The sequence below is a fragment of the Elephas maximus genome, chromosome 4 (genome assembly GCF_024166365.1).
Source record: "Elephas maximus indicus isolate mEleMax1 chromosome 4, mEleMax1 primary haplotype, whole genome shotgun sequence".
NCBI lineage: Eukaryota > Metazoa > Chordata > Mammalia > Proboscidea > Elephantidae > Elephas > Elephas maximus.
Window position 1 is genome coordinate 24,848,953 of NC_064822.1, and position 72,089 is coordinate 24,921,041.

The 72,089-nt window shown below is 42.9% G+C and overlaps 2 long non-coding RNA genes across 6 annotated transcripts; one reads left to right on the forward strand and one right to left on the reverse strand.

The window, feature by feature from the left end:
- Positions 1-23,894: 23,894 nt before the first annotated feature.
- On the forward strand, positions 23,895-53,487 carry LOC126074882 (uncharacterized). Of its 5 annotated transcripts, XR_007517036.1 has the most exons (4): positions 23,895-24,793; positions 26,855-26,997; positions 35,950-35,992; positions 42,192-42,490. It is a non-coding gene; the product is annotated as an uncharacterized LOC126074882 (long non-coding RNA). The 5 variants fall into 5 exon arrangements; XR_007517040.1 differs by lacking the exons at positions 35,950-35,992; positions 42,192-42,490 and adding an exon at positions 53,431-53,487; XR_007517038.1 differs by lacking the exon at positions 35,950-35,992.
- LOC126074883 (uncharacterized) lies at positions 30,713-32,247 on the reverse strand. Its single transcript, XR_007517041.1, has 3 exons — positions 32,122-32,247; positions 31,637-31,682; positions 30,713-31,521 (listed from the first exon to the last, which is right to left on the reverse strand). It is a non-coding gene; the product is annotated as an uncharacterized LOC126074883 (long non-coding RNA).
- Positions 53,488-72,089: the final 18,602 nt, after the last annotated feature.

A 72,089-nucleotide genomic window follows, 5' to 3' on the forward strand; every position in this document is an offset into this window, starting at 1 on the left:
ATCTGGCCTGTTGATCTTTGGATGTCAGCCTCTAAAGCTATGTGAGTCAGGAGAAGCCTCCAGCTGATGCCTGACCCAGGGACTTGGGAGTTGCCAGCCTTATATGTGTTCATTACAACCATGTGAGCCATTTCCTTGAGATAAATCTTTCCCTCTCTTTCCCTTCATATATATATGTATATATATATAAGCTTCACTGGTTTTGTTTCTTTGGAAACCCCAGTGGCTTAGTGGTTAAGTGCTACGGCTGCTAACCAAAGGGTCGGCAGTTCGAATCTACCAGGCACTCCTCAGAAACTCTATGGGGCAGTTCTACTCTGTCCTATAGGGTTGCTATGAGTTGGAATCGACTCGATGGCACTAGGTTTGGTTTTGGTTGGTTTTGTTTCTCTGCAGAAACCAGCCTAAGATACACATCTAAGAGTCAAGACCTCTAACACTGTGTTTTAAATAAAAATTTGTTAAATAAATGATTGATGTAAATACATTGAGTAGAAACCTGCGTCCTATAATGTATATGCAGTTTCTAGTTGCATTCTTTCACAGCAAACTAGTCTAATTCCCTGTCAATCACTGACAACCCCATGAAAAGGATCCTCATCTGTCATATTTTTTAATGTCAAGTTTATTGACCTATAATGTATATAGATTAAAATGCACCTATTCTAAGTATACGGTTCAATGTGTTTTGACAAACATGTACACCATTTAACGACTAACACATTGTCCCTTTGTGATGCAAACTGGTAATGCACTTGGCTGCCAATTATTGAAAATTTGGTGATTCCAGTCCACTCTGAGGTATCTCAAAAGAAAGTCCTGTCTATCTATTTCTGAAAAATCAGCCGTTGAAAACCCGATGAAGCACAGTTGTACCTTGACACACATGTGGTTGCCATGAGTTGGAATTGACTCAATGGCAACTGGTTGGTTAATTACCATCACAATCAAAACGTACAGCATTTCCATCACCCCCCGCTCCCCAAATTCCCTCATGTCCCTTTGCAGCCAACTCCCCCACCACGGGCCCTAGGCAATCATTTCTCTGCTTTCTGTCACTTTAGATTAGTTTTGGCTTTTCAAGTATTTTCATATAAGTGGAATGTTATGTCATATTTTATTTTATTTTAAATTTTTATTGTGCTTTAAGTGAAAGTTTACAAATCAAGTCAGCCTCTCACACAAAAACTTATGTACATCTTACTACATACTCCCAGTTGCTCTCCCCCTAATGAGAGAGCCCGCTCCCTCCCTCCACTCTCTCTTTTTGTGTCTATTTCGCCAGCTTCTAACCCCCTCTACCCTCTCATCTCCCCTCCAGGCAGGAGATGCCAACATAGTCTGAAGTGTCCGCCTGATCCAAGAAGCTCACTCCTCACCAGCATCCCTCTCGTATGTCCTATTTTAAGTTGTTATAAAGTAAATAGAAAAGCCAGAGAAACTCCATCGAATAGGATGGGGATCATTGATGTGGCTCTGCTCAACCAGCTTTTCTTGACTCTGCCCCAGTTGGAAGCAGCCCATCTTGCAGTCCCACCATCTTGCTCATCCTTATCTCGTGCTTTCTCTGGGCCTGCATTTCTCTGCAGCACTCTTTATTCACTATCATTTCCCCTCCCCTAGCTCTTGGAACAGTATTTCCTTTCTTGGCCCACATCAGCTAATTGGAAATGTAAACAAAAAATGAAACCCCTGGAAAAGCATCTTTGCTGAAGGTTTTGCTAGTCTTTGGGGAGAACCAGACAGAAAATGTGTCCACTTGATTCTTACTGGTATCCCAGATAATGTAAACTCCCCATTTCCTCCACAGCTGGCTCAGGAATTGGCCTCTCTGACATAATGTGGGAAGCTTCAGCTTTTCATTATTTAACAGTTGGATGCACCCTTGCTCTCCTGGCTCTGAACGCTATCTTTCCCTCTCTTGTCAAGGGTTTTGTTTTCTTTCTTCATCTTGTTCATCTCCAGACGTAAGAGAGCAATGGTTTCATCTTTTAATCATTTCCTCTTCTCACTAAACCTGTCTGGTTCTTCATCCATATGTGGAACATTTTTTATGACTGAGTGGACAGAAATGGGCTTCTGGATTCCAGGTATCCTTTGACATATTGTTGTTATTCTTCCTAGTAAAAACACTTCCACAAAAGAGCAACTGGTGGTAACTGAGTACAGCTGCAGAAAAGAAAAAATGAATATGCAGGACACATGAGCCTGAGAACAGTTACCCTCCTCTGATTTTCTGGACCTCTCAGTGCTTGCAGTGAGACATGCCTGTGGCTTCCATGATGTACGGGTTAGACCAATTTTCTCAAAATGTGGTCCTAGGACCAGTGAAAGCATCACTTGGCATGTTAGTTAGCTATTGCTCTGTGTCTTAGTTTCCTTGTTCTGCTGTAACACAAATACCACAAGTGGGTGACTTTAAAGAGCAGATACTTATTTTCTCACAGTTCTGGAGGCTAACTATTCAACTCAGGGTCTCGGCTGTTTTGATTCCTTCCTTGTACTTAGCCCTGGGTATTCCCTTGTTCCTTGGCTTGTACATGGTCCTCACATAGCATCTGCCTTCCCCTTGTGTATGTCTGTCTATTCTGGTCTTTGTATAACTCAGAATTGATCAGGTAAGACTCACCCTACACTGGTATGGCCTCCTTAACATAGCAGAATAAGACCCTTATTTCCAAACACATATGTTTGGGGGACACAATTCAATCCATAACACTGTGTAACAAGTTATCTCAAAACTTAGTGGCTAAAAGCAATAATAAACATGTATTATTTCTCACAATTCCTGTGGGTCAAGAATTTGGGGGTGGCTTAATGGTTCTGGATCCAGGTCTCTCATGAGGCTACAGTCAAGATGTCACTCAGGGCTGCGGTCATCTGAGGGCTTGACTGGGGCCGGAGGACCTGCTTCCAAGGTGCTCTCTCACATGACTGATAAAAGAGACAAGCACGTGTTAAAGGTGGGAAGATTATGTTCTCCTCTGGATGTTTGAGTGTTCTCAAGACGTGGAGATTCCTTTCCCCAGAATGCATGATCTGAGAGAGAGACAGCAGAAGCTTTCATGTCTTTGTGAACCTTATCTTGAAAGTCACACACCATTACTTTCATCACATTTTATTAGCTAGAAGCAAGTGACTAAATCCAGCCCACATTCAAGGGGAAGAAAATAAGACCTCACAATCTGAAGGGAGAAATATTACAGAATTTGTGGACATATTTTAAAACCATCACACCTGGCCAAGAACTACAAATTCTTGGACCCCACTTCAAGTCTCCTAAATCAGCAACTCTGGGATTCAGGCACACAGATCTGTTTTAACAAGTCCTTTGAGTGATTCTGACACAGGGTGAAGTTGGAGAACCACCAAGTTATACTAAGAAACACTAAAGAAAACTAAACTCATTTGTAGGTAACTGAGGTGAAGCTTTGCCAACCAAAGCTACCTTCTATAAGCTGGTGTATAATGAACTTAAAGAAAGGTATAAGTATTATTTCCAGTTAGTCCACAACAAAGGTCAGGTAGACAGATAAGGCCTGCCAAATGGTTCTTTATCCCTGGGACCTCTGAATATGTCACCTGACAAAAGAGTTGTTGCATGTGTGAATAAAGATCTTGATGTGGGGAGGCTATCCTGGATTATCTGGGTGGGCCCAATGTAATCACAAGGGCCCTTAGAGGGAGGCAGGCAGCCTAGAGTCAGAGTCAGAGAAGGAGATGTGATCATGGAAGCAGAGTTAGAGAGTCATTTGCAGATGCTATGCTGCTGGCTTTGAAGATGGAGAAAGGGAACATGAGCCAAGGAATGCAGTCTACCTCTAGAAGCTGAGGGAAGCATGGAAAGGGATTCTCCCCTAGAGCCTCCAGAAAGGAACACAGCTCTGCTGACGCCTTGATTTTAGCTCAGTGAGATGCATTTCAGATTTCTGACCTCTAGAACTGTAAGATAATAAATTTGTGTTATTTTAAGCCACGAAATTTTTTGGCTTTTGTTAGAGTGGCATTAAGAAACTAATAAAGAGGTTCTTGAATGACCCTTTCTTCTGGTGTAATAGAAGAGTAAGAAGAATGGTGTGATCTTAGATATTTCCTCAAGGAGGTTAGACGTATATTTCATTTCAGATTCTGTAGTTGTATTTCTATCTGAAGAAGAGAATTGCTCTAGATCTACCCTATCCAATATGGTAGCCACTAGCCATATGTGGCTATTTGAATTTACATATAATTTAATTAAAACTACATAAAATTAAAAATTCAGTTCCTTAGTTCTTATAGCCACATTGCAAGGGTTCTGTAGCCAGAATTAGGAGTGCTGGTGGCACAGTGGTTAAGTGCTTTGCTGCTAACCCAAAGGTAGCAGTTCAAACCTACCGGCTGCTCCGTAGTAGAAAGATGTGGCAGTCTGCTTCCATAAAGACTGTTGTCGTTGTGTGTCACTGAGTCGATTTCAACTCATAGTGACCCTAGAGAACAGAGTAGAACTGCTCCATAGGGTTTCCAAGGCTGTAAATCTTTACAGATGTAGACTGCCACATCTTCTCCCTGGGAGCAGATGGTGGGTTCGAATGGTGGAACTTTTGGTTGGCAGCCAAATGCCTTACCCATTGCACCACCCGGGCTCCTTCAGTAAAGATTACGCCTTGGAAACCCTATGGGGTAGTTCTACTCTGTCTTATAGGGTTGCTATGAGTTGGAATCAACTCGATGGCAATGGATTAATGGAGCAGATGGCTAGTGGCTGATGTATTGTACAGGGCAGGTATACAACACCCCCATCATCACAAAGTTTGATTAGACAGCACTGCTCTAGAGTCTTTGATTTTTGCCAAGTTTGAATAAGCTTTTACAAAAATGTTGTTCACATCTTGGCTGTGGCTATGATTGCAAGTTGGTACTAGTGGACTCCTTTAGTTCAGTAAATTTGTATTTAGTTACAGTGTTGACCAACTCAGCTTTTAAAGACCATGCTTCAAGGGCCCCTAGGAGTCAGAGGTGCCATAGGGACCAGAACTCAGCTGGAGCATGTCTGTGTGTCAGTCAATGTGTGTAAGGGGATAGTCATATAGGGGACAGGAGCTTCAGCTCTGCTTTACCTGGTACGGGTTCAATATACTGACCTCATTGTGCCTTTCCTTTTGAAGAAAGGTTCCATAGCTTTCAAAATAAATAAGAAAAAAAAAGTTTGAAAATCCTAAAGCTGGATGGAGGGCATCTATCCCACCTCTCTTTGTCCCCTGCCTTAGTCTCCTGGATGTCATTTGGACCAAGGTTCCTTCTCACTTAAGTCCAAGGCTAAACTGAAAAAACAAACCTGTTGCTGTCAGGTCAATTTTGACTCATAGCGGCCCTATAGGACAGAGTAGAACTGCTGCATAGGGTTTCCAAGGCTGTGATCTTTATGGAGTGCTTAACCACTCTTCCACCACGGCTCCTTAAGACCAAGACTAGGAGCAAGAAATCATTTGCACTTGACGCAAATTTGTCATCTGGAGTTTCTGTGTTTGTGAAGATTTCTTCAAAACCTTGACCCAAAAATGATTCTAGAGAATACAGTTAATCTGACAAAGTAGTATGCTGGGTTGATCATTTTCCTCCTAGGATCAATCAAATGTCTTGTATTTTTATTCTCAAAAATGTTGTATTTCATTCTATTTAACAACACACACACTACACTACACACAAACACACGTGTGTGTGTATATTTTAACTTTATAGAACGCAGTGTACCTATGTCTGTTGCAGTAAAGTTTTAAAGTGCTTCTGGTCAAAAACAATAAAGTTTGTAGGAGAAGGGAGAGTCTTTAGTAGTTTCTTCCAACCACATAATTCTCAATTCCCTATGGGCTTAAGAACAGACTGACAGCTCCACTGTTTCAGCAGAGGCTGGCTGGCTAGGTGGTAGAGGCATGCATTTGATAGGTGAAGTTACTAAACTTCTTATATTGAGTGTTAAAAGTTTGGAATGGGTTGAAATCACACATCCTGCCTCTGACAATAATTTAGCCCTTATCGGATACTCTCTTACGGTAAATATACATAAATTCCCCAAGTAGAGTAAAATTCCCTGGGAGAGGAGAGCATGTCTGGCGTGTCTACTTATCTTGAGAAGAATAAACCAAAAATCAAACCAAACCCTTTGCCATCTAGTCGATCCCAACTCATGGTGACCCCATTTGTTACAGGGTAGAACTGCTCCATAGGATTTTCTTGGCTGTCATATTTGCAGAAGCAGATCGCCAGGCCTTTCTTCCACGGTGCTGTTGGGTGCATTCAAACTGCCAGCCTTTAGGTTAGTAGCCTAGTGCAAACTGTTTGTGCCATCCAAGGACCCTTTGGGAAGGATAAGCGCTTGATAAGAATAAGCATTCAGTTGCTCAGGGTATTGTCCTTGCTTTTCTATGGACCAGAGCCTGCTTTCTGTTTGTGGAGTTGGCCTGGGTTATGCAACCTCTCTGGACCTGAGTTTTCTCACTCCTGAAGAAACAAAAATTTGTGGATAAGAAGAGCTCTGTTTCTTTCGAGCTCTAAAGTTCTATGGTTATATAATAAATGAAAATAATCAGAATAAAATAATCCTCAACTTTAAGGTAAGAAGGGAAATCAATCATATAAGACAGTAATAACAGAAAAATTAGGCCACATTTAACAGCAATCGTTATTTCCATTTAAGCTACTAAGGCATCTGTAGCCGTTTTCCAGAAGTAGATTGCCAGGCCTTTCTTCTGAGGTAGACGTGAATCTCTAACCTTTCAGTTAGCAGCTGAGCATGTTAACCATTTACACCATCCAGGGACTCCCAAGTAGGATGGCGTACAAATAACTTCAAATATAAGAATCAGCACAAAGCCAATTCCTACGAGGCAGAGGTCAAATATATCCCAGATTTCCACATTCCCGAAGCTGCAGCACCACGCCATCTCTGACACCAGCTGCTCTCTCTGCCCTCAGCACTCATCCCTCCCCTGTTAGGGTTCAGCAGTTTGCTGCAACATCTCACAGGACTCATGAACTGTACTAAGGGTAATGGTTTATTACGGAAGTAACAGGGTATAACTCAGGGTCAAGATCGACGGGCTACAACTCAGGATCAGGATCAGGAAGCACGTAGGCAAAGTCTCCCTTCTTCAGTGCAGGACAAGCCTCCTCTTCGTTCCCTCAGGAGAGGCTCCTCTTGGTCCTGCCATCTCTCACCACAGACTCTGCCACAGGGCCCCTTCCGGGCCTCTCACTGTCTTCAGTGCTACAGCCTTTGACCCATGTTACAGTTCTTTTAGGAGTTTCCCTGCTTCCTCTGTCTCTCTGCTTCTCTCTTTTTTCTTCCTTCTGCTTCTTCCTGCCGCTTCTCTTCCTACTTCTTTCTGTCTGAAAAACCTCTGTGGGCTGCCTGCATATATATACAACTCTTCGTCAATTTCCAGGCGAGGCCCCTTCCAGCAGGGGGCCACAAACTGACCAATCCTCTCTCAGTAGGCCACAGATGCTTCATTTGCGTAGTAGGCTATCATCACTTCATTTGCATAGTGTATTGAGCCAATCCCTGAGAATTGTATACCAATCACAGGGCACACTGCAGCCCAGGGCTGGACAAAAAGTCAAATTGTTTACAGCTTGCCCAGGAAATGTCAGTCAACCTAGACAAAAGTAACAAACCCTCTGGAGCAGAAAACTAGGGCAAATGTAACTCTCAGGGCTTAGGGGAAAAATCTCTCAAGCTGTTTTTCTGAAGAACTAAGGCAAAAAGCTACACAAAGGAACTCATTTCACCACAGATGGATTTAACTGAAGCTGAGGAAGCTAACACTAATGGGCCTCTTCCAAGATCCCAAGGAGGGCCTTTCGTAAACCGTGGAAAAGTGAGATATTTTAACTGTAATCGGTTAAGACTGCTGTGCCCTTGCACTCATGCTGCCCTTCTGTTGGGTGGCACTGAACTGAACTTGGGTAGTTTTGGGACCCAGCTAAAAAAAGTTGAGTTGATGATGCATTGAGTTTAGTACAGTATATTTATGTGATTCACTCAGCCCAAAAAACCCATGACCATCGAGTCCGTTTCGACTCATTACGACCTCCTGTGTTACAGGGTAGAACTGCTCCATAGGATTTTCTTGCCTGTAATCTTTACAGAAGCAGACTGCCAGGCCTTTCTTCTGTGGTGCTGCTGGGCAGGTTCGAAATGCCAATCTTTAGATTAGTAGTCAGTGTAAAGCATCTGCACCACCCAGGATGCTTTGGTGGAAGGAAGAGTCCTCAGAGGATTCTGGAAAGATCAATGTAGAATTTACGGTTTTTCCCATTTCTGCAAAAATGCTAGTGAAAGGGTTAATGAAGAAAAACAACTGTGGAGAAGTAGAAGATAGAGAAAAGGAAAATAAGAAAGCCCGAATGAGCCTGATGATCCTCAAATGGAATAGTGTGCCTTTGAGTAATCGATCCTGTTTTAATAAACAATGGAGCTTTGGAATTAGGCACGTTAGGAATAACGCCTTTGGTAAACAAGCTGGTCTGGATGCAAATCTCAGTTGTGCTGAATGTCAACTGTGTAACATTGGATGGAATATTTTTGTTTGAATCTATTCCCTCACCCATTAATGGGGATTAAAATATCTATTTGTCATGGTGGTTGTGAACTTTAAGTGCTATAACATACATATACACATACTCCATAAATTATAGCTTTTTTAAGAAATTACGCCATGGGACAATTCTTGTATCATGAGCTTAAGTTGAAGATCAAAAATTGCAAAAGGGGGAAAGGATCTCCTTCAGAGATCGTTGAAGTTGGTGGGGCCATAGAGGTGCTCAGACGAGGAAATTGGAGCTCTACAAAGCTGTCCCTTGCAGAAGGTCATGCCTCTAGGGAGTGGGAAACCTGTTTTTAGGACCCACCTGTCTTAATCTGGCATATACTTAGGGCAGGTGAGTTCCCTTATGTTGAAAATAAATCAAGGAAGAAGCTCACTGTGCAGAAGGCCATGTACAAAGCACTTCTGGGGCCAGTGAAGAAGAGCAGCTATCATTTGGCAGTGCCTAAGAGCCGTACAGAGTCCCTGGGTGTGCACACAGTTAATGCACTCAGTTGCCAACCAAAAGTTGGAGGCTCAACGTTCGCGTTTACCCAGAGGCACCTCGGAAGAAAGGCCAAGTGATCTACTTTTAAGAAATCAGCCATTGAAAACCCTGTAGACCACAGTACTACTCTGATACATATGAGGTCGCTGTGATTTGGAGTTGGCTCCATAGTGACTGGTAACTGGTAGGAGCTGTGTATCTACTGCCTCATTATAAACCTCACAACTGCTGTATGAGCTAGGTGCTATACAGCTCCATTTTGCAGATGAAAAAACCAAACAAGTTAAGCATTTGCTCAGGGTCACACGTTAGTTAAATTACAGAACTAGAATTCAAACCTAGGTCTGCATGAGCCACTCTTCCACACTGTACTGTTTGTCTAGGACTCTGCACATTCACACAGGGGCCTTTTCTCCCTTTGGCCAAGTGGCAAAGTCGCAAAGCAACTGACTGCAGTTCACCTCCTCCCATCCTACTGCAACCTTGATGATGCCACTAAGGCCACCTTTTTTTTTGTTACCTCATGCCACTAAGGAGCCCTGGTGGTGCAGTGGCAAGAGCTTGGCTGCTAAGCAGACTGCTAACCAAAAAGGTCGGCAGTTCCAGTCCACCAGCCACTCCCTGGAAACCCTATGAGGCAGTTCTACTGTGTCCTATAGGATCACTGTGAGTCGGAATCCACTTGACGACAACTGGTTTGGTTTTTTTGTTTGTTTGTTTTACACCACTATAAAGAATCTGTTTTAGACATATTGATGATTTCCCCTCAGAGGTTTATAAACTGTTTGTTATGGTTTTCTTAGAAATAGTTTTTTTTCATAAAGTCAAAAAATTAGGGGTGCTACTTCCAGCCAACATGGTGCTATAGATGGAAGCACCATGCTGTCCCCCCACAGCAAAGACCTGAAAAACTAAGTAAAACAGAGACAAACATCAATTCTGGAATGCTAAACTTCAAATGAAGAGATAAAGAACTCAGCCAAGCACCACATGGAATAAGAAACTGACAGAGATCAGAGAGCCAGGAGAGATATAGGCGGAGGTCCCCTATCAGTTAACACAGAATGAATTTGCCATCTTGGACTCCTGTCAGAGACGTACGGACAGGGAGCATGGGAAAGTAGCTTCACAGAGGTCCCAGCAGGAGACACAGCACCTGGGAACCAGCAATACTCACTTTCCCACCCCCCACTCTCTCCTTGCTGCTCTACCCCCAAGCTTCCTGGCTGGCTGCAGTGGCTCAGCCAGGCAGGAAGTGCAGAATCCATGACCTTGGATTTGCCCCACCCACATCGGAGATCCGTGGACAGTAAGTAGGAGAAAGCAGGGTCAAGGAGCTCCCAGCGGGAGACAGAGCACCTGGTAACCAGCATTATACAATTTCCCACCCCCTACCTTTCTCCCCACTGCTGCTTTGCCACCTTTAGTTCCCACTGGCTACAGCCTCTTGACCAGGAGGCACTGGCTTCAGCCCCTTATTGCTTGGATTTGCCCCACCCACACTGGCCAGCTCCCAGAGTCCTATCTGTTTGTTGCTGGTGTTGATTTTTCCTCTTCTTTTGGTTGCTCCCCTGCGCTCACCACCTCCCACTCCTTCTCTTGAACACCTGCCTCCATGTACCATCTTTGCTTCTTGAAAGGCTGTGAATTGCCCGCTCAACTGGGGAACTGCTTCACTGGCCCATGACACCATGCTGGTGGGATCCCTGGGGCTTTTTTTTTTTTTTTTTTGCTTTGTTTTGTTTTACTTTTATGGCTTGAGAGCCCCTTCTAGCCGGCCTGTACTGTGTAGCTTGGGAATCACTTCCCTGGTCTGCACAGCCATGCTGGTGCGATCACCGGGGGCATTTCTTTTTCATTTTTTCCTTTTTGTCTTTCTTCATTTCTCAGTTTCTCATCTCTCTATACTTACCTTCTTTTCCTATCTCTTGAATACCTGCACTGTGTGACATCTCTACCCCTTCTAGCCAGGCCGTACTGCACTGCCTGGGAGTCACTTTCCCAGTCTTCACTGCTGCGCTGGTGGAATCCCTGGGAGCTTTTCTTTTTTTTCTAATTTTATTTATTTATTTTCCCTTTTTGTTTTTTCTCCATTTCTCGGTTTCTCATCTCTCCACTCCAATGGCAAGCTCCCTTAGCACTTTTTTTGTTTGTTCGTTTTTGGCTCCTGTTTCTCTCTCCTCTCTCTCTCCTTTCCCATACCCATCTTAGCTCCACACACCACAACCTCCCCCTCCTTCCTACCTACCTGCACTGGGCACTGAACATCACACCCCGGAGCAGCACAGGCATGGCCTGCCAGAACCTGCCCTGTGTTGATTCCTCGCCTGCCCTGACAGCCCCAGTGCATACCACACACAACCTATCCCAGACCCTACCTTTCAGCTAGACCTCTCCTGGCGCACCATAGCTGAGCAACTGACATTGCCCGTTGGAAAAGGAGGTGAAAAGTATCGTGACCACAGACAAGCAAACAACAAAGAACACAGAGCCCAACTGCTCAGATATAACCAAATAAAACAAAAAAGCAAGATGAAACACACAAATCTACAATCAATGAAAGAAGAAAATAACTACTGGATGCCCTGAAGACAGTAGACAATATCAAAACATATAAAAGAACAGGATGGGATGGTTCCAGTAGGCATCTGAAATAAAACACCAGATGACTTTCCAGTAGAAGAAAAGGCACTAGAACTAACTGATAGGGAATTCAAATCTCTAATACTCAGTGCTATGCAAGAGTGGAAGCAAAAGGCAGACAAAAATGAGGGAAAAAAAGACATTCATAGAAAAGGCAGACAAATTCATGCAAAATACAGACCAAAAAAATGGAAGAATTCACGAAAATAATACAGGAACAAAATGCCAAAATAAATTCACACCTAGAAATCATACAAAAACAGCAACTAGAAATCCGAAAGATATAGAAGATTTCAGAAATGGGCAGAAGAGCTGAGGAGCAGGTTTGAAATGATGGAAGACAGAGTCAGCAAACTTGAAGACAAACACTTGGATACAACTCTGAGGAAAAATCAGAAAAAAGAATGAAGAAAAATGAAGAAACCCTGAGAATTATGTGGGGTACAACCAAAAGCAAAAATTTGAGAGCGATCAGAGTTCCAGAACTGGGAGGAGGAAACAGAAAACACAGAGAGAATCATTAAAGAATTGCTGACAGAAAACTTCCCTAATACATGAAAAATGAAAAGCCGACCATCCAAGAAGCTCAACGAACCCATATAGGATAGACCCCAAAAGAAAATCACCAAGGCATATCATATTTGAATGAGAGTTTTGCAGGATATGTTATTCTTGGTTGGCAATTTTTTTCTTTCAAGGTTTTATGTGTGCATTCCATTGCCTTTTTGCCTGCATGGTTTCTGCCTAATAATCAGAGTTTAGTCTTATCGTTTCTCCTCTGTATGTGACTTTTTGTTTTTCTCGAGCTGCTCTCAGGAGTCTTTCTTTGTCTTTGGTTTTAGTGAGTGTGATTATGATAACCTGCCCTGAAATTTGGAGCCCTGATTCATTGCTGGTGGGAATGTAAAATGGTGCAGTCACTGTGGAAAATAGTTTGGAGATTCCTCAAAAAATTAAACATAGACCCACCACATGACCCTGAAAGCACAAACTCAAGCAGATACTTGTACACCAATGTTCATTGAAGCATTATTCACAATAACCAAAAGGTGGAAGCAACCCAAGTGTCCACCAACAAACGAATGAGTAAACAAACTGAGGTACAGACAAAATTCAGCCATAAAGAGAAATAAAGTCCTGATACATGCCACAATATTATGCTGAGTGAAACAAGTCAGTCATAAAAGGACACACGTTGTGTGATTTGACTTATATAAAATATCTAGAACAGACAAATTCATAGAGATAGGAAGTCAGTTAGTGGTTACTAGGGACTAAGGGGAGGGGAAAGAGGGAGCTATTGCTTAGTGTCTGTTTGGGGTGATAGTTGCACATCATTGTGAAAGTAATTAATGCCACTGAATTGTATACTCCCCCAAAGAGTCTACTGTGCGACCAGGTAGAAAGCTGAGATTAGATAACGATTAGATGACCTTCCTCAATAACCCTTTCTAATGCAGACTTTCTGACTCTTTCAGAAAAAAATGTCCTGATTGCTAACTGAGGTCCCTCCTGTTACAAAAGTTTCCTTGATGATTTTATACAGCAGAGTGGAAGGGCTGATTCATAGCAGGTTTTTTTTTAAGGGTCTTTTTAAAAAATATATTATCAAATGCTTTGAAAACCTCACATCCTCTCACCCAGCATTTAAATTTCTAGGAATTTATCCTGACAGGAATTAAGAGATGTCTGAAAAGAACTCCATGTGGAAGTTCATTAAAGTAGTATTTATATCAGCAAAATTTGGAGACAGCCCAGGTCTCCAACACTCTGGGGGTGGTTGAGAAAGATACAGTGTATTCACACGAGGGAATGCAACCATTGAATTTATATTTAGATTCCTGTTAACCAGCACAGGAAATGCTGTAGTAGGACTAGTATGAGTCAATTTTGTGCTAAAAATACATGTATTTTTTATATGCATAGAGAAGTATCAAAATAATTTACTTTCAAAGAATATGTTATCAGTTGTTGCCTTTTGATGATTGGCTTATGAGTGATTTTTTTTTTACTGCTGTTTTGAATTTTGCAAATTTTCTGTTTGGGTTTTTTTTTTTTTTTGCATAATTAGAAACAATAATAAGTAGTCCTGTAGAAAATGCCAACTTAACACGCAATCTAGAAATGAGTGTGTCTCTGTACATTACTTTTTATGCATAGTTTTTCATGGCCAGTGTAACTAGTATTTGTGGAACAACTGTTAGGCTGTCTTCAGAAAAGGACATTCTCCTTTTTAGCCATTGCTGTTAAACTCAGCTCTCTTCAGGAGAAATCAGGACATTCTCTCGCTTTCTTTTAACTACTCGGCTCCCGCTTGACTGGAGTCCATAGCTAAGGTCAGATGGGCTGTGGTGAGGGTATTAGCTCAACTCTCAGTCGTCACAAAGAAAATCCAGAAGACAGCATCGTGCCTGTCCCTCAGCGGACGATACTTATTTGCCGAGCGAATAAATGAAAAGTATATTTGTTAATCCTCTTAGTAAAGAAAGCATAGAGAAAACCATGTTTGTGGCTTTAAGAAGAGAGATCAAGGAATTTTTGTTTTGTTTTTTGTAAAAAGCTGAACTATCGCTTTAGGAATTGAAACCACTGACGTGTTAGATGGAGAACGTGGCAGTGAAGTGAGAGTGAAGTAGAACATTTAGCCTGAGCAAGAAGCAAGAGTGTGAAGAGGGTGAACAGGTACCGCTACAGATCCCAGCAGAAGGAAGGCTGCACCTCAGAGCCAATTCTCCTGCCCTGTTTCATGACAGCGTTTAAAGAAATTGACACTTTTGCAAAGCTTGTACAGTTATAGCCTAATTTTCTAACTGAGGCATACAAAGAGATTCTATAAGAATTAATATGATATTAAGTTCAACTGAAAAGGAGCCGTAGTAGCACAGTGATTAAAGCGCTCCGCTGCAAACCAAAAGGTCGATGGTTCGAACCCACCAGCTGCCCTGAGGGAGAAAGATGCGTCAGCCTGCTTCTGTAAAGGCTACAGACTTGGAAACCCTATGGGGCAGCTCCACTCTGCCTTATAGCGTACCTATGAGTCAGAATCATCTTGATGGCAGTGGGATTTTTTTTTTTTTGGTTTTAAAATTTAGAAAAGGACAAAGAGGCAGGAAAAGCAACACTTACATGGACAGTGTTCACTTCAGGCTCCTAACAGCGTGCTTGGAATGGTCCACTACTGTGAAAGCTGCTCCTGTTCTGGACAGGCAGGGCCTCAGGGAGCTGGGCTGACGGGACCTGTGGGCATTGTCTGACAGTTGCTCAGCAGATGCTTAGATTGCAGGAGACAAGAAGCTAAAGAGGGAGATAGCTTTCCAATTGACTTGTGCAAAGGAATTTCTATTTTAAGGGAAGCAGAAGCCCTGAGTCCCCCCTGGCGCCTGCAGAGTGTGGGCTGGCGAGGGAGGGGAGGTCACTGAATCACTAGGGGTGATGTCAATTGCCAGGGGGCACCTTGGGCCATCTGAGTTGAATCACCTTCGATCAAGCAAACCTGCTCATAGACTGATAATTGATTCACTCAGGAAAAGGATGTTCTCCCTAAACTATGACTTGCTGTATAAACGTTTCCTTGACTGATGACAAGAGGGGAGATCAAGTGTCACTTCGCATGACATCTAGCCATCACAGGCCCCCCTCAGCTTAGCCTGGTGTGACCTTCCCAAGGGTGGGTGGGGGCTGAGAATTAGGCACGAATAAGCTCAGTTTTTCGTCATCATTGGAAAGTAATTTAAGTAGGTCCCAGCTGCCCTGCTGGCCTAGGAAGCAGGCTGGGAACACAGAGGAGTGGATGGGAAAATTGGTTTTGGTCTCAGCTACTCTTGGGTTCAAATCCGAGCCAGGGTGGGGAGAGGATCCCGCAGGGCTGGGATTAGGTGAGGCGATTGCAGCTGAGTGAATCAAGTAAGGTAGGAGTCTGGTTTACTTAAAACTTTGATATTTTCCTCATCATAGGTTTTTTGCATCAATTTTTATCTTTAAAAATTTAAAATATTACATTAAAATATTATTTATCTTGATTACTGAATTTTTTGTCTCTCCTTTAAACTTGGCACCCACGGCGAGTGCTGCACTTGCCTCAGCCCAGTCCCAACTCTTCCCAGCCTAACCCAGTACCAGCTTTGTGAGTTCAGGCAAGTCATTTTAATCCTCCCTTTTACCATCCGTGAAATGGGAGAATTTTTTTAGAATTTATTTTTATCTATTTATTGCTGTAAAAAATATTGATATAACACAACATCTGCCAATTCAACATTTTTCAGGTGTACAATTTATCAACATTCGATTAGACTAATCATGTTGTACAACCATTATTTATCACTGACAACTTTCCCATCATCCTAAACAAAAACCCAGTGCTTCCTAAACAATGGTTCCTCCTCTTGCCCTCCCTCGCATCCCTGGTAACCACTAATAAATGTTGGTTTCTATACATTTGTTTATTCTTGTTATTTCAGATAAGTAGAATGATACAATATTTATTCTTTTGTGATTGACTTATTTCACTGAGCCTAATGTTGTCAAGGTTCATCCATGTTGTGGCATGTATCAGGACTTCATTTCTCTTTATGGCTGAGTAGTATTCCACTGTTTGTATGTACCACATTTTGTTTATCCATTCATCTGTTGATGGACGTTTAGGTTGTTTCCACATTTTGGTTATTGTGAATAATGCTTCAATGGATACTGGTGTACGTGTGTCTGTTCCTGTCACTGCTTTTGAATCTCTTGGGTATATACCTAGGAGTGGAATTGCTGGGTCATAGTAGTTCTGTGTTTAACTTTCTGAGGAACCACCAAACTGCTTTCCACAGTGGCTGTACAATTTTGCATTCCCACCAGCAATGGATAAGGGTTCCAATTTCTCTACATCCTAGCCAACATTTCTTAGTTTCCTTCTTCCCCCCCCCCCCCGCCCACTATATCTTAGCTATCCTTTTGGGAGTGAAGAGGTATCTCATTGTGGTTTTGATTTGCATTTTTTTTAATGACTAATGATGATGAACATCTTACACTTGTTGGCAATTTGAATATCCATCTTCCTTGGTGAAAAGACTGTTCACGCCCTTTGCCCATTGTTTGATTGGGTTGTTTGACTTTTTGTTGTTAAGTTGTAGAAATTGTATGTATGTATTTATATATATATATATATAGTATTTTATATATATATATATACATTGTATGTGTGTGTGTGTGTATATATATATATATATTGGGTATTAGACCCAATATATATATTGGGTATTAGACCCGGTCATGGATTGAATTGTGTCCCCCCAAAATACATGTCAACTTGGTTAGGCCATGATTCCCAGTATTGTGTGGTTTCCTCCATTCTGAGATTGTAATTTTCCTACATGTTGTAAATCCTAATCTCTGGCTGTGGTTAATGAGGTAAAAGTTGGTTATGTTAAGGAAGATTAGGGTGGGATTGTAACACTCTTACTAAAGTCACATCTCTGATCCAAAGTAAAGGGAGTTTCCCTGGGGTATGGCCTGCACCAGCTTTTATCTCACAAGAGGTAAAAGAAAAGGGAAGCCAGCAGAGACTTAGAGACCTCATACAACCAAGAAAGTAGTGCTGGGAGCAGAGTGCCTCTTTGGACCCAAGGTTCCTGCACAGAGAAGCTCTTAGACCAGGGGAAGATTGATGACAAGGTCCTTCCTCCAGAGAGAGAGAGAGAGAAAGCCTTGCCCTGGAGCTGATGCCGTGAATTCAGACTTCCAGACTACCAGACAGTGAGAAAATAAATTTCTTTGTTGAAGCCATCACTTGTAGTATTTATGTTACAGTAGCACTAGATAACTAAACCAAACCAAACCCATTGCCGTTGAGTCAAGTTGATCCCGACTCACAGTGACCCTATACGACAGAGTAGAGCTGCCACATAGGGTTTCCAAGTAGCCCCTGCTGGATTTGAACTCCCGACCTTTTGGTTAGCAGCCGTAGCTCTTAACCACTATACCAGCAGGGTTTCCAGATAACTAAGACAGACCGTTAGTGGATATATGATTCCCAAGATTTTTCTCCCAATCTGTAGGTTGTCTTTTCCTTTTTTTTTTTTATAAAGTCTTTTGATTTTTATGAGGCTCCATTTATCTATTTTGTCTTTTGTTGCTCATGCTTTAGTTGTTATATCTCAAAGTCTATCATTAAAATTTAGTCCACAGCTTTGTCCCTATATTTTCTTCTAAGAACTTTGTGGTTTTAGTTTCCACATTTAGGTCTTTGATCCATTTTGAGTTGGTTTTTTTGTATGCTGTGAGGTATGGGTAAATGGGGGGAATTAATAGAACCCATATATAGGGTTTTGTAAAGTTAAATAAGATAATGCACTGAAGGCTCTTAGCACAGGGCCTAGAATTTAGACAGGGGTTCAATAAACTCTGCTTTTACGTTGTTTGGTCGTCCTGTTGGCAAGGATTGGTTTGTTGCACCCAGAAGACCTAGAGATAGATTGTCCTCCTGAAGGACTCATTTGCTTGAAGAAAGTAGGTCAATGACCCAAAAAGCATGTCATGCCAATAAGAACCACATTTTTAAAGACAGAAAATGACCCATCAAATCATCTCTGGACACTTGCTGATATTGCTTAACCCATTTCTAAGAGCAATCCAGACTGTAAATTGAACTGGGCTCCTAGTTGTTAAAAGGCATGAGCGAACCCATGGTTCCCAGAGTGGAAGAAATGCCCTCTGCTGGACATCAGCCAAAATCGTGGTTTAGCTGGAAAGCAACAGCAAGTACTTACATTCTGAACACATCAGCTTCAACTCTGGGGTTTCCCAGATGTGGGTAGGGAAACGCAGGCCTGAGAACGTGGGTGCCGGCCAAGGTTGTTACATGCCTTGTGATGCACATGAAAACACTTTATGAGTGAATTCCGGGTGAAAAGATGTATTACGAAACACATTATACCAGCCATGTACGCCCTTCCAAATATTCTGAGAAATGATAGTTCAATCTTTCAATTAACATTTTACTGTTTACAAAACAAACAAACAAAACCCCTATTATTTATTATCTCATATAAATATAGAACAGTAAAGTTGGATAGGAGTCCTTGAGTGATGCAAACGGTTAAGCGCACGACTACTAGCTAAAAGGTTGGCAGTTTGAACCCTTGGGGAAAGGCTCCTCAGGAGACAGGCCGGACAGTATGCTTCCAAAGGTCACAGCCTTAAAACCCTATGGAGCCATTCTAACCTGCACACACGGGGTTGCCATGAGTTGGAAGCAACTTGATGGCAGCTAACAATAACAAACTGGATAAATTTCATGTTTACCATTAAATTTGAAATAATCTCATCTAAAATTGAAAAATTTTCAGCCAAGGCAGTCATTCTGGACTAGTGAGATTTGCGAAATGGTTGCACATAGCACTGCGTTGAAAACTTCTGTCCTATTTCCTAGGGTAAAACTCAATCCTAAAAAGAATGATAAGGTTGATATCAGGTTACCGTCTCTCATACTCACCTTTTGAACTGGGGAGGGGGAATGATTTTGGGGGAGTGTGAAATGTTCTTACTACAGAATTTCTGGAAAGTCTGAAAGGGGAGGTGGGGCCTGAGAAAAGACAGGGAATTCCCAGGTCTGAGACAACACACTAGTAAAGTGGGAATCCTGGTGTCTCCATCTGAAAGGGCCATAGATGTCTCTGAATCCAACCCTTAAACCAACTCTGAAATTTTTGAGTTTCAAATCTCTTTACCTCTTGGAGTTGGGAAACAGCTAGTGGTAGACAGAATAATGTCCCCCCAAAAATGTCCAAAATGTCCAAAGGAGCCCTGGGTGGTGCAATTTAGTACTTGGCTCCTAACCAAAAGGTTGGCGGTTTGAACTCACTCAGTGGCTCAATGGCTCCGTGGCTCCGCCAAAGAAAGGCCTGATGATTTGCTTTGGTAAAAATTACAGCCAACAACAAACAAACAAACCAAAAGTTTACACCAAGAAAACCCTCTGGGGCAGCTCTACTCTGTCACATGGGTTGTTATGATTTGGAATTGACACAATGGCAGATGGCACCTAACAAGAACAACAAAGATGTTCAAGTCCTAAGCCCCAGAACCTGTTAATATGTTACTTTACATGGCAAAAGTGGCTTTTCAGATTTGATTAAGTTAAGGATCTTCAGGCAGGGAGATTATTTTAGATTATCCAGGTGGGATAAGTCTAATCACATAAAGGATCCTTAAAATTAGTGAACCCTTCCCTACAGTGGTTAGAGAGGGATGTGGCAACGGAAGACAATTCAGAGAGATGCAACTTTCTTGGCTTTGGTGGCGGAGAAAGGAGGTCGCCAGCCAAAAAATATGGGCAGCCTCTAGAAGCTGGCCAAGGCAAGAAAGGGCTGCTCCCCTGCAGCCCCTAGGCAGGAACATAGCCCTGCCAGTACCTTCTTATCAGCCCAGTGATATCCATTTCAGACTTCCGATCTCCAGAGCTACAAAGTAATAAATTTGTGTTGTTTTAAGCCACCAACTTTGTGGTCATTTGTTAAGGCAAGAATAGGAAATTAATACATAGCTGAAATTATATTACTTTCTAATGCTATGGATTTATGAGATATTTAAAAGTGAACTGTAACTCAGTTTGTTTTTTTTTTATATTTTCAATGTTGGGTCTTGCATCCTAATTTTCTCCTCATTTATCCCAGAATGGTATGGTCTTCAGAGTCCTGATGTGCCTGTAGATGTTAACAAGGAATCTGAAATCCTTCCCCAGGAGGCCTCTCCTTCCAGACCTGAGAGGTGAGCATGCTCCTGAGCAGAGGACATGCGCATTGAGATGAGAAGCGATAACCATGGGAACTGTGCCATGGAAAGCAAGATGTAAATCCTTGAAATAATTTTTTATGAAATATAAACATTGAATTAGCATGAGGGCCACAGTTTCTGGGTGGCTGGTTCTAACTTTGGCAATCAGCGTTTGGAGGGAAAATTCTCTAGTTTTAATGGCCTCCATATGTTCTTCTGGTCCCAACTGAAAATTCTCCATCATTTACGGTTAATATTTGTGTCGACAGCACAGTTTTCTTGGAATATCCCCAGATTGATAGTCATGACCATTGGTCACCAGACAAACCCCAAATAAAAGTTTAATTTCAGGGTCACTCAAGTGTTCTGTTGTACTTCCTTTGACTGATAAGTGTTTGGTAGTATAGTATTCCGCATTTTCTGTTTGTATAACAATGTAGAAGATGGCTCTGTCTGATGACAGTCACTGAGCTCATACACAAAATGGGATGTCCTATTTTAACGATGGCTGGCATCATAGCTAATGTTTAGAAGACTGAAAACAAGGATGCTTTGCTCCTGAAACAGATGGCAATCATCTTGGGTTAATAGAAGCAAATAGATTTATTGCAAAATATAATGGACTTCTCCCACAGAATTTAAATACTTCATTTGCATCAGTGAGGGGAAGTTGAAGCAGCTATTTCTCAGAAGCACTCTCTGGAAAATTCAGATGAAAAAGAAAACTTCTGCTTCCTAGAACGATAATGTTATGGCCACCTACACTTAATAAAAGGTGACTGACTACACAGGATCTAAGGAGCCCTGTTGGCGCAGAAGTTAAAGTGCTTGGTGGCTAACCAAAAGGTTGGTGGTTTGAACTTACTGAAGGTCAGCGGTTCAAATACACCAGCCCACTCCATGGGAAAAAGGTGTGGCAGCCTGCTTCTGTAAAGGTTTGCAGCTTTGGAAACCCTACGGGGTAGTTCTACTCTGTCCTACAGAGTCGCTTTGAGTGAGAATTGACTCGACGGCAGTGGGTTATGTAGCTTCTGCCCTAGGATGTAGATTTGCTTATGTAGCATACTCTGAAAGTAAGGAAATTAATTGCATTCATGCCTTGATTTTTTTTCTATTTGAAGAATGAGAAGAACACAGTTTACATTTCTAGACATCTTTCTTAGGAATTGCTACCCATGTACCATCTTGAATTCATAAGGGTAGGACTACAAACAGCATTTGAAGGTTGCCGCCCACTGGTTAGGGCACTATGGCATGACCAGGTGGAATCAAGTACCTTGGAAAGGTACTTGGAGGGCCTATTGTTGTCTATCTATAAATGGCTTGATCTACAACTTGTTGTCCCGCAGCCTTCATAAAGTGTTCTTATCGGTGCTTATATTCGTTGGTATGACTAAGATCATTTTTGAGGTTAACTCACCAGGGCATGTGGTTTCATGGGTAATTAGGGGCCTGGATTATAGGCCTCTCACACCACTTAGCTGCTGATTCATTTGTGGCTACTGAAGAACAATAGAATCTCTTTGAGCCTTTGTATTTTTTTATAAAATGGTAATAAATCATTTGACTCTGTACTAAGTCTTTAATCACTCCCTCATATGACCCACTAGCAGGGTACTTCAGCATTTTCACTGCTTACACAGGGAAAGGTCCTTTGCTAAAATGGTTAGAAAAAGGCAAGATGTTATTACAGACATTAAAATGATACTTGAACAAATAGCTCATTGGGAAAGATATTTCTTTCATCTTCCCCAGTGTTACCCGTACTCTTCTCCTCGTTCAGGGTCCAAGAGAAATAGCATTGATTTAAGCTATGACTGGAGGGGAGATACATCAACACTGGATCTAGTCCTTAGCCAGAGTGGTCTGGCAGGCGTGAGCAGCTTGAACTGCCAAGACTTTTTTTATGTGACATATGATTTTTTATTATTAAGCTCAAAAAAATTTAAAATATTGTACAGTCCAAACAAAACACATCTGTGGGTTGGATTCCATTTGAGGGTTATCACTTTGAAACCTCTGGATAAATCATGGTCAGACCCTTCTTGCTCCTAATTTCTCCTTCTCCATCTTCTGATTTTGGAAAGTATATAGGTGTCTTAGTTATCTAGTGCTGCTATAACAGAAATACCACAAGTAGATGGCTTCAACAAACAGATTATTCTCTCACAGCCTAGGAGGCTAAAAGTCCGAATTCAGGGTACCAGCTCCAGGGGAAGGCTTTTTCTCTCTGTCGGCTCTGGGGGAAGGTCCTTGTCATCAATCTTCACCTGATGGAGGAGCTTCTCAGCACAGGGAACCTGGGTCCAAAGGATACAGTCTTCTCCTGGTTCTCGTTTCTTGGTGGAATGAGGTCCCCCTGTCTTTCTGCTTGCCTCTCTTTTTTATATCTCAAAAGAGATTGACTTAAGATACAACTTATAGATTGAGTCCTGCCTCATTAACATAACTGCCCATAATCCTACCTCATTAACCTCACAGAGGTAGGATTTACAGCACATAAGAAAATCATATCAGATGACAAAACAGTGGACAATCACACAATACTGGGAATCATGGCCTAGCTAAGTTGATAGGTATTTTGGGGGGACACAATGTAATCCCTGACAGTAGGTAACAGAATATTTTCCATTCCTACAATCTTCAAATGTACGCTTCAGTGACGTTATGTTCATCAGGTTGTTCAATGATCACCATTAACCACTGCTATTTTTCTTCCATCACCTTTAACAAAAGACAAGATTTTTTAAAAATGTGTTTTGCTTTTCACAAATTCTCTTTTAAAAACCTAAATCACACTTATTGTTTCATGACATTTTCCAGCAGGTATTCACTATGTGAAATCTCCTCAGATACTCCTAGACCCTTTCAAGCCCGAGGCTCATTTCCAGCTGTAACTCTTACATCTGCAGCCTTCCAGAGAGCTCTCTTATCACCAAGACAGTGTGCATTAGTCTCTGGCTCTCTGAGGAATCCAGTCTTCTGAAGCAAGGAAAGGTATCCCTTTGCTAACTAAATTTCTGGCTTTCCCTCCTTAAAATCAGCATGAAATAGTTTGCCAGTTCCAGATGATATGATATGTTGTGGTGTGCTGTGATATAAAAAGGTGATGGGAAAGAAGCTCCTGCCCAATCCTAAATATCTCTTTGTCTTCTCCACTCCCTCTTCAGGTCACCTTGTTTAAAATAACAGTAATAATAACTGTGATGGTTAAGGTTGTGTATCAACTTGGCTGGGCTATGATTCCCAGTGTTTTGGCAGTTATGTAATGTTGTGATCACTTTCCTGTTGAAATTTGATATGTGATTACCCCCATGACGGAATTTGCTGAGTGGTACCAGCAGGGGCGTGGCCCGTGGCAGCTCACCCTCCCCTCAGCCTTCATCTCTCCACTTTCTGCCGCCTACTTCCTTCCTGCTCATCTTGCAAAAGTTGTTGGCTTGTTCTGGATCCAGCAGCTGTCTCTTGTATGACCTCTGGTTCTTGAGACTTCAGCTAGCATCTTACTTGTCTATCTTGGGATTCGCCGATCTTCGTGGCCTGCAAGCAAGAATCCCGCTCCCTGACCTGCCTATCTTGGGTTCACCAGCCCCTGCAGCTGACTCAGGAGAAACCTTGTGGTCTTGCCTGCCGAACTTGGGGATTCCTCGACCGTCACAACCTGTGAGTGGGATCCCTGCTCTCTAAGATGCCCATCTTCGGTTCACCAGCTTCTGCAGCTCCATGAATTGGGAAAGGACTCTATCCTGATCCAAGGACTTGGGACGTTCCAGCCCCATACAATTGTGTGAGCTGCTTCCTTAATATAAATCTCTCTATATACATTTATACGCATTACTGGTTTTGCTTCTCTAGAGAACCCAGCCTAAGACAATAACCATAATAGTAACAACAATGAAGGTAGCTGGCATTTTTAAGTCTTGATTCTGTAGCAGACATTCATTATATCACTTGATCTTTAGAACAACCCAAGAGTAAGCACCATGGATGTATTCATCCCCACTTCACAGATGGGCCTTGAATCGCTAAGATACTTGTCTTTTGGATAAAGGATTTTCTTCTCTCGTCTTTTGTTTTTAAAATGCATGTGTTCTTTCTTTCAACCAAGATTGATTGAACACTCACTGTGTTCCAGGCTGTTTTGGACTCTAAATGCTCTTGAGAAAGATGTGATGAACTCAACAAACCCTTTGTTCTGAGAGAAGAAAGAAGGTTGTAGAAGAGCAATGGGCTTCTAAGAAAATGAGGGAATGCAAATCTCAAACTTTGCTGAGTTCATGCTTCTGCTCTGAGGGACAATAGTAAGATTCTAATCTCTCAGGTCGGTGTCTGTCACACTCCCCTTTTAACTGAGTTGGGAAGATGATGTCTGGTAACTGTGAAATGTTCTTGCTACAGGATTTCTGCAAAGTCTGAAGGGGGAGGTAGGGCCCGAGAAATAATGGGGAATCCCCAAGTCTGTGAAAACTCGCTGTTACTGTTGATGTTAGTGGCCCTTGAGTTAGCCCCTGACTCATGGTGACCTGATGCACAACTGAACAAAACTCTGCCATCCCCATGATTGGTTGCAAATGGGAAAGTTGTGATCCACAGTTTTCACTGGCTGATTTTCAGAAGTAGACTGCCAGGCCTTTCTTCCTAGCCTGTCTTAGTCTGGAAGATCTGCTGAAACCTGTTCAGCATCGTAGCAACACCCAAGGTTCCACTGACGGAAGGGTGGAGGCGGTGTATGAGGTTCATTGGCTGGGAATCAAACCTGGGCCTCACGCATGGAAGGTGAGAATTCTACCACCGAACCATCGCTGCCCCCATAAGGAAACTCACTAATGAACCTGGAATCCTGGTGTCTCTGTCTGAAAGGGCCTTAGAGGTCTTTGAGACCACTCCTTAAACCAGCTCTCTATCTGATGCAAGGTCCCCCCTTGAGAAGTGGTCAGAGCCCATCAGCTTGCATACTTTTAGTGGTGGGGAACTCACTACCTCATGAAAGAGCCCTTTCTGATTGTTTTCATAATAGCCAGTCAGGAATCAGCCTCCACATAACTTCCACCCATTGGGCCCAGCTCTGTCCTCTGATGTCAGGCCAAATCAATCTAATCCTCCTTCACAGGAATGCCTTTTATGTCGCTAAAATCAGCCATCTTGTCCCCACTGAGACTTTCTTTTCTTGCTCCTTCAGCCTTCCCTTAAGTGTTATGATTTCTAAATCCTTCCTATTTCAGCTACAGCAAGCAAAAACTGGAAATTAATGGGATGGAGAGGTTCAAAGCCTGCTGGAAAGAGCTGTTATTAATAAAGACACACTTAAGTGACAAGAGATTGTAAAGGAGAGGCTAAGCCATTTCCTTTGACCATTAGAACACGGGCAAAGAGTCTTTAGAGTCGAAGAGGTCTCTGAGGTCAGGGGTCACATGGCTGGCATTTGAGCCCCTCAAATAGCACTTGGGATACCCAGAATAATCTTCCTAAAGCCAGGCAGCATCTGATAAACTATCAGTGAAGCAAATCTAATTGCTTTAAGGGCCTACTTGCTCCTAGCAAATTAAGCAGCCTCCCTGGGGAGAATTCTATTTACAGGGAGGAAGGTGGTGGGTGGAGCTCAAGTTTATGGATTATCTGATATTCTAAACTCTCTCAGAAACAAGAGCAACCACCATATATTCCAACTTCTCGACCTTCATTAATCATTTTTTCCCTATATTTCGTAAAGAACAAAAATTGAAAAAGGTCACCAAAGCCAGCTAACAATGCTCATGCCACCCAATAGCACCATGATGCCACAACCTACTCCCCTCGGCTTACTTTAAGAGTGAGTATGGGCTTAGTGTTTTAAGGTTGCGTTTTAATTATAAAACGAAAAAAGGATATCGTGTGTAGCCTGCAAACAAGTACCAGTAATAAAAATTTATTTTTATTACAACTTCATATGACAGTGGGAGTCCCTGGGTGGTGCAAAGGGTTAATGCGCTCAGCTGACCAACAGAAGCTTGGAGATTTGGGTCCCCTCAATGGTGTTTTGGAAGAAAATCCTGGTGATCTACTTGCGAAAAATCAGCCATTGAAAACCCTGTGGAGCGCCGTTGTACCCTGACTCACAGGCAGAACCGTGAGTCAGAATCAACTCAACAGCGACTGGTTTGGCTTTGGATTTGGTTAGATGATGCTAAATTATTTTGTTGTTTGTCTCACTGATTTTTTTAGAGGAATAAAGCCATTTTAATATAATGATGCAAATGTTACTTTAGCCTGATTTCTTCTGTTTAACAGAATGACTCTTATTTGTTACTTAACTATGCTAATCGTTCCACTTCTCTACCAGATTAGGTGATGATAAGAAAATCATTCCCATTTATATAGTGCTCTGTCTTTCTGTCATTCACAGAAGTGGCTCAGTGGTTAAGAGGGTGGCGGCTAACCAGAAGGTCAGCAGTTCAAATCCATCAACCACTCCTTGGAAACCCTATAGGGCAGTTCTACTCTGTCCTACAGGGTTGATATGAGTCGGAATCAACCGGATGGCAACAGGTTTGTTTGTTTGTTTCCCTGTCATTCACATGCAGCCTTTACAGTGTCTAGATGGTAAGGTGGATAGCATCAGCTCAGTTCACAGGGGAAGGAGCTGAGGCTGAGAAACTGAGGCTGAGAAGAGTTTGGTGGCGTGGATAGAGTTGCATTGTTCTGAAGAATATGTAGTCGCTTCTTATACACAGTAGTTATGTTCTATAAAAGGAGCCCTGGTGGTGCAGTGGTTGATCGCTCAGCTGCTAACTGAAAGGTCAGCAGTTTGAGCCCACCAACAGCTCATCAGGAGAAAGATGTGGCAGTCTGCTACCGTAAAGATTACAGCCTAGAAAACATTATGTGGCAGTTCTATTTTGTCCTATAGTATTGCTATGAGTCAGAATGGACTTAACTGCACACAACAACAACATGTTCTATAAAGCCACCACCAGGAGTGAATTACTGAATATTGAACCACTGCTCCTAGGGGAGATACAAGATTAGGCTCCTGCCAGCCTCTGGTCACAACATTTGTGTGTGTTTCTGTTAAAAGACAACGTATTGAATATGCATTGTAGATCCATTAACGTTGAACTCACAGCCAACAACACTAAAACACATGCCCGAATGAAGCTTATGTAACGCACGTATTTTCTCCACAAGTCACGTTGCAGCCTTCTTGTGCTTAGGAATACCAGACTGCACGTCAACGCTCCACGTGGAGGCCATTTTAAACAGTGAAGTTACCAACAAAAAGCACAAAAATATGAAAAACGTGGCACTAAACAGACCAAGAACAGTATGAGGGTTGAAACAAAAAGGTGGAGCGTCACCTTGTTCAGTCTCTGTTGGGGATGTGTGTGTGTGTGTGTCGGGGACTCTAATTTTTCACCACCCTGCAAATGACCATGAAAGCATTAGGAGCACTGATTTTCGGGTTATAAATACATTTTGGCAAGTAGTTAAATTCGCAAATACAGAATGCGTGAATAATGAGGATCAGCTGCACCAGTCTTCTGTCTAGTGCTATTCATTCCTCAGGGTATGAACTAACGGAAATGAAAGTATTAGAATTATATTTATGTAGGTACTTTTTTTTTTAGGTACATTTGAATTCCAGACCAAATGGAAAATATTAATGACATTAATGAGATCTATCAGTTGAACAATTAAAAAGCAAAAAAAAACTTAACCACCTCCTGTTGTGGGTTGAATTGTGTCCCCAAAAAAGTTATGTGTTGTAAAACCCAACCTCTATATGCCTGTGGTTATAATCCCATTTGGGAATGGGCTTTCTTTGTTGTGTTAATGAGGCCAGATTAGTGTAGGCTATGTCTTGAGTCAATCTCTTTTCAGATACAAAAGAAATTAAACAAGCAAGCAAAAGAAGCAGAGATTGGGGAAGAGAGATACCAAGCCATGTGAAGATTACCCAGGAGTAGAAACTCAAAAAAGACAAGGACCTTCCTCCAGGGCATAAAGACAGAGAAACCCTTCTGCTACTGCCACTACCCTGAATTCAGATTTCTAGCCTCCTAAACTGTGAGAAAGTAAATTTCTGTTTGTTACAGCCACCCACTTGTGGTATTTTTGCTTTAGCAGCACTAGATGACTAAGACATCTCCTAAATAAAATAAGAAGTCTACAATTCTTTGAAAATCTAATCAAGGGTCAGCTTTTAAAACATGGGGTAATTTTCTGTGGTTAGGGATTATTTGGCATACAGTAATTGCTCAATTAGGCTTGATTGCTTAGATCTGTAAGGTTTTCCTTCTTATCTAAGCAGTCTTCAGGAATCTATTATAAGTAAAGCACACAAAATACTTTTACTAAAGAAAATGTTTGGTGGCTAAAGATTAATAACACAGAGATGAAAAACAGGCCTTTCACTGAGATTTGGAGCCTGAGATACCAATTTCACAGATCTGGCTAATATCAAACTGATCTCTTAATTAAAGGCAAAAATTTAATGAGACCTCATCCAATTCTTTGGAGGTTTAAGATAAGCCCTTGTTGACTGGATACTGTAATCTATTTTTTGGGGGGTAACTGAAAATATTCTTTTCACTTTTATGTAATATATGTGTTAGTCTTGGCTTCAAAAGAGGAATTTTTATCCAAGATCCTCAAGTAACTTTTCTGAGATTAATTTGTTTTGGATAAGCATACCTTCCTTGCTTCCATTCACAGAGATTTAAACTGAGTCCTGCAGGGAATGTTCCCTATCCCAAGAAGGTATGAGATACTAGAGGGTGAGCTGTTACGGCCTCCTAATGGACATCCCTCCATTTTGTTTTGAAAGAGGAAGAATGTTAATAGCCACAGTGCTTCATGAATTGTAGATAGTGGTGCCACACATACCTCAGGGAGGCATCTGAGCAATTGCTGGATCTAGTGCCTTCACCTGACCATCCGCCAAGCCACCCATCCATTCATCCACCACCCATCCTCCCATCCATCCATCCACCTGTCTGTCCATTATCCATCCAATGATCCATCTATCCATCCATTCATCCACCACCTGTTCACCCATTCATCCTCCCAATCATACATCAATTACCTATCCATCCATTCATTCACCACCTATCCACCTTTCTATCCATCCAACCATCCATCTATTATCTATCCAACTATCTATCCATCCATTCATTCATCCATCTGTCCACAAATCCATTTAGTCCATCCATCTATTGAACCATTTGTCAATCCGCTGATCCATTCATCCTTTCATTCAGCACTGAATAGTGGCTAAGCATATGCATTCTGAAGCCAGAATAGGTTGAATCCCAGCCCTGCCACTTATCAGCTGTGTGACCTTGAGAAACTTACTTAAATTCTCTGGGCCTCCAGTTTCCTCATCTGTATATCATGGTGGCGTGGACCTCACGGTATTGTGAAGATTAAGCAAGCTATCATCACAAAATACTTAGAATAGTGCCTGAGACATAACTTCTTGTTGTTGTAGTTAGGTGCCGTTGAGTCAATTCCTACTCATAGCAACCCTATAGGACAGAGGAGAGCTGTCCCATAGGGTTTCCAAGGAGAGGCTGATGGATTCAAACTGCTAACCTTTAGTTAGCAGCTGTAGTTCTTAACCACTGCACCATCAGGACTCCGACACATAATTAGCACCATCCAAATTTTTTTTTTTTTAATGGTTGCTATTATTATATTTATTTGCAGATGAAACAACTCAGGCCCAGAAAGGATAAGACCTCCATCCACAGGCACAGAGTAATTAAGTCAGAAGGTAGAGAATCTGCTTCTTTTGCTGTTTTTCTTTTGCAGAGAGTGGAAGAGGAGAGCCAGGGAAGAGGTATCGTTAGAGGGAGGGACTGGGAGATCATTTTCAAAGGACTAAATTATTTTGGTTTAATTTTGGTATAAGTAGAAAGCAGAGCTCTGGACTATTGTGGTGTTTTTTTTTGTTGCTGTTGTTCTATTTTTTGTTTTACTGGTTCTAGTTTTTCTTTAATTTCTAATGATTTCCAAAGTCTCCAAAAGTAAGTTGAGAAAATTGCATTTACTTATTTACCTATTTGATCAATTAGACCACAAAACCCCTGGGGGCAAAGATTATATTTTATTCCTATCTATCCCTGTGTGCCATAACTCCAGCACCCTGTAATCCCTGGGGTACCTGAGAAGCAGGATTAGATTAGTGTCTTAGTTATCTAGTGCTGCTATAACAGAAGTAACACAAGTGGATGACTTTAACAAAGAGAAATTTATTTCTTCATAGTAAAGTAGGCTAAAAGTCCAAATTTGGGACATCGGCTCCAGGGGAAGGCTTCTTCTCTCTGTCGCCCTTCTCATCAATCTTCCCCCCACTAGGAGCTTCTCTGTACAGAGACCCTGGGTCCAAAGGATGTGCTCTGCTCCTGGCACTGGTTTCTTGGTGGTATGAGGTTCCAACTCTCTGCTTGCTTCCCTTCACTTTTATCTCTTGTAAGATAAAAGGGGAAACCCTGGTGGCATAGTGGTTAAGTGCTACGGCTGCTAACCAAAAGGTCAGCAGTTCAAATCCACCAGGCGCTCCTTGGAAACTCTATGGGGCAGTTCTACTCTGTCTTATAGGGTCGCTATGAGTCGGAATCGACTCGATGGCACTGGGTTTTTGGTTTTGGTTAAGTTAAAAGGTGGCGCAGGCCACACCCCAGGGGAACTCTCTTTACATTGGATCAGGGATATGGGGGGTTGGGTAAGGGTGGGGTTACAATCCCACCCTAATCCTCTTTAACATAAAATGACAACCACAAAATGGAGGACAACCACACAATACTGGGAATCATGGCCTAACCAAGTGGACACATATTTTTGGGAGATACAATTCAATCCATGACAATTAGAATTTTTTGAAAGAAATGGTCCAGAGGCTGGTCACAAGTCTGTTCGCAGGGAAGGGGAAACCCATTGAGGAGATTCATGGAGTGGGTTCAGGGGAGGCTGTTAAGTCAGGATCCAGTTGAGCAGAAAAGAGCATTCGGCACCCATAGAAGAGGACTCTGCTTCTTCAGGGGCCCAAGAGCCAGGACATACAGCTCAGCCCTGAATAAAGAGCAGAATTAAGGATAGATTAGCAAGAGATATGCACATTTCAATGAAGGAGTGTTCAAGGAAAGACGTAGCCAACAGTGCTGGAAGAGTCCAAGGAATGACTTACCCTGAGTCACCCCAATTCAATTCAAGCCTTAATGTTCGTTGAGTACCTAGAATGGATAGAACATTAGTCTGGTCATATCATGGGGCCTTTACCTGTATGTGAACTCCCTGGGTGTTGAAAACAATTAACGTTCTCCGTGGCTAATGAAAGGTTGGTGGTTCAAGTCTACCCACAGGTACCTTGAAAGAAACGTCAAGTGATCTATTTCTCAAAGATCACTACCATTGAAAACTATATGGAGCACGATTCTACCCTGACACACATGGGTCTTCATGAGTTGGAATTGACTCAGTGGCAACTGTTTGTTTCCTCTTTGCTCCAATTTTAACTTTTATTTTTGTCTTATATGGTATGTATTTTCTGTAAGTTATTTTGAATGCTTATGCAACAAGATAGGAGTTTAACTAGAACGAAATGAAGCTGTTTGGGGCCATGAGTTACCTGAGCCATTTGAACTGATAGAGGTGTGATGCTTTATCACTCACCTGTGGTAAGCACCATGCACTTCCCTCACTCGATAGTAAAATAGCTGACATGGCACTGTTCCCTGGTCCCTCGGAGAAAGACACAAACGAGGCTTGTGCTCTTTGGAAGGGCCTCTTGCAGCTCCTTTATGTAGACAACAGAAAGCTATTTAATAGAAGCAGCAAGAACACCATGCCAGAGCCTTTTATTGGGGGCTGACGTGGAAATACATTTATCCAGGGGGAGGAGAGAAAGGGGAGGGGGTTATTTCGTGAACTAACCAAAGCTTTAGTCCTCCATATATCCTTGTAAACTACAAGAGAGGGAGAACCAGAAGGGAACCAAGGAGTAGATGTAGATATATGGGTCTCAAGCAAGGTAGATCTCACCCCCACCCCTTTCTGGGACAAGCCCTAGGGAAGGGGGATAAAAGGTCTGGGGAATCAGTGAGCAGAGAGATTCTGAGCCTCACCTCTGGGGAGGTGGCAAGATCCCCAAAACCAAAATTGCTGCTTGGGGCCCAGAGCCATAGTGGGTCTTAGATGGCCTCCAAGGATTCCCACAGCAGCATGTACCCAACCAGATTACACAGTAGCTCAGAGAGAGCTGGGCCTGAGGAGGCTTCACAGCGGCCACCCTCTCGTGGACATAACTTATCTCAGAGGACACAGGAGTGAACTGATGATGATTCAGGACAGGCTGCTGTGCCAAACCTTCTCCCTTCTCAGCACCATGGATCCACGGATGTCAGCTCCCCTACCCCCTGCCAAGGAAAGGAGGTGACCCGGAATTGCCAGAGAGAAAATTTCCTCCAAATGAGAGCTCAAGATGTACATTAAATTTTGTTTAGAAAAATAATGTTAGATTTCTTTCACATCCGAGTTTGTGGACTGAGATGAGTCCTTGTTAGAGTGTAATGATGACAGTGATGATGAGGAGGAGGATGGCCATGATGACCATGTGGATTACCAACACTCCTTGAGCACTTATTATATGCCTGTTTCTCCGCTAAGATAAGATACCACCTGTCTGTCAGTTCGCCATACTCTGGTGGCTTGTGCATTGCTCCGATGCTGGAAACTACGGCACTGGTCACTCCCAGTGGACAGGTTTCAGCACAGCTTTCAGATGGACTAGGAGGAAAGGTCTGGGGATCTACTTCTAAAAATTAGCCCACGAAAACCCTATGGATCACAACAGAATATCGTCCAATATAATGCTGGAAGTGAGCCTGCTGGGTTGGAAGGCACTGAAAATACACAATGGCTGCAACAATGGACTCAAGCATACCAATGATCTCGGAGACCGCAGAGGACCAAGCAGCAATTTGTTTCTGTTGCACATGGGGTCACCATGAGTTGGCGCTAACTTGCCAGCAACTGACAACAGCAAAGTCTCTGCTAAAACTTTACAGGCGTTAACTCACAAGATCTTTACAACAGATACAAAAAAGCAAAAAAACCCAAATCCGTTGCCGGTGAGTTGATTCTGACTCATAGCGACCCTATAGGACAGAGTAGAACTGCCCCATAGAGCTTCCTAGGGGCAGCTGGTGGATTCAACCTGCCTACCTTTCGGTTAGCAACCAAGCTCTTAACCACTGTGCCACAACAGATAAAAAAAAAAAAAGGTACTATTAAATCCTCATTTTTAAGGAAATTGAGGCACAGAGAGGTTAAGTAATTTGCTCAAGGTCACATGGGAGGATGTGTGATTTGAATGTAGATAATCTCAATGACCCTTAGTGACACACTTATGATTTATAAACCAATGGGCCAGAAATATTTTCCCCTTCTCTTAAACTAAAGCCTTCTTGTGGGAGTTTAAGCCATTCCTCTTTGTTTTGTTCTTAACAGGGAGAGCTAATCGTTGCTCATGTGATCCATATCTTTTCTCCATTTCCTCTTTTTCAAGCCAAAGTGACCTCAGTTGCCTCAGCTCCTCCTTAGAGTGGCTGTGACCCTAGGTTTCACTATTTCCCTATTTCTGAGTTGCTCTCTGCTTTAGTTTCTGGGCCTGACCTGGAATGAAGGTGAATGTGTGTAAGTACAGAAGAAGGACAGTATCTTTATGATTCCAAATTGCAGCATGCTGATACGGAATTTAGCAATATCTTTGAACAAGAAACAGCTCATTGCTGTGATCTCCCATGATCCCTCAACTCAGCTGCCATGCTGTACACATGGCCCTTCCTCCAAGTCCTCTGGGAAATCAGCTATTTGGCCTTATGGAGACTGGCCTATTGCTGGGCCCTGTTATCTGTCCATCTAAATTATGGTGGCAGAGAAGATAAAAATACAAAGACCAAAAAGTCATTTTTCTCCCAGAAAAGCACTGAAATTCTTTAAGCCTTTCATTCTCCCTGCTTTTCTGCCGATAACAGCGAATGACGGCTTCTGCCCCTGCTTCTACTGGTTTAACACTGGGGTTATAAGAATGTAAATGTCTTCCGAGGAAAGATACGTTTGGGGGATTAACTCAACTGTTTCTTTTATTTATAAAATTTTAGTTGTAAGAGGAAGAAAGAACCTGCTGAACTTAGACTTTAAGTCATGATCTTGAACAGGAAATGGAGACCAGAGAGCCCCATTCATTTGGGTTCAGACCTCCTGGGAATTGGGTAGGTCAACTGTGGGGACTCCATTTTAGTTGATATGACTTTAAAAGCTTCTATTTTAAATCCAAGGACTGTTATACTTAAACATATTCATGTTTGGATCAGGTGACATAATCAATGACACTGACTTTCTTTAGCATTTTATCTCATTGACTGACAATTATCACTTTCTCTTCATGCCAGTTTCTCAACGTGAGGTATATTTAGCAAATAACTATGGCCTTTTTTCCTTATTACCCATTTTTCCCTACCAGTTGCCCTTGAGTTGACTCTGACTCATGGCGACCCCATGTGTGTCAGAGTAGAACTGTGCTCCATGTCCTTTTTTTTTTTTTTTTTAATTGTGGTGAAATTATTCCATGGAGTTTTCAATGGCTGACTTTTTTAGAAGTAGATCACCAGGGGACTTTCTTCCAAGGTGCCACTGGCTGGATTCGAACCACCAATCTTTTGGTTAGCAGCTGAACATGTGAACCACTTGCACCACCTAGGGACTCCATTTTTCCCCTAAATTCTCTGTAATTTGTCATTATCCACAATCCGTTATTGAAGCTGTTGACTTAGAAATCGTCAGAAACTTTAATTTGGTCAAATTAAAAGAACTTCTCCAGTGTTATTTTTGTTGATTGACCTGAGATTTTTAACACTATTAACTACCTCTCCCTCTCCTTCAAACCTCCTTAATCCCTGGCTTTCTTGGACACCCTATGACCATTTCTTCTCCTGGGAGGCAACTATCCTCTCTGGGGCATTCTCCAAGGCTTGGCTCCTGTCTCCAGACTTAATTCTTTCCACATTAATCTCGGATTATTCCCCTATCTTCAGCTGTCAGCATTATTTATGTGATTCCCAGTCCACATCTCCCACCACTGTCTCTCTTTAAACTCCCAGCCGGTATCTCCCACCACCTTCTGAGCAATTTGTTAATTTGCTTTACCCTGGCACCTGGTGCTCAGCAGATCACCTCACAACCCCACCTTCTTACCTGCAAGTCCATCCCCTCTCTTCACTTCTCTCCTGATGACACTCTCAGGTCATCTCGGAATCACTCCACTGGAAAACTCCGGGTTGTCTTCGACTCCTTTCATTGGACGTTAAACTCCAAGGGGCAGGGACAGTGTCCACCTTTGTCACCACTGTTTTCCTGGAGCTTGGCACGGTGCTTGGCAATAGCAAGAACTCAAACTACTTATTTGCTGAATTACTGAGTTTTCTTTTTCATTACTTGTAGTCCTTCAGCCTCCAATATCAGTAACCCATCTACCAATCTGCAGGTAAGTATCTGGGGAGGCCGTGCAGGGTATGGGTTACGAGCATGCGTTCTTCAGATAGACTGTCTGGGTTTAAACCTTGGCTCAGTGGCTTATGAGCTGAGTGACCTTGAGCATGTTAGTCTTCGTTACTTAGTGCTGCCACAACAGAAATACCACAAGTGAGTGACTTCACAGAACAGAAACTTATTGTCTCATAATTCGGGAGGCTACAAGTCTGAATTCAGGTCGTGGCTCTTAGGACAGGTCCTTCCTGGTCTATTTCAACTTCTGGTGGCTGCCAGCAATCCTTGGCATTCCTGGGCTTGTAGATGTATCTGTCTCCTTGTCTGTCTTTTTCTCCCCCCTCCCTCCCCGCCTGTGTGTCCCTATGTGTATTCTGTTCTTTTTATAACTATAATTTAGAAGGGCTGAAGTTTAGAATCCACCCTACTATGTTATGACCGCATTAGCATAGCAGAAGAAAACCCCTATTTCCAAACAGGATCATACTTACAAATACGGGAGCTAGGATTCCAACACATATTTTTAGGGAACACAATGCAGTCTATGACGATGTTACTTAACCTCTCTACACACACGTGCATGCACACACACACATGCGTGCACGCACACACACACATCACTCACACATTTGTGCTTGGTTTACTAACCTTGGAGACTTACGAATTCCGCAAGCCTGATTTTGACCGTGTTCATTTATACCTATCTCTCCGCATATGAATGTCAAAAGCAGCCCTACTCATTCTGGCAATTTCTTTGTCTGTCTAATGAGGGAAATAATAATACCTAGCTGGGTTTGTTCTTGTGAGGATTAAATTAGATAATCTATGTAAAATAGACATAGTAAGTGGTCACTAAATATTATGTATTGTTATTGTTATTGTTGTTATTACTGTTATTATTATGGCAGAGAAGAGGCATGAACTAGGCCTGGGTGAGATTTGGAAGTGGGCAAGGTGTCCTGAGGACATTGTGTCAGGATAACAGGGTAAGTGACAGCGGGATGCCAAGGTCCAAGGGATGTTTAGGGCAGAAGATGAATAACTGATGGGTGTGCCCTGCTGGCACAGTGGTTAAAGTGATTGACAGCTAACCGAAAGGGCGGCGGTTTGAAACCACCAGCTGCTCCCTGGGGGAAAGATGTGGTGGCAGTCTGCTTCTGTAGGGATTTATAGCCTTAGAAACCCTATGGGGTTGTTATGAATCAGAATTGACTTGATGGCAGTGGGGTTTTTTTTTTTTTTTGATGAAGAGTAGCAAGAGAAAAGGCATATTGAAACTGATCTGGTAGGGAAATGAGTCTCAAATTGCTCTTCATGACACTGGGGCTTTGTTAGAGGGGTCTCAGTGGCTTCAAGGGTGAGGATGAGGGTAGGTGGGGGTGAGTAAAGGATTAGAAGTTAAAAAGTACAGGGCAGGCTGAATGGTCTGGGGGAATGTGCTAGGCTTGTACTTGGATTTGACGAGAGCGCTCTCCTTTTATCTGTTTTATACCTTGGTGTTCTGGATAAGGTCTACCTTGAAGAAAGGGTCCTGGTGCTTAAAAAAAAAACGATGGAAATCTCTGGTGTGGGCCTTGATGGCAAACCCAGGAGACTGAGCCTTATTGTGGGTAATGAGGAAGCCATGGGGGGATTGATGGAAAAGCAGCAGATGCTTTGGTAAAACCATTTTTTTTATACATCGTTTGGTCGTGGTGTGTGTAATTCTCTAGAAGGAGGAATTAACACGTACTCCAGGCAGAAAGAGCCAATAAGACGCTGATTCCTCATTAAAAAACACCCTCTCTCTCTGCCCCTTCCTGTCTGTTCCCTCGGCCAGCATCAGAACACAGCTGTCATGGCGTTGTGCCTTAATCATAGCATGGTCTTCTGTCTTCTGCCTTTAGATCCTGCCCTTCTATCCAATTTCACCTCCCTAAACATCAATTTTGTCACTTAATTGTATGTTCCAAAACCTCCAGTGGTTCCCCCTCGTAGCATAAAAACCAAACTCCTTTGCATTCAAGACCCCACAGTGTGACAAACTCTTCCTTCTGATCCTATCTGCTGCTAGTCACCTAAGGAGCACGGATGGAGTGATGGTTAAGCACTCAGCTGCTAACCAAAAGGTTGGTGGTTTGAACTCACTCCATGGGTCTGCAGAAGAAAAGACCTAGTGATCTGTTCCCATAAAGATTATAGATTGGAAACCCAATGGGGCAGTTCTACACTGTCCTATAGGGTCCATATGAGTTAGAATTGACTCAGTGGCACATAACAACAACTAGTCACTCGTCTCCAGCCAGCTAAAGGTTCTTGTTGTTGTTGCTCTTGTTAGGTGCCGTCGAGTCGGTTCCAACTCATAGCGACCCAGTGCACAACAGAATGAAACACTGCCCATTCCTGCGCCATCCTTACAATCGTTGTTACGCTTGAGCTCATTGTTGCAGCCACTGTGTCAATTCACCTCGTTGAGGGTCTTCCTCTTTTCCACTGCCCCGTACTCTGCCAGGCATGATGTCCTTCTCCAGGGACTGATCCCTCCTAATATGTCCAAAGGTTCTCACAGGACCCAGTACTCCCAGACATAGCACATTTATTTTCTCTCCTGTATTTCATGCTATTGCCTGGTCCTGGATATACCCCCCCCACACACACAGACACATGCACAACACACATACACACATCCATACATAGTTTCCTAAGCTGGTAGACTTACAAATTCCGCAAGCCTTTCTTGACCATGTTCACTTATACGTGTCTCTCCCTGCAGGAATGTTGAAAGCAGCCCTGCCACTTACATATTCATTCTGACAGCCATCAGTATTTTTTCTGGTGACAAGTGGAGCCTAGAATAGTGCTGGACTCTTTAAACCAGGTGCCTTTGAGTCAACTCCAACTCATGGCAGTGCCGTGTGTGTCAGAGCAAAACTGTGCTCCATAGGGTTTTCAGGGGTTGATTTTTTGGAAGTAGATCACCAGGCCTTTTTTCCAAGGCATCTCTTGGTGGACTCGAACTCCAGCTTTTCAGTTAGCAGCTGAGCATATTAACCATTTGCACTACCCGGGGACTCTGCTGGGCTCTTTACACGTTACCAATCCAAAATAAATTTAATCCAGTTGTATTGGGGACGTCTCTGTTTCTGTTACTCCAAAACAGGAGCGCCATCTTAAGCCACCTTCAATGCTGAGGCCACCTTCTGAGCTCCCCGCTTGCTATCCACAGCACCTGGTCTCCTCACCCAGCCTGTAGAGAACCTTTTGGGTCATAAGACAAGAAAACTCAGAGATTTGGAGTGGTAGCCCGCATTTTAAGAAACCGCTCGAACCCAGCCAACATTCCTTCCCACAGGGATTTTATGAAATGTCTTCTTGACAAATGTCAGCAGCATTGAGATTCACCACAACCATGTATTAAAGGAACAAAAGCCTTGCCGCTGACAGGCCTGAACAGCCGAGCTCAATTTCCTCTGGGGAATAACCGGCTGAGGAAGGGCAGAGTCTTTGGTGTTCTCATCTCCTCCAAGGCCTGTGTGTTCCAATCAGGGACCATGAGGTGAAATTCCGACAGGGCTGTAAACACTCTTCCCTGTAACCACTGGCAAAAGTGACAAGGACAATTTCACAACTTGCGGCTGAGGTAGAGAAAAAGCTTTTCCTGTTCCTCACTTAGCCCCAGCCTCTACTCGTCAGCACCTAAACAGCACCACACATGGAGGCATGAAGCTTTTCACTGATGCCACTTCATCTATAAAAAGCTCTCTTTGCCTCGGAAGTGCCAGTGTTCTAGTGAGAGACAGACTATTTACAAACCTGCTTCACTGGCTTCCTCTTTCAAGACACAGGAACTACAGCAGAGATGGCTCGTTACCATTGATGAATAGTCCCCAAGGTCCTTGGCTCAGCTGTGCTAGTCATAAGTTGTACCAGGTAGCAACCATGCCAGGGTTTGGTCCTCAACCAGTAACTGGTTGCCATTGAGTCGACTCCAACTCATAGTAACCCCATGTGTGTCAGAATAGAACTGTGCTCTGTTGGGTTTTCAGTGGCTGATTTTTCAGAAGTATATGGCCAGGTCTTTCTTCTGAGGCACCTCTCGGTGAACTCGAACTGCCAACCTTTGGGTTAGCAGCCAAGCGTGTTAACCTTTTGCACCATCCAGTAACTCCCTCTGGTCCTCAAGGAGCTCCAAATTTAGATGAGGGGATGGGAGCTGCCAAAAAATAAAATTAGATGAATAATATATAATGTTTACAGCAAGCTCAGGCTAAATGCCAGAGCATTTCAGAGAGAGTGTTATAGGAGATGGGAGGCAGCAGATCCCTGTGGGCTGCCTTATCAGCGAAGGGTCCAGCAGCAAGGATAAACAGGACTTGAGCTTGACTTTAAAGAATGAGAGAACTAAGCCAAGGGAGGAGAGGAGGCTGGCTTCTAACCCAGACACTGGACCCAAGACTAAGGCAGTGACTCAGCCTGCTTCTAGACTTGCTGTGTTTCTCATGTGAGCATATAGAAATAAAGGGAGCTTCCTTTTACTCTAAGCAGCTCAGGTGTGAGGTGTCAACACACAGAGGAAGTGACCTGAGTGGCAGAGGATGGTGCAGAGGGAGCCGTGGTCATACCTCTACCTCTGTCACAGTTGATTTCTGGTCACACTTAGCCCACCCTGTGGGGTAACATAGAAATCAGTAGTGAGGCCAGATATTGTGAATAAGCTTCTGAGCCTTGAGTTAAGATGTGGCTGCTGTCATCTCCAGAGTCCCTGGGTGGTGCAAACGGTTAACATGTTTGGCTGCTAATGGAAATTCGGGGATTTGTGTCCACACAGAGGCACCTCAGAAGAAAGGCCTGGGAACCTATTTCTGAAAAACCAGCCATTGAAAACCCTATGGAGCACAGTTCTACTCTAACACACATGGGGTCACCATGAGGTGGAGTCGACTCCACCGCAACCAATTTTGTTTATTTTACCGTCACTTCAGCTGCCACAAGGTGGAAAAGGTAAAACAGAGTTTCAGGGGACAAAATGGAAAAGCCACGTAGGCTAACAGAGACCAGTCCTCCCACCTTATTTGCCTTCAGTACGGGAATCCTGTATTTTTATGGGGAGCTTATAAATAGTCGGCTCTCAATTTTCTCACCACGTGGGAAAAGGAAGAACCTGGAAATCCTCCATCCCTGTAGAATTCTCAGTCCCAAATTTCAGTCATGATTTCCATCTTCTTTCTCATAAAATCTTTGCCCAGAGCCATCACAAAATGGTAAAATTGTGTGATTTCTACGTTATCTTTCTGTCTTCAATCAATAAGTTGGCTGGCTGTGAGCGAGCTAATTTGGTGCTCCGCCGCCCCTTCCAGTTGTGCTTGCTAAAGCAGAGGGGTCAGTGAAAAAGAGGAAAACCCTCAACAGGAGGAATTAGCACAATGGCTACACTGATGGTTTCAAACATAGCAGTGATTATGAGAATGGCGCAGAACTGGGCAGTGTTTTGTTCTGTAGTACACACGGTTGTCCACTATGAGTTGGAACCGACTTGACAGCACCTAACAACAACAACTTCCAGTTGTATAATGAGATTGTGCTAGTGTAGGAGTTTAATAGTCTTGTCCAGCATTGGCATTTTATGAACCTCTCCAGGTAACTCTATTCCCTTTTGACTGTGCTTGTGAGAAGACTGCTGAACAAGTGGCGGTATGGTGCAGTGGTTACAGCATTGCCTCTGGAGCTGGACAAAGCTGGGTTCAAACCCAGGCTTGGCCACTTAGGACCCTCTCTTCTCTAAGACAGCCTCTGTGGTAGGGGTTGGTGGTGAGCATCAGATGAGCTAATATGTGTAAAATGCCTACCACACTGCCTGGCTCATAGCAACTACTCACAGCATGTTAATATAAAGAACACAAAAGTTCAAAAGTAAAAAGAGGGAAGAGAAAGGTATTCTAGATAAACCAGACCTAAATATGAGTCAGACTTGAACTGAATTAGTGTAAAGACTGTTGTCTAATGGGTCTGGGGCAGGATTGGGACCCAGGTTCTAGCTCAGCAATGTAATCCGAGGAGAAAATCAATGGAGTATGTATGGATTGAATTGTGTCCCCCCAAAAATGTGTGTCAACTTGGTTAGGCCACAATTCCCAGTATTGTGTGGTTGTCCTCCATTTTGTGATTGTAATTTTATGTTGAGAGAATTAGGGTGGGATTGTAACACCACTCTTTTTCAGGTCACCTCCCTGATGCAAGGTAAAGGGAGTTTCCCTTGGGTGTGGCCTGTCAAGAGATAAAAGGAAAGGGAAGCAAGCTGAGAGCTGGGGGACCTCATACCACGAAGAGAGCAGCACCAGGAGCAGAGTATGTCCTTTGGACCTGGGGCCCCTGTGCCTGAGAAGTTCCTCAACCAGGGGAAGATTGAGGACAAGGACCTTCCTCCAGAGCTGACAGAGAGAAAAAGCCTTCCCTTTGGCTGACACCCTGAATTTGGACTTGTAACCTACTAGACTGTGAGAGAATAAATTTCGCTTTGTTAAAGCCATCTACTTGTGGTATTTCTGTTAGAGTAGCACTAGATAACTAAGACAGAGTGTTAGCATTCTTAGCAAAATATAATTTGTCATAAAGACAGCACAAACCAGACTTATGCCTTTCAAGTGTGGACACAGCTGCAAAGAGTGATCAGCGTTTACCGGCATGTGCCGTCCTCTCCAAGCTCACAGTGAGAGAGGACAGGGCTCTCTGGGACTGATTTATTATGAAACTTGTATTCTTAGCAAGGTAAGGGTGGCTGGGGGTGAGGGTGTTGCCCACTGCTTAGTTAATTAAGGAGTAGACAGGCCATGGATTGATGTGGGCAAGAAGTCCCAGATGAAATCTTTTTACCTTTCGGTAGGGAGAAGGCTTTAATCGTAAAAAGAGAAGGTTATCATACCCATCTTCCCTAAGCCACGTTTTAAAAACAGCTTCTCTTTTTTTTTTTTCTCCTAAATGTTCCCTCAAAGTACTAGATCTTAAATTAAATTTTAATTTAGAGGTTTTTTTTTTAATTAAAAAAATTTTTTTATTGAGAGCACTTTTATTAGTATCTTAAGTGCAGGGAATTTCCCATCAGCCTAGCAACGACTGAAAGCTGAAATGAGCAGTTCTACAATTAACAAGCCTGAGGTTGTCTGGCTCAGCGCTTGGCTCGCTGTAAACATTATATGGCCGGCCTGGAGCTCAGGAGCACGGCTGGGAAGATAGATAGCCCACAAATCTGCTCATTAGGTCATAGACGCATCTGTTTCCCACCTTGCAGGCCTGGTCCCGGGGGTTTCTCTTTATGCCTGCCCTTTTATTGGGGCTCCCTCCTATTTTATAGGGAGGCAACTCAGTGTACCTGTAAGTGGCTTGTCTGCCAGGCACCATTACTCCATATATGGAAAACAGCACAAATGAATTACAGCCCTGAAACTGAGCTGGATTTTCTTCTCCCCATGCTTTCCAGCAGAAAGATGGAGTACTCTGTTTTATCTTAAAAGTGGTAAGTATGGGAATGGGATTCCAAGGAAATGTGAAGGGAATTCAGTGAGTTCTGGCACTCCTGAGGGGAGGAAGCATTTCGCTTTGAAGTTTCAGGAAACAAAAGGGGATTGATTCCTATGAAGCTGACTCTGGGGGAGTGTTTGAGCCAAAGGGGCAGGAACCCCAAGCCAGTCAGAAAGTGCAGCGCCTTGGTTGGGAAGTCCTGTTACTGCGAATTAAAAAAAAAAACCAAACCCGTTGCCATCAAGTCGATTCCGGTTCATAGTGATACCATAGGACAGAGTAGAACTGCCCTAAAGAGTTTCCAAGGAGTGCCTGGTGGATTCAAACTGCCGACCTTTTGGTTAGCAGCTGTAGCTCTTAACCACCACGGTGCCACCAGAGTTTCTGTCCCTGGGAATATAGGTCATTAATTACATCTTTATGTGCTACTTGCCTCGATGTGGTAACTCCATTATGAGTTGCACTGATTTCAAGAAAGAATAAAAAGTAAAATAACAGTAATAAAATTTGGGAGGAAATGTACACACTTAGGAACGAACCTAGAGAAATCCCTAGGTGGTGCAAATGATTAACGTGCTCAGTTACTAATCAAAAGGTTGGAGGTTCAAGTCCACCTGGAGGTGCCTTGGAAGAAAAGCTTGCTGATCTACTTCTGAAAAATCTGCCATTGAAAACCAGATGGCACAGTTCGGGGCTCTGACACATATGGAGCCACCATGAGGAGGGCGACTCATGGCAACTTGTTCAACAAACCTAGAAAGCTGGAAGACTCATACTGTTTCCTAGAGTTTCCCTGTAAATGAGATTGAGCAGGAAAAGAGGGGTATGTTACCAGCTCGGCCCACTTGCCGAGTGGGCTCTGGGCATTGTCAGGCAGTGGGCACCCTGGCTTTTAGGTCTTCCATTGTGCACGTGGCTGTCCGGGGCTGTCTCAGCAATTCAGATTCAGGAACTCCAGTGACTGCCCAATACACACATTTCTCTGAAAATGTGCCAAGCCTGAGGGCTGGTCATAGGTATTTGCATCATGCTACATCGAGTTCAGGACAAACTTCTGGTCCAGCAAGTTTCCATGGAATGTGATCTAATTGGACAGGCATGTGCCCCTCGCCCTCCACCACAGGTGGATCCAGGATTTGTGGGACCAGAAGTTCATTCAATTTGGGAATAAGGAGAAGAATAAAAAACCAGTTGCCATTGAGTTCACTCTGACTCATGGCAACCCCGTGTGTGTCAGAGTAGAACTGGGCTCCACAGGGTTTTCGAAGCTGATTTTTCGGAAGTAGATCTCTAGGCTTTTCTTCTGAGGCACCTCTGGGTCAACTTAAATGGCCAGCTTTTCAGTTAGAGGCAAACATCTTAACTATTTGCATCACTCAGGGATGCCAAGGAGAAGAATAATATATTACAAATGTAAAATGAGGTACAGAGCCTTAGAAGGGGCCTGAGCAGGGCTGAAGCTCTGAAGCTTAAGTTCTACCAGCTTCTTGGTAAACCATCTCTGCTCCTCTCATGGGTTATCAGAAAAGGGCAGCCAGGGTATGCAGGACTAACTTACCCTTTGGGCTTGGAGTCACAGCACGCTTTGGACAGGGAAAAACGGTGGCCTTAGTAGGCTTTGATTCTTCCAACAACTAAGGCTGCTTGTAGCATCTCTTTGTAATTGGTTGGTGTGGAGTCGATTTCTATTCATGGCAATTCCACGCTTGCGGAGTAGGACTGTGTTGCGAAGTCTGTGACCTTTTGGAAGCAGACTGCCAGGCCTGTCTTCCAAGGCCCCTTTCCGTGGGTTTGAACCTCCGACCTTTGGACTAGTAGTTGAGAGCTTAACTGTTTGTGCCACCCAGGGACTCCCAGAATCTCTTACCTAGGGAAGAACAAAGAAGGCCTGTGTCCCAATCCTCCAACGTTGTGTAATGCGTGCTCTCCTGGGGACATTGTTCTTGCAGCTTCACCACCCCTCCTCGGGCCTAGCAAAGGGCCTGGCACACACGGTGCACGGTGAATGCATGCTGAAGTGAGGAATTAAATGGAAGAAGATAATAGCCAGATAACCCAAGGTAGAATGAAATTCCCCAGCTGGGCTGAAAGGTGAGGGGGCTCCCTTACCGCACCTAGGAGTTGAGTGTCTTCTTCATGCTCTGCCCAGATGGGCTCATAAATCTTTCCTTGTTTATAAATGGAAGGGACTCCTCTGAGGGCTCCTTGGGTTACAAAGGGCTGTCAGGTCTAAGATCATTGGTAGATGAGCTTCTTTCTCTCTAGGTAAATTGGTGTTGAAATATATGTAGATCTAAACCCGTCTGCATTCACAAATCCTACTACAGTCATCCTTGGCTCTTATGTTAGGATTGGAAGAGAATGCCTCTCCCTGCCAGTTTTGTCATTATCTGTGCATCTAACAAGCACCTCCCCCTGTGAGAGGTAGAAAGAGGAGGAGACTCTGCCTTAGTCTCTGAGCTGTGGACCAGGTGCTCCTCCCATCCCCTTAACTCAGGCTCTGGAACACGGCTGGCCCAAGAGCCTCAGCAGGGCCTATGGAAGCTTTCCTCTGTCTCCTTTCATAAAGAATTCAGAAAGCCCTGGGTCTCCCCTTCCAGTCTTCTCCAAGGAAGGACTCAGAGGATAGCTTAGAGCTGAGGAAAATACAGAGCACACAGGGAAGCCAAAAACAAAGTGCTTAAGGACACTGTCAGACGCAGCCACGTGGGTGTGTAATAGAGAAAAGACATGGTGAGATTACATTTAGGTGGCAATTTGTTGTAGGGGGAGGTATCCAGAGCCAAGAGATGGCTGACACCTAAGGAAAGCAGCTGAGCATCCTAAGCAGAGGAGGAAACCAACTGAGTACCCTTAGAAAGGGACCGATAAGGGTGGGGACTATGTACTGAGGCAAAGGCAGAATGTACTAGGCAATTAGGCAGAGTGTAGTGAGGGGGAGTGAGCTGAGATAAGGGTGATGAGTAAAGGGAAACAGCTCTCGTGGACCGTGCTGATAAGTTTTAACTGCAGAACTCAATAATCACGCTTTGGTTGTCACTATGTATTGAGGTGAAGGTAGAAGTATTGTCTTGGTCATCTAGTGCTGCTATAACAGAAATACCGCAAGTGGATGGGTTTAACAAAGAAATTTATTCTCTCACAATCTAGGAGGCTAGAAGTCAGAATTCAGGGTGCTAGCTCCTGGGGAAGGCTTTCTCTCTCTGTCGCCTCTGGAGGAAGGTCCTTGTTATCAATCTTCCCCTGGTCTATTTGCTTCTGAGCCCAGGGACCCCAGGTCCAAGGGACATGCTCTGCTCCTGGGTCTGCTTTTTTCATAATAGGAGGTCCCCATGTCTCTCTGCTCGTTTCTGTCTTTTACATCTCAAAAGAGATTGACTCAAAATACAATGTAATCTTGTAGATTGAGTCCTGCCTCATTAACATAACTGTCTCTAATCCTGCCTCATTAACATCATAGAGGTAGGATTTATAAAACATAGGAAAATCACATCAGATAACAAAATGGTCGATGATCATACAACACTGGGAATCATGGCCTAGCTAATTTGACACACATTTTGGGGGAACACGATTCAATCCATGACAGGTGTTATACAGCTGTAACAAGCACCACAAATTGGTATTGGCTTCAAATAACAGACATTTATTCTGTCACAGTTCTGGAGGTTGTAAATCCAAATTTATGGTGTGGGCAGGGGCCATGCTCTGTCTGAAGGTCCTTCTTTGTCTATCTAGCTTCTAGGAGTCCCAGGCATCTCTTGATCTGTGGCTGCGTCACTCCAATCTCTGCCTCCTTCATCACATGGCCATCTTCCCTCTGTGTCCTTCTGTCTTTTCTCCTCTTTTTATAAGGATACCAGTCATATCAAATTAGGATCCACTCTACTGTAGTATGATCTCACGTTTACTTAACTAATAACCTCTTCAAAGACCCTATTTACAAACAAGCTGGCATTCACAAATACTAGGAGTTAACCAAAACTCATTGCCATCGAGTTGATTCTGACTCATAGCGACTATACAGTGCAGGGTAGAATTTCTCCATAGGTAATCTTTTTTTTTTTTAATCTTTATGGAAGCAGACTGCCACATTTTTCTCCCAAGGAACAGCTGGTGGATTCAAACCAACAGCCTTTCAGTTAGCAGCTGGGCACTTTAACCATGGCATCGCCAGGGCTCCTGCTTGGAGTTAAGACTTCAGGATATCTTTTTGGGGGGACACAATTCAATCTATCACAGGTGTTGAACAGGATACAAAGAGGAGAGAACGACATACAATGAGAGAACATCTGGAACAGGACTCCTCAGGGAAGAGGAGGCTCACCAGGGTCATCCCGAAGGGAGAAGTGCTTTGGCTTACTTTCACCATGAGTGATGTGTTGTGAATACCTTTTCTAGACCACATAGTCCACGCGACCTAGGCTTAAATAGACTGCTCAGGCCAGAGAGGAGGTTGAAGTCAGAATATTCTAAAAATGATCAGTGTCCTGCCTGAGGAGTTCTATGTCAATCAGCTCCCAGGTCAAGCTACAACCTTCTTTTGGTCAACCCGTGACAGCCCAAATCCACTTCAATTAATCTATATTGCCCTCTGCCTTGCCAAAACCAAAAACCAAACCCACTGCTCTCGAGTCGATTCCTACTCATAGCAACCCTATGGGAAAAAGTTGAACTGCCCCATAGGATTTGCAAGGCTGTTTTTTTTTTAATCTTTACGGAAGCAGACTGCCACATCTTTCTCCCACGGAGCAGCTGGTGAGTTCAAACTGCCAACCTTTCAGTTAACAGCCAACAACTTAATCACTGCAACACCAGGGTTCCTTTTGCCTTGAATGTTGGGTACTGTTGAGTTGGTTTCAACTCATAGCAACCCCACATGCAACAGAATGAAACATTGCCCAGTCCTGAGCCATCCTCACAATCATTGCTTTATTTGAGCCCATTGTTGCAGCCACTGTGTCAATCATCCATCTTGTTACGGCCATTCCTATTTTTTGATGACCCTGTACTTTACCAAGCATGATATCCTTTTCCAGAGACTGGTCCCTCCTGATAACATCTATAAAATACATGAGACGAAGTCTCACCACCCTTACTTCTCAGGAGCAGTCTGGCTGTATTTCTTCTGAAACAGATTTGTTTGTTCTTTTGGCAGTCCATGGTATATTCATCATTCTTCCCCAACGCCATAATTCAGATGCATCAATTTTTCTTCAGTCTTCCTTATTCATCATCCAGCTTTCACATACATATGATGCAATTGAAAATACCATTGAGTCGGGCACACTTTAGTCCTCAAGGTGACATCTTTGCTTTTGAACACTTTAAAGAAGTTTTTTGCAGCAGATTTGCCCAGTGCAATAATACATACTTTGATTTCTTGACTGCTGCTTCCATGGGTGTTGATTGTGGATCCAAGTAAAATGAAATCCTTGACAACTTCAACCTTTTCTTTGTTTATCATGATGTTGCTTATTAGTCCAGTTGTGAGGATTTTTGTTTTCTTTATGTTGATGTGTACTATATTGAAGGCTGTAGTCTTCAATCTTCTTAGTAAGTGCTTCAAGTCCTCTTCACTTTCAGCAAGCAAGGTTGTGTCACTTGCATATAGCAGATCCTTAATATGTCTCCCTCCAATCCTGATGCTCTGTTCTTCTTCCTATAGTCCAGTTTTTTTGATTATTTTGGATATTTGTCCTATAGGGTCGCTATGAGTCGGAATCGACTCGATTGAGTGAGCATGATGACAGGATACAACACTGACACACACCTTTCCTGACTTTAAACCAAGAAGTATCCCCTTGTTCTGTTTGAACAGCTACTTCTTGGTCTATATACAGGTTCTGCATGAGCACAACTAATGTTCTGGAATTCTCATTCTTCACAATGTTATCCGTAATTTCTTATGATCTACACAGTCAAATGCCTTTGCATAGTCAATAAAACAAGGTAAACGTGTTTCTGGTACTCTCTGCTTTCAGTCAAGATTCCTTTGCTTTTCAGATCTCCCTTTTTAGTATGAAGTCTTTTATGAGGTGACCCAGTATTATGTATGTAACTTCTCAGTGATTTTTCTTCTCATATCATGTTCACCTGCTTGAATTCCCCATCTTCAAATTGCATGATCTGCCTGCCTATGTGTGATAGTTAAGGTTGTGTGTCAATTTGGCTGGGCCATGATTCTCAGTGGTTTCCCAATTATGTGACAATGAAGTTTGGAAGTTATCTAATGCTGCAATTTGGCAGTTATGTAATGTTGTGGTCAGCCAAATAGTTGTAAGGGGAGTTTCCTAGGGGTGTGTCCTGCATCAAATATATATATATATATGGACACTCTGGCAAAGCTCACTCACTTGCTACGGAAGCTGCATCTGGCTCATCATAATCTGACTACTGGTTCTTGGGACTTGAGCCAGTGGCCTGCCATATTGCCTCCCAACCTTGCAGTTCATAGACCTCTGCAGCTTGTGAGCCAGCAGCCTACCATCTTACCTACCCATCTTGGATATGGTCAGCCTTTGCAGCTATGTGAGTTAGGAGAAGCCTCCAGCCTGACACCAGTCCCACAGACTTGGGACTTGCCAGCCTCTACAATCATGTGAGCCATATCCTTGAGATAAATCTCTCTCTCTATATATATATATGTTTCATTGTTTTGCTTCTCTAGAGAACCCAGCCTAAGAAATTTGGAACCTAGAGTGATGACTCAGCCTCCAGTAAAAAGAGGGCACTGCTAATCCATGGTGTGTAATATTAATACACAAGATATCACCAGCAATAGATCAAGTGTTGGTAAGAAGTGATGCCCTGGGTGATCACATGTTTGATACTTTTCTACAATTTTATCAACTTTTCTACAATTTTATAGAGAAGCTGGTTGGTTGGTTCTACTATTGCTAGACAAAGTGGTAAAAAAAAGAGATGACGTGAGGGCTTCAGGGTCACAGCTCAAGTGCGGCATAAAAAACCTGAAAGCTGCCACTTATGCCCTGAAAGAAAGCCTTATTTCTTGTAGTAACAGAGCTGAAATTGCCAAAAAAACAAACCCAGAGTCTTATCCTAAGAGTGGCTGAATTAAAACACCAACTAAATTCCCAACCTTGAATGGTGTCTGAAGTTAAAGTGAGGACATTGATTGGGATGAAACGGGACCTTGAAACTTGGGATGGGGATGTATGGGTAGATAATCAGGAAGCTGGGGACTTTGAGCCCCTAATTCCATTGAATCCCTCCTACCAATAGAAACAGCCCTCTTACTCCCATCTGGCGATTACTCCACCTTTACCTGCTAAGCCACCCTGCCCTGTAAAAGCATTAGGCCCTCCACCCCATCTGATAAGATTAACCTAGCTGTGTCTGAAGAGTCTTTTTCTGAGATATCCCCTGCTCCAGCATCTGAGTCATTGCCTAGGGTAGAGTCTGAGTTACTGCCTGAAGGAGATGGCTTACAATAATTCACGAATATTCCAAAGACCTGCTTCTAGACCTATCACTAGGCTTAAGTTCCAGCGAGCTTCAAATGTGAAGTATAAAATGTGACCAAGGAGGAAGTATGCTACACTCCAAAAGAACTGCTTAACTTTTCTAATATATACAAACAGAAACCTGGGGGAATATGTGTGGGAATGGCTGTTAAGGGTGTGGGATATTGGTGCAAGGAACATAAAGTTGGACCAGCCTGAGTTTATTGATAAAATACAGATTCTTCATTCAATATTTCAGCTCAAGAGGTTAGAAAAGAATCTAATAGTTTATTTGGTTGGTTCACTGAAGCATGGATTAGAAGGTGGCCTATGCTAAATGAAGTTGAAGTACCAGACTTGCCTTAATACTGTGAAAGAAGATATCCAAAGGCTTAGGGAAATTGTTAGAGTGGATTTATCAGGTTAGGTCCACAGGCCTACACATGGACTGCCAAAAGGACACACCTTTTAAAACAGTGAGAAACAAATTTGGGAAGGGAGCCCCAGCATCCTTGAAGACTGCTGTAATTGCTATTTTACATAAGTCATATTTGGCAGTAGGAATTGCCCTAACAGAATTAAGACACTTAACTGCAATGGAGCTGGTGGTAGGGTCCTCGTGGCAGTACATGGGGTTGCTATGAGTTGGAACTGACATGATGGCACCTAACAACAACAACAGATAAACTATATATGATGTTTCCTAACAGGTCCCTGTGCAATAATAGATCTTTACCTGTTCATCATATAAAAAGAAGGATGATAGAAATAATTAGGTTTTTTTGGTATGCTGCGTGTTTCTTAAACAGCTCAACAGTATTATATAGAACTAATGGGAAGGTTTTCAAATTTGAGGAGAAGCTCAGTCTTCTGAGGCTAATTTTGTACAGGTAATATTTTATTAATATAAATATATTTCAGAGATTTTACATTTGCTAGGAAGGCCCTGAAGATTGATCAGTACCCTTACTGCCTGTGATATATTCCTACCTTAAAGAGAACCATCAACCAGATCCTTATGGATTAGTTATGTATAATACTGTAATAGAGATTTTACTTTCCTCCTTTCTGGTATTGTTAGTAACTGTATTAAATCAACCACAACCATTCAGGGTTGTTTTCAACAGGTAGTTTCTGCTTTCCCTGCCTGTTTGACTGTTGTTAATTGGTGTTATACTGACTTTGACTCATAGCAACCTTGTGTATAACAGAATGAAACATTGTCCAGTCCTGTGCCATCTTCATGATTGTCACCATGTTTGAGCCCATTCTTCTGATCATTGTATAGTGCCTTATAACCTAGTGGGCTCATCTTCCATCACTGTATCAGAAAATATTCTGTTGTGATCCATGAGGTTTTCATTGGCTAATCTTAGGAAGTAGACTGGCATACCTTTCTTCCTTGTCTGTCTTAGTGTGGATGCTCCACTGAAACCTGACCACCATAGGTGAGCCTGCTGGTTTTGAAATACTGGTGACATAGTTTCTAGGATCATAGAAACACACAAGCAAGCTACCACAGAATGACAACCTGACAGAAGGTGGTGGCATATTTGCCCTGAGTTTCTATAATATACAAGTTAGCATTGGGAATTTGGTTCTTGTCTTAGGCTGGGTTCTCTAGAAAAACAAAGCCAGTGAAGTGTGTGTATATGTCTATACATATATATATAGAGAGAGAGAGAGGTAGATTTGTCTCAAAGAAGTGGCTCACACAGTTGTAGACACTAGCAAGTCCCAAGTCTATGGGTCAGGCATCAGGCTGGAGGCTTCTCCTGACCCATGTACCTGCAGAGACTGACAAATCCAAGATTAGCAGGTCAGACAGAAGGCTGCTGGCTCACAGGCTGCAGAGGCTGAAGAATCCCAAGAACCAGAGGTCAGATGATGATCAGCTGGATGCAGGATCCAGAGTAAGTTTAGCCAGAAAATCCATATATAATATAGGATGTGAGCCACAGCCTGAGGAAGCTCCCCTTATAACTGATTAGCTGGGTCACATCATGGAGGATGATTACATCACTACATAACTGCCAAACTACTGAGAATCACGGCCCAGCCAAGTTGACACAGAACTTTAACCGTCAGAGTCCACCCCTTATAAACTTGGTGCCTATACACATCTCCTTAAGCCATATACAGTCTCTAAATAAAAACAATTACTAAGTCATACTTGTGCCTAGTATGATACAACTAACCTGTGTACTACTGAAAATGAACTAGCCTTGTTTTATAAGGTTTTATAAGGTAGGGAAGTGTCATGGACTGAATTATGTCCCCACGCAAGATTTTTGTATCAATTTGGCTGGGCCATAATTCCCAGTATCTTGTGATTGTCCTCTATTTTGTGATTGTAATTTTATGTTAAAGAGGATTAGGGTGGGATTTTAATACCCTTACTAAGGTCATATCATTGTTCCAATGTAAAGGGAGTTTCCCTGCGGTGTGGCCTGCACCACCTTTTATTTTACAACAGATAAAAGGAAATGGAAGGAAGCAGACAGTTGGGGACCTTATACCACCAAGAAAGAAGCACTGGGAGCAAAGCGCATCCTTTAGACCTGGGGTTCCCCCACAGAGAAGCTCCTAGTCCAGGGGAAGATTGACGAGAAAAACCGACAGAGAGAGAAAGAGTTCCCCTGGAGCTGACACCCTGAATTTGGACTGTGAGAAAACAAATTTCTCTTTGTTAAAGCCATCCACTTGTGGTATTTCTGTTATAGCAGCACTAGATGACTGAGACGGAATTTGGTACTGAGAGTGGTGTGCTGCTCTAACAGATACCTAAAATGTGCAAGCAGTTTTGAAACTGTGAATGGTTAAAAGATTCAGAAGGAAGTGAGGAGAACTGTTAACACCAGAGAGGGTGCAGGTGGTGAGAAACTGCAGCAGAAGACCACCAGCAGCAGTGAGCCAGCAGCAGCAGAACCAGGAGACCAGTGCTAGACAGCACTGGAGCTGAACCACAGAGTGAGAGAGCTGAGTGGTGTGCAGGACACTTCCTTGTGGAGTGGGGTGCCTATGGGAACTTATCAGTGGAGCTACAGAGTTTTGGAACACTTGCCCCAGCAGGGCAGATGTGGGTGTGAGGCCCGAGGGCTGAGAGGCTGCAGGAAGCAGAAGCTGAAGAGACAAGGAACTCAAGAAGCTGAGCTGCCTCAGTCACAAAAGGGATGGCCAGGACTTCTGGAGTTTCAAAGGGTGGAGCCATGGACTCTTGTATTTCTAAGGGTGAAGTCTTCACTCAGATGGACTAGGAGAATTGTGCTTCTAAAGCTGAGGGAGCAGAGTTGCTGTCCCAGTGGGCCTGGAAGGTGGAGCTGGAGAATGTGGCCAATACTTAAGAGTCTGGAGGGCAGGACTATTGTGTAAATGGTCTAAGAGAACAGAGCACTATTTTCAAAGCCTTGAGGACTAATGTAATGTGTTCTGCTGACTTGCTTAGTGCCTATTGTACCTTCTTTTCCTCCAATTTTTCCTATTTGTAATGGAAATGTCTAGCTTGTGCCTGTTCTGCCATTGTACCTTTGGAAACAGATAACTTATATTCTAGATTTCACAGATGAAGAGGAATTTTTGGATTTCGAACTTGGAGTTAAGACTTCTGCTATGATATGATGGGGTGAATATATTTTGCATGTTGTAAGAATGTGACTTTTGGGGGGACCAAAGGGGAAATGTCATGGATTGAATTATGTTCCCCCAGAAACGTGTATATTAACTGGGTTAGGCCATGATTCCTGGTATTCTGATTGTCTTCCACTTTGTGGTTGTAATTTTATGTTAAAGAGGATTAGGGTGGGATTTTAACACCCTTACCAGGTCACATCCCTGATCCAATGTAAAGGGAGATTTCTTGGTGTGTGACCTGCACCACCTTTTATCTCTCAAGAGATAAAAAGGAAACAGAAGTAAGCAGAGGGTTGGGGACCTCATACCACCAAGAAAGCAGCACCAGCAGCAGAGCATGTCATTTGGACCTAGGGTCCCTGTGCCTGAGAAGCTCCTTGACCAAGGGAAGATTGATGACAAGGAATCTTCCTCCAGAGCCGACAAAGAGAGGAACTGACACCTTAAATTTGGACTTGTAACCTATTAGACCGTGACAGAATAAATTTCTCTTCGTTAAAGTCATCTGCTTATTGTGTTTCTGTTATAACAACACTAGATGACTAAGACACCTGGTTATGGGAGAAACAGCACTATATATTGGACACTGGTTTAAAGCATATACAGCCTCTTGGAGAACATTGCCCCAACTGTGCAAGGAATTGCCACCTAACTGGTGCCATAATTTTGTCTTTAGAAGGTCATTTCATTGATCTTATCAAGCCAGCCAATTCAGGATGATGGGGAACGTGGTAAGACCAGTGAATTCCATGAGCGCGGGCCCATAGTCACACATTATTTGCTGTGAAGTGAGTCCCTTGGTCCGAGGCAATGCTGAGTGGGATATCATGACAGTGGATAAGGCATTCTATGAGTCCACGGATGGTAGTTTTGGCAGAGACATTGCATGCAGGGAAGGTAAATCCATATCCAGATTAAGTGTCTATCGCAGTAAGAATGAAATGCGGCCCTTTCCATGTTGGAAGCAGTCGAATGTAATCAACCTGCCACCAGGTTGCTGGCTGATCACCTCAAGGAATGGTGCCATATCAGGGACTCAGTGTTGGTCTCTGCTGCTGGCAGACTGTGCATTCAGCAATGGCTGTATCCAAGTGGGCTTTGGTGAGTTAAGTCCATGTTGCTGACCCCACGCATAACCTCCAACCCTGCCACCATGGCCACTTTGTTCATGAGCCCATTGAGCAATGATGGGAGTGGCTAGGGAAAGAGGATGACTGATTTCCATAGAACGCACCATCTTACCCACTTGATTGTTAAAATTCTCCTCTGACGAGATCACCCTTTGGTGGGCATTCACATGAGATACAAATAACCTCAATTCTTTGGTCCATTCAGAGAGGTCTGTCCACAAACCTCTCACCCATACCTCCTTGTCACCAAATTTCCAATTACATTCTTTCCAAGTCCCTGAACATCCAGCCACACCATACACCCATGAATCAGTATATAATCTCACATTTGGCCTTTTCTCTTTCCAAGCAAAGTGAACAGCCAGGTTCACTGTTTGAAGTACTGCCCATTGGGAGGATTTCCCTTCACCACTGTCCTTCAGGGAGATCCCAGAAAAGGGCTGCAGTGCTACCCGCTATCCACTTCTGAGTGGTACCTGCATATTGTGCAAAACTATCTGTAAACCAGGCGTGAATTTACTGTTCCTCAATAAACTGAGCATAGGGAGCCCCACATGAGGCCACAGGGCATGAGCCCGATCTCATATATACCACTTCCATTTAATGATGGAGTGCTGCTGTGCATGTCTGACTTTATGACTCTATAGCTTAGACAACACCCAGTTCATGAGGGGCAGCTCAGGCCACATAAATACTTGGTTGCCCATGGATAAGCATTCAGTCTCTACTAAGGCCCAGTAACAAGCCAAATCTGATTCTCAAAAAGGAGTAGTAGTTATCTGCAGAGGATATCAGGGCTTTGCTCCAATATCCTGAGGGTGCGCACTGTGGTTCACCAGTAGGAGCCTGCCCAAGACTCTAAACAGCATCCCTATCTGCCACTGACCCTTCAAGCACCATGGGATCATCTGGATCATATGGCCTAAGTGGCAGAGTGGCTTGCATGACAGCCTGAACCTGTTGCAGAGCCTTCTCTTGTTCTGAGCCCATTCAAAACTAGGAGCTTTTCAAGTCACTGGATAAATAGGCCAGAGTAGCACACCTAAAGGAGGGATATATTGTCCCCCAAATCCAAAGAGACCCACCAGGCATTGTGCCTCCTTTTTAGTTATGGGAGGGGCCAGATGCAATAACTTATCCTTCACTGTAGAATGAATATCTCGACATGCTCACACCACTGGAACCCTAGAAATTTCACTGAGGTGGGAGGCACCTTAATTTTTTGTTGCGTTAATTTCCCACCTTATAGCACACAAATGTCTTACCAGTAAATCTAGAGTCATTGATACTTCTTCCTTATTAGGTTGAATCAGCATAATGTCATCAATGTAATGGACCAGCGTGAAGTCTTGTGGAACAGAAAAGTGATCAAGTTCACTGTGGACTAAATTATGACGTAAGGCTGGAGAGTTGATATACTCCTGAAGTAGGATAATGAAGGTGTATTCCTGGCCTTGTCAGTGGAAGGCAAACTGCTTCTGGTGATCCTTTGAATCCGGAGCCTAGAAAAAGTCAGGAAGTATATGAATTTGCTCAAGAATGAAACTGCACCTGAAACTGTTGCAATTTGAATCATCACCTGATTAAATATACAATAATCCACTGTCATTCTCCAAGATCTATCTGTTTTTTTTGCAGAGGCCAAATAGGTGAATTGAATGAGGACATGGTAGGAGTCACCACCCTTTCATCCTTCAAGTCCTTGATGGTGGCAGTAATCTCTGCAGTCCCTCCAGTAAAGTGGTATTGCTTTTGGTTTACTATTTTCATAGGTCAGGATAATTTTAATGGCTTCTGCTTGATTTTTCCTACCATAATAGCCCTTACTGCACATGCAGGGATCCAATGTGGAAGTTCTACCAGTTGTTGAGGATGCATATTACAATTAAGCATTCTGGAGCTGGGGAGTCCCCTACAGGATGGGTTCAGGGACACACTGGACCCACTGTGAGACAAACTTAAGACTCTATTAATAGCCTGACCTCCATATGCCTCCACTCTGACTGGTGGTCCGTAGTGATGTTTTGGGCCTCCTGGAATTAGTGTCGGTTCAGAATCAGTATCCAGCAATGCCTGAAAAGTCTGATTATTTCCTTTTTCTCAATGAACAGTCACTCTCATAAAAGGCCATAAATTCCCTTGGAGAAGGCTGGGAGAAAAAATTGGGGGCAGTGTAGTGGGGTATTTTCTCAAGTGGACCTGGCCTCTCCTTAATTCAAGGGGTTCAGGGTTTGTAAGTTCACTCAAGTCTGGGGATTCGTTGAGGGGTCATGACTCTGTATTTCTGCAATTCAAGTTACTGCCATTCACTTGACCTAGAATTCTTCCACTTGTACAGATCCAGTAAATATTTAGTAGATTTCCCACTTATTTCACTCCTGGGGATACCATGACTAAGTGACCAACGCCATAAGTCCATACATGTGAGGCTGTTCTGATTACTGCATTGACTCTGCTGTCCACTACAGTAACCACATCTACCTCGTCTTTGTTGATTAATTGTTGCAACTTGGCCCCTACCACCACAGGGACCTATCAACACCATTGTAGTTAGGTGTCCTGCTTCAGTTAGGGCAGCTCCCACTGTAAAATCTGACTTACATAAAATAGCAATCACAGCAGTCTTCAGGATGCTAGGACTCCCTTCACAAATTTATTTATCACCATTGTGATACAAGTTGTGTCCTTTGGGCACTCCATGCGTGGGTCTGTGGGTCTAACCTGATAAATCCACTCTAACATGCCAATTTCCCTAAACCTCTGGATACCTTCTTCTGCAGTATACAAGGCAGGTCTCATACTTCAACTTGATTTAGTGTAGGCCACCACGCAATCCATGCTTCAGTGAACCAGCTAAATAAACTATTATATCCTTTTGTAACCTGTCAAACTGAAATACTGAAAGAATAATCTGTTAGTGGGCCCACATCAATAAACAGAGACTGATCTAACTTTATGTTTCTTGCACCATTATCCCACATCCTTAATAGCCATTCCCACACATATTCCCCAGGCTTCTGTTTGTACATATGAGAAAATTCAAGCCATTTTTTTGGAGTGTAGAGTACCTCCTGGGTCACACATTGTACTTCACCTTTTGGGGCTTGCTGAGACTTAAGTCTAGTTATAAGCCTAGAAGCAAAAATGGGTTGTGGGGATGGGTCCTGAGAACATTCAGCAATGTCTTGTAAGTCATCTGCCTCAGGAGATGCCCCAGGAAATGCCATAGGTGCCACCCCAGCCCATATCTTAGTCAAGGGCTCCTCAGGCACAGTTGGGTTAATCTTATTAGATGGGGGTATAGGGCTGGTTCTGTTGGCAGGAGTGATTCAGTGGAATCTAGGTGCTCAATGTCCCCAGCTTCCTGATTGTCTGCCCATATGTCCTCATCCCATTTCAGGATCCCATGTCTTCCCAATCAATGCCCCTGCTTTAACTTCAGGCAATATTTGAGGTAGGGAATTCAATTGGAGTTGTAATTCAGCCACTCTTATGACAAGACTCTGGGTTTGGTTTTTGGCAATGTCAGCTGCGTTAGTACAAGAAACAGGGCTTTCTTTTAGGGTACATGTGGCAACTTGCAGGTCTTCTATGCAGCACTTGAGCTGTGACTCTGAAGACCTGAGCTTACTGTACTTCTTACTCTGACAAAATTGTAGAAAAGTATCAAACATGTGATGACCTAGAGTCTCACTTCTCACCAATACTTGATCTTTTGGTGATGATATTTTGCATATTAATATCACCACCTCACGCCATAGATTAGCAGGACCCTCCTTACTTCTGGAGGCAGAGTCATCAGCACCTTTCAGACTAGTCAGACTTGAGAACTAATTTAGGAAACTCATCCTTATGGTTTTGTTTCTCTAGAACTACTTACTTTTGGTATCAAATGTCTTCGGATGGGTTCTCTAGAGAAGCAAAACCATATTTTTCAGGCAAGGCACATTCATTAAAATAAATAAATACATTCATAGGGACCAGAAATTAGGACTTCAACATGCCTTTTTTGGAGGACACAACTTGATCCAGACCTGTTCTCTAGCTTTCAGGATCCCAGCCTGTAAAGGTTACTTTTTTGTAGCCAGGAACCTTTGCAGATTTGGGGGACCTAGAGAGGGAGAACGCTCCTTGGAAGCAAGGAACGCAAGGCTAAGTCTCACATACTTCCGATACGTTATCAGGAGGGATGAGTCCCTGGAGAAGGACACGATGCTTGGTAAAGTAAAGGGTCAGCAAAAAAAAAGAAGAAGACCCCCAACGAGATGGACTGACACAATGGCTGCAAAAATGGGCTCAAGCATAACAATGATTGTAAGGACGGTGCAGGCCCGGGCAGTGTTTTGTTCTGTTGTACATAGGGTTGCTATGACTCAGAACTGACTCCATGGCACCTAACAACAACAGAGGGGGAGAAATGCATCCAAAGTAATTCCTGCATGTGGAACTCTTGGAGATGAATTTCAAAGGTTTGGGTTTCTGTCTTGAATTAGAAGAGTCGATAGGAGAAAAAAAATCTCTGGAATGATAAAGGATATATAAAATGCGATCCTAGCTTATGAAGTGTGAAGACAAATTAATTCTTTGGCTGTGGTAATTGCTCAACACTCTATGACTCTATATTGCTGACCACACTCAACATGGCTTATATACTAACACATTTTGCTGTTCTTATGTAGGTTAATCAAACCAATAGCACAATGAAAGCAACCTTTTTTGTATGTGTAATTAGAAATTGTCTTTGGAGATTATGAATAACCACAAGCTATATCCAAAGTCTGGAACACTGGAACATTGTCTAACTGGTCCACCCAAGGATTATTTAATTACCCATGGGGATTGACCTTACTTTGACTCATGATTTACTATTAATTAGGGCCCAAACTCTTTATAGTTAGATGCTAACTTGTAGATTTTTGCCTTATAAAGAAGCAAATTATTGTAGAAAAGATAACTCCACATGTTAGGATTTCATTGCCGTGAAAGACATTAGCCACTTTCGTATCTATCTTAGAAATCTTATTTTAATGTTCTTTCTTCAGTGGCTATAAATACTCGGTTTCTCAAATATTTTTTGAACCAGCTTTTAGTATTCTACTGGTTCCCTCATTGTGGAGTTAAATAAACCTCTGACACATTTTTATTCTAAACTTTTGAAAATTATACTTGTATTAGTTTTTCAGGCCCAGCAGCCATCTTCCATTATTATGACGGTTTAGGCAACCTTGTCTTCCATAATCTGCCAAAAGGTTGTAGATTTCCTTTATCTACTTGGACAGAGAATACTTGGGTTTATGTTGGCTTGCATCGATTTCAAAATTCATTCCTGCTTAAGTCATTTTTTTTTTTTTAAGTCATAGAGTGTTAGCACTCAGTGGCTGGAAAGGAAACTGAGGCTGAACAAGGATAAGTGGTTCAGATAGCTGTGGTATAAGTACTGTAATTTAATGTCTGGGCGGGTATTGACATAATGCTTCTTCCTGTCTATGTATCTTTTTTATGTGTATCTGCGTCTTAGATTATAAATCCCCATGGCTATAGGGACCATACGTATGGGTTTTTCTTTTGTGCATTTTTGATGCTTCCCCAGGGGTGAATGTGTATTCAGCAAGTGCTTTTTGATGGGGATGAAACAAAAGAAATGTTCTCTGGAAGCAGATATTCTGGAAACTGCCAGAGAAAGCTGTTCAGAGGTGGGGCGGGGGTGGGGCGGGGAGGAGGGGAAATATTCCTCTGTTTGAAACTACTTTCAAAAAATCCCCTGGCCCAGGGGAATGATTCAGAATCCCCAACCTTTGGCTCTATCCAGCTGCTTCCCCAAGGCTCTGCAGTGTCACTACCTATGAAGACCTCTGCTTGGAACAACAGTTTTTGTTACTGTTGGCAGATATATCTAGAGAATGGCCAAGAAAGGATGTGACATAAATTCGGCAATTTAATTCTGAAAGCCCCGTGGTTTCAAGGCTGGTCATTTCTTGTTAAAGCTTTGTTTTTCCTCTTTGGTCATAACAACTGGACTTCCAGGGGATTACTTCTTTCAAATTAAGAACATTTTCAGAGCCAGATTTTCAGGTCTTTCCTGATTAAAAAAAAAAAAAAAGGAGAGGGAGCTTGGCTTTGAATAGTACCCAGGGACACTACACAAAGAGACAACTATCATTACACTTCCTAACAAAAAAAATGCTCTTTTTGAGGAAAATAAAAATATATTTTGTTCTGGTGAAAAACCTAACACTTTTATGGTTTTAGGGAAGCTCTAATCATAAACATTAGACCAAGAAAACCGAATCAGTCGCTATCAAGTAGACGCCATCTCATGGTAACCTTGTGTGTGTCAGAGCAGAACTGCGCTCCGTAGGGTTTTCGATGGATGATCTTTTGGAAGCAGAATGCCTGGTCTTTCTTTTGAGATGTCTCTAGGTGGATTTGAACCTTCACACTTCCAGTTAGCCACTGGGTGTGTTAACTGTTTGAACCACCTAGTGACTTCTCATAAACATTCCCCAAACCAAACCTGTTGCCGTTGTCACTTCTGACTCATAGTGACCCGATAGCACAGAGTAGAACTGTCCCGAAGGGTAATCTTTACGGAAACGGACTGCCACATCTATCTCCCCAGGTACTGCTGACCTTTTGGTTAGCAGGTGAGTGCTTAACCGCTGTACCATCAGGGCTTCTTTCCTAAAATATTACCTGTTGCCATCAAGTCAATTCCGATTAGGCCTCATAAACATTACCAAAACCAAAACCAAAACCAAACCCGTTGCTGTCAAGGTCGAGTCGATTCTGACTCCTAGAGACTTTTGTTTACTTACTTATTTTTGCAGTGAAAATATATGCAGCAAAACCTTCACCAACTCATTTCCTCAAGTTTCCACACGTACAATTCAGTGACATTGATTACATTCTTCATGCTGTGTAACCATGGTCACTATCCTTTTTCAAACTGTTCCACTACCATTTACATAAACACAATGCTCCCTAAGCAAAAACTCCCCCTTTCTTCATCCCTCCCTCCCTTGGTAACCATGAGTAATCTTTGACTTCTATATATTTACTTATTTCATATGAGTGAGATCACAGCAGTATTTGTCCTTTTGCAATTGATTTATTTCACTCAGTATCATAGTCATCTAGGCTGTTATAACAGAAATACCATAGGTGGATGGCTTTAACAAACAGAAGTTTATTCTTTCACAGTCTAGTAGGTTAGAAGTCCAAATTCAGGGTGTCAGCTCCAGGGGAAGGCTTTCTCTGTCAGCTCTGGAGGAAGGTCCTTGGTCTCAATCTTCCCCTGGACTAGGAGCTTCTCCAAGCAGAAACCCTAGGTCCAAAGGACGCACTCTGCTTTCTTAGTGGTATGAGGTCCCCCATCTCTTTGCTTGCTTCTCTCTTTTATGTCTCAGAAGAGACTGGCTCAAGACACAGTCCAATCCTGTAGATTGAGTCCTGCCTCACTAACACCAACTGTGGCCTGTCCCACCTCATTAACATCACAGAGGTAGGATTTACAACACATAGGAAAATCACATCAGATGACACAATGGTGCACAATCACACAATACTGGGAATCATGAACTAGCCAAGTTGATACACATATTTTTGGGGGACACAATGCAATCTGAGACATTCAGCATGTTTTCTAGGTTCATCACCTCCTTTAACTTTTAGAGGTGATAGGAATGAAGCAGTTTAGGGGTTAGGTTTCTTTCCAAGGCAAATTTGGAACCAAAGCCAGAAATGCATATATGAAAGTGTCTTGACCTTGGACTCCTTGGCAAGGCCTTGTTGTACAATGAAGAGAGCAATGGATTTAGCATTAGGAATCTGGCTCACTCAAGATGTGGCCTTGGGTAACCTAGGAGAAGTCACTGCTTGAGCCTCAGCTTCCTCAAGGGTAAGATGGGACAATCACACCAACCTCACAAAAATGCTGTGGGGATAAAATTAAATAGGATGATCATACTAGCCAATATTTTTTAAGGGCTTACTATGTGCCAGACACTGTGCTAAAGACTTAATACATATTATATCATTTAACCCTTACAACAACCCCCTGATGCAGCAGCTGTTTCTCTCCATCATCTTACAGATAGGGAAACTGAGGCATAGAATGGTTAAGTTACTTGTTCAAGGTTTCACAGCTAATGTGTGATGGGACCAGTAGTCAAACCTAGGCAGTCTAGCTTCAGGATAATGATCTCAGTCATTAACCCTACTTCCTCCCCAGATAATTCACATGGAAGTATCTAACACAATGCCTGGCACACGGGGCAGTTATTCAGTTAGTTTTAGTTCGATCTAAACAATTCAAGCATAAACCTAGCATTTCTACAGAGTCCAAAGCCCTTAGCAGCTCAACACCAGCAATATCTGTGCTATTATCAGGGGTCAATGGACAATATCTCAGTAAAAGTATACAGTACTAACCAAATGTCATGCTGTCACATCTAGACTCATGATCAACCTTCAAATGATAAACTACCCCTTGGGCATCAGGCGCTACTTCTTTCTGGTGGCCCAATCACCTCTGTATTCCTTCTCTCACTTTCTAACTAACAGATTCCTCTGAGCAAAGATCTATCTTCAAGCATTTATGCATTCTCATGTGTCCGTTTGGCTGTTAACTGAATATGAACTCACTTCCACGCAGAAGACCTGGGTTCCATTCCCCACCAGTGTACCTCATTCATAGCCACCACTAATCTGTCAGTGGAGGCTTTCGAGATGCTATGATGCTGAACAGGTTTCAGCAGAGCTTCCAGACTAAAATGGACTGGAAAGAAAAGCCTGGTGATCAACTTCTGAAAATCAGCCAATGAAAACCTTATGGATCACAATGGTCTGATGTGCAACCGAATAGAGATGGTGAGGGGTCAAGTAGAGTTTCATTTCGTCATGCGTGGGGTTGCCATGAGTTGGGGACCAACTCACGCCAGTTAAGTACAATAACAGAGGTAGCTTGGGAAATCTAAGAAAGGGGATTGAGCCCCATGCTTGTTTCAGTGTAAGGAGGCAGTGGGAGATGATATAGATAGCCACAGGAAGCAACACACAAATGAGATCGAAGCAGGAAATCAGACAATTGGTGACCGGGAGAGATGTCAGCCTCTAAGAAGCCCTGGAGAGAAGAATGAGAAGTGGGGAGGGGAGGTGACCACTGGGTTTCCATCACTGGGAGATGGGGTCTTGAGACATTTTTATTTACGTAACAAAGGTCAGGGTGACTTCTCTAGTCCAGAGGATCTGGGAATATCCACCCAAGGCCGCTGGCGCTGGGTTATATCTCGAGGGCCATAAGAAGCAGAATTTTAAGCCTGGGTGAAGATACCTCCAGATTTGCATTTTTAAAAGTTCACTGTCTCCAAAGTAGGAACGATAGATTGAAGGGGATGGAGGTCAGAGCCTGGGAGAGCCTATTATAGCAATCCAAGTGAGAAATAATGAAGAGATAAATTACTGCTTTGGCATTGGGAATGAGATAAGAGGGAAATGTACAAGAAGCAATTAAGTGGCGATGCTTCCAGGAATTGATAATTGACTGGATGCTGAGATGGAAGGGGAAGGGAGGAGTTAAAGGTGATCTCAAGCTTCTGACTTGGGCAACTGGGAGAGTTTTAGTTCTACCTACTGAGATGGGAAAGAGCAGATTTATGGAGAAAAGGTCCCTATGTCTTTGATGCCCAAGAAGAGGGTTATAAGAAGCAAGACAGAAAAGAACTTGAGATGGGTTGGACTAGGCTAAAATAAAAATATATTTTTTTGCTAGTTGAACCAAAATATGCAGAAGAAAGAAAATGGTAAGGTTAAATTCTAAGTTGGAGACTGTATTAATTCTTCATACTTATAATTGCCTATGGAGTCCCTGGCTGGCACAAACGATTAAGTGCTCGGCTACTAACTTAAAGTTTAAAAGTTCGAACCCACCCAAAGGTCTTGGAAGACAGGCCTGGTGATCTGTTTCTGAAAGGTCACAGCCTTGAAAACTCTATGGAGCAGTTCATTGCACACATGAGGTCTCCATGAGTCAGAATTGATTTGATAGTGACTAACAACAACATAATTGCCTAACAGAATATGATTGATAAATTTTCACTACAGAACATAAAATTACTGTGTCATTGTTAAATTGTTGTCAATTCTTTACTATTAATCCCTTAGGAAGGAGTCCTGCTGGTAGGGGGAAATGGCTTTTAAAATCACAGTAAAGAAACTACGCCATAGGTAATCCTTCTACCTGGAATTTTCTTCCTCTGCATCTTTGTATCTGCAAACTTTTTCTTCCTTTTAGACCCAGTTTGCATTCTAACTCCCTTGGGAAACTATTAATCACTAACGCTTCCTTCAAACATCCACCCACAGGGATAAGTATATGACCTAGGATACCTCCATTAGAATGCTCCAGGCCACTTGTACTCAGCGATTGGTTCAGGAATAAGTCTGCATCCAAAGCAGGTCAATCAAAGTCTTCCCTGTGATTGCTTCAAGGATGACGGAAGAGAGAAGCTATGTTTCTACTGGACTTGATAATTTTGAAAGCAAGAGTCCACGTTTATTGGCTGCCATCTTGTCTTCTCTGGTGACACCTTGAAGCAGACTATACCTCTTGATTTCCCAGTTATGCTAGCCAATTAAAATCTTCCTCCCCTCCTTTTTAAAGTTTCTTAATCTAGTTTGCATTTTTTTCCCATGTGTAAGCAAGAGAACCCTCACAAATACAGAAGCTCCCCTAGTGCCTCCATACAAAGTTAATGGCCCTCTGGTTTATGCCCCTACTGTTTTATTGAAATATAATCCACGCACCACACACTTCACGCTTCAAGTACAACTCTGTGGTTTTTTGTGTTCACAGACTTGTGCAACCATCACCATTATCTAATTTCAGAACATTTTTATCATCCTCCTTGCCCAAGGTCATGCCTGTTCCTGGAATGAACCAGGTCCAATAACTGATTGGAATGGGCTTATAAAGGCTTGTTCATCTCACATCAATTCAGGACAGCTTGTAAGGGTCCTCCCATCTTCAGAACTCCCCACAGGGTCAGCTAAGGTTCCTACAGACTGCATCACAGCCTGACGTCTCTCCCTGTCCAATCCTGCTTCCTTCTTTCCCTCCCTTTCCCGAGGTGTTGATCCCAAGAACACACCCTAAGAATCCTCTCTTATGCAAAGCTGTATTTCAGAGTTTGTTCCTCGGGGAAGCCAAAAAGAATTTATTATTTATTGAAAGAGGAGGTGTTAATTTCTGTGGAACATCTAACAAACCTCTGGAAGAGTGTTCATAGACCACTGCTTTGGGAAACGCCACGTAGCAGAGCAAGACCTGCAACCAGAAGACTTAGGGTGAATGCAGACTTGTTCATCATTAGCTGTTTGATCTTGATCAAATTACCTATCCTGCCTGAGCTTCAGTTTTTCATCAATAAAATGAGCACAATAAAATCAACCTCATAGGAATATGTGAGAACCATGTAGACCATTTCTGTGAACATGCCTAGTACAGGGCTTAGGTAACGTATTAAAAACTTCCCCATGAGGGCAGGGGATTGCACTTGTTTTGTACACTGCTTTATCCCAAGTACCTAGAAATGTGTCTGGCACCTAGTAAGCCCTCAATAAATACTTGATGAAGTAATTAAGTAAATAGCACACATCAAACCTTTGGGTGTTTTTATTGGTGTATTTTTTCAGTCCATACTATTGACTAGGACATAGCCATTTGTGAAAGTTAATAACTGAAAATTACTTTCAGGGAAAATTATGAAAGATTTACTTGACATTTTTCATACTGATTGGGAAGCCATAAAAATATTGGCACCATTACTGCTAAAATTTCCTGGGCAATATCCAACAGACTTTTCAGTGTTGTCACTGTTTTATTTTGCTGACCTTTCTTATAATTTTTGGTATAGGTCATGTTCTCAAGAACATAAGCTAAAAAGTCACTTACATTGGCTCTTGTATTACATTAAAACAAGCTCCACAAAGTGCCACTAAAATTATTTTTGAAGGCTTACAAATTTGAATTTTAAAATGTCTTGAACCTATTGAGAAGAATCAAAGAGTCGTATCATCTTTGCCTACTGTAGCATGAAAAGGACAAAGAAATTCAACTTAATATAGCACATACCAGGGCTTATGGTATTAGCAAGTAGTTGGCAATTTCCTACCAGTGGTGACGTTGGAAAGAAAGAGTTAACAAGATTCCCCAATACCCCGTTATTTGTGATAGATGCATAATTATGCTAAAGACCCAGTGTCTTTCTATACGAAAATTTAAGCTAACAGAACGCTGGGCCCTCTAGGCTAAGAAAAGGCTTTGAGTCATTGTTCTTGCCTCTCAGGCATAATCTAGGGGAAGAGAAACATACCATCGTAAACTCCAAAGATAATAAACAAGAGCCACATGGAGTGAACCAATCAACCAGAAAAAGAACACAGAAAAGAATGCTGTTAATTGTATCTGAAGACTAGAAAGGCACCTTGGAGAAGATGTCCTCTGAATAGTGTCTTAAAGGTTAAACATAGTTTCTAATAGATAGGGAAGTGAGGGAAGGGCATCCCAGGAGAGAAACAGTGCTTGGAACCAGGAAAGACTGGACATTGGGCACATAGGCTAAACATGGTGGGAAGTAAGGATGATCACAGACTGTGCTGGGAATTGTCATTGTTGTTGTTAGGTGCCGTCGAGTCAGTTCCAACTCATGGCGACCCTATGTACTACAGAACGAAACGCTGCCCAGGCCTTTGCCTTGCTCACAATCATTGTTATGCTTAAGTCCAGTGTTGTAGCCACTGTGTCAACACATCTTCCTGAGGGTCTTCCCCTTTTTCATTGACCCTGTACTCTACTAAGTGTGACTCCTTCTCCAGGTACTGATCCCTCCTGATAACGTGTCTAAAGTATGTAAGATGCATTCTCGCCATCCTTGCATCTAAAGAACATTCTGGTTGTACTTCTTCCAAGACAGATCTGTTCATTCTTTTGGCAGTCGTTAGTATATTTAATATTCTTCAGCAACATCATAATTCAAAGGGATCAATTCTTCTTTGATCTTCCTTATTCATTATCCAGCTTTCGAATACATAAGATGCTACTGAAAATAACATGGCTTAGGTCAGGCGTTCCTTAGTTTTCAAGGTGTCATTTTTGCTTTTCAACACTTTAAGGAGGTCTTTCGCAGCAGATTTGCCCAACACAATGAGTCTCTTGATCTCTTGACTGCTGCTTCCATGGATGTTGATTGTGGATCCAAGTAAAATGCTGGGAATTAGACTTACAAACTCTTTATTGCAGCCAATTGATCACTAAGTTGTAAATTATCTTCTAGTGTTCTTACATGGTATTTCATGCCTTTTGTCCTCAACAAAATTTTAAACTCCTTGAGGGAAAATATAAAAACATATAGAAATAACTTTTCTGAAGCTAGACTTCTGGCAGCCTTACCCTTCTGGAATAAAACCGTGAACACCAAAATATATGAAAATGGAAAGGTGAGAGCAGACAGGAAGAGGGAGGTGGAGAAAGAGAGGCATACATTCAAAGAGAGACCCCCCAAAAAAGACAGAAAAGATGCAATAAAACAGAAAAAAAGACAGCTATAAAGGCAGAAAGTCAGACAGACAGAAAAAAGGAAAGAAAGACAGAAAAAAAGTCGGAAAGACAAAATGATGGGCAGAAAAACAGACAAACATAGACCGACAGAAGCGAAAAAAAAAAAGAAAGAAAGAAAGAAGAGGCAGCACAAAAGCAGCCTCTGTGAATCAGGAAAACTGTCTTAGAAAGTGTGGGTTTGGGACACAAATGACCTAGAACTGTGATTCTGACACTTACTAACTCTGTGACCTCATGAAGCCAGCATGGCCTCCTATGGGTATCACAGCAGCCCTGCCCGGGAGGGGGCTGGATGAAAGGCTCATGAAACTCTTCATGTAGGGCCTGGCACACGGTGAGCCGGAGGTGAGTACTACCTGCCACCTGTTGGGGACAGGCTCCTGCCTCCTGGTCCTGAAGCGCATGGCTTTTATCGATGACAGACTCTTATGTTCTCACTCAGAGTCTACTGCCTCTCCATTAAAGAGAGATTTGTAACCACCTTGTGCACTGGTTTTGGCATTCTAAGGTAGGCATATGGAGATTATTATAGGAAGGGCCTCCAGGAATCACGCAATGATTGCCGAGAGCCTAAGGGAAGATGGAGAAAACAAAGCAGGTAGGCCTCCGTGGTGACATTTTAAAGCAGAAAGACATAGTTGACATGCATAATGATGTCCCTGAGTTAGTATGCAAAGGCTAAATTCCTTCATTCACTTTGAGCACCTTCCATATTCCAAGCATGGTATTGACAGACCTGGGGATTATATAGATGAATAAGCTCCCAACAAGTTAGGAAGTGTATAATATACCTTGGAGATTTTCCACCCAAAATAGCTAAAATATGCAAAGTTTCAATAATCCGGGGGAAAAAATCTCCCAGGGAACGGGGATGTCTGACTGTTTATTTCCCAACAACGTTTGCTAATGAGGTTATACAATATGCTGTGCTAAGCTCATAGCAGATGCTCACAAATCGCTTGCCAATTGAGCTGTTTTTGCACAACAGAAGATGTGAATCCACTGTTCCTTCTGTGGACAACTCATCTTCATCCCAAAGAACTGTTCCTCTTTTCACATTCTCTATTCCAATTAATGGCACTACAGTCCTCTGAGTAAAGGAGCCCTGGTGGCATAGTGGTTAAGTGCTATGGCTGCTAACCAAGAGGTCGGCAGTTCAAATCCGCCAGGCACTTCTTGGAAACTCTATGGGGCAGTTCTACTCTGTCCTATAGGGTCGCTATGAGTCGGAACTCAATGGCAGTGGTTTGGTGGCACAAATGGCTAAGAGCTCGTCTGCTAACTAAAAGGTTGGCTCTTGAAACCCACCAGCTGCTCCATGGGAGAAACACCTGGTGATCTGCTTCTGTAAAGATTACAGCCTTGAAAACTCTATAGGGCAGTTCTGCTCTGTCACATGGGGTCGCTAGGAGTCAGAATCTACTTGATGGCGCCTAACAACAACTGTCTTCTGAATCCTCCAGACTGTGGATAGGAGCTGTCGTCAAATCTCCGCTTTATCTTCCACCCCACATCCAAGCGCACTACACATTCTATAAATTCCTTTTCTGTAGCATTTTGTACATTTTTCCTCTTTTTTTCATTCCCGCTTCCACTGTACCAGGTAATTATTTTTCACCCAGACCATTGCAGTAGCCTCCTAAACTACCGCCGTGTCCCCCTCCATTGCATCCTACACACTGTGTTACAATGACTGTCCTAGAACCCAGCTCTGGCCTTTTCTCACCCTATGGAGGTTACTAGTACTCTTCACAAAACATCTCCAGCCCTCTGCTATTCATCAGGAGTCCCTGGGTGCAAACAGTTAACTCATTTGGCTGCTAACTGAGAAATGAGAGGTTCAAGTCCACCCAGAGACCTCAGAAGAAAGGCCTGATGATCTACTTCTGAAATACCAGCCGTTGAAAACTATGGAGCACAGTTCTACCCTGACATATACAGGGTCACATGAGTCAGAATCCACTCTGGTTTTAGTTGGCCATTCAGCAACGTGGGCACATGGTACTTTCTGGCTCCCATGTTGTTGGAAGTGATACGTGTCACCTCCAGGCCTGAGCACTTAATTGCTGGAGTGAGGCCTTCCAGAGCTCTTTTTCTCTTCTGCCACAGTGACCTGTATGCCCCAGATGGTGGTAACTCCATCAGTGTGAGTCCGGAAGTAAAGACATTGTGAGGGAGTCCTGCAGCTAACCTGTGAATATAATGCATGCAACTAGTCAAGCTTGCGGTGTTAAGCCACTGAGATGTTGAGGTTGTTTATTACTGCACCAAACATAGCCCATCCTGACTGATACATATCCTTACCCAAAGTTTCAAAGACTCCCCATTACCTAGAGGCTGAAGTCCAAACCCTTTAACACAGCATTGAAGCTTGCTCTCCCAGGATATCCCTTTACACAATCTGCGCATGAGCTAAATGGGACCCGCCAGCATTCCCTGAGAATTTCTCCACCTCCATGCCTCTACTCACATGCTTTCCTCTTCCTAAGATGCTTTTCCTTACGCCCCTACATCTCCCGTCAAAAATTAGGCCATTCTAATATTCAGGCAGCCAACAGATACATGAGAAAATGCTCTCGATCCTTAGCCATTAGAGAAATGCAAATTAAAACTACGATGAGATTCCATCTCACACCAGCAAGGCTGGCATTAATCCAAAAAACACAAAATAATAAATGTTGGAGAGGCTGCGGAGAGATTGGAACTCTCATACACTGCTCGTGGGAATGTAAAATGGTACAACCACTTTGGAAATCTATC